The sequence below is a fragment of the Parasteatoda tepidariorum genome, chromosome 9 (genome assembly GCF_982258835.1).
Source record: "Parasteatoda tepidariorum strain Cologne lab strain chromosome 9, Ptep-v5.0, whole genome shotgun sequence".
In the NCBI taxonomy this organism is placed as follows: Eukaryota; Metazoa; Arthropoda; class Arachnida; order Araneae; family Theridiidae; genus Parasteatoda; species Parasteatoda tepidariorum.
The window spans coordinates 69,418,289-69,481,845 of NC_141763.1; the positions used below are offsets into that span (position 1 = coordinate 69,418,289).

The window sequence follows — 63,557 nt, forward strand, 5'->3', positions numbered from 1 at the left end:
GATACAAAAACAGAAGCCAACATATCATTTTTATAAGTTTGAGTATTATGAGGCATTGTCCTACATCCTAAATGCATTTTCTTTCAATATTTTATTGTAGAAAATTTATTTTTACTACTTATATAAAATAATAAATCATTGCTGTTTTTACTTTTCATACATATGACACTTCTATGTAGAAAATGACATCGTTTGAATTACATTTACATTTTTACAGATTCCTGAACCAAGATTTTTAAACAGATTATACACATTTTCAGAAATATCTATCCTCTCTTTATCAAGTAGACTTAAAAAGTGAAATTTTATCTTCCATATTTACTTCTCAACGCTTTGTTAAATAATAATTCTTTACATTTTGCTTTTATAAATTGAATAAAATCTTAAAAAATTACTTATTTAAAATAATCTATCTCAGAAAGTATTTAACAGATACTACTCGAATTCACAAATAGTTAACCTCTTTGTAAATAAAAAAATATATGTAAAACGAGAAAGAAAGAATTTTTACATTCACTATTACTATAGAAAGAATAGAACTTTTACATTCACTATTGCTATAGAAAGAATAGAATTTTTACATTCACTATTACTATATAAAGAATAGAATTTTTACATTCACTATCACTATAGAAAGAATAGAATTTTTACATTCACTATTACTATAGAAAGAATAGAATTTTTACATTCCCTATTACTATAGAAAGAATAGAATTTTTACACTCACTATTACTATAGAAAGAATAGAACTTTTACATTCACTATTACTATAGAAAGAATAGGATTTTTACATTCACTATTACTATAGATAGAATAGAACTTTTACATTCACTATTACTATAGAAAGAATAGAATTTTTACATTCACTATTACTATAGAAAGAATAGAATTTTTACATTCACTATTACAATCGAAAGAATAGAATTTTTACATTCACTATTACTATCGAAAGAATAGAATTTTTACATTCACTATTACTATCGAAAGAATAGAATTTTTACATTCACTATTACTATCGAAAGAATAGAACTTTTACATTCACTATTACTATAGAAAGAATAGAATTTTTACATTCACTATTGCTATAGAAAGAATAGAATTTTCTTTTTTAATATTTTAAAATTTTATTTACAGTATTTGAAACCTCATGGCTTACTCTAGGTGTGTCTGAACTCACTTTTTCTCAGAGTTGGGCGAGGATTACAGCAGTCGATTACAACTGTAATTGATTACAGATAGTTACTGCTATATAATCAATTACTTGTAATCGTAAATACATGTAATTACGATTACAAGTAATCAAGATGTCTTATAACATGGGAGTCGGGCAAAAATGTAATCCATTAAATTTTTTAATTACAGTAATCAATTATTTGTAATCGGATTAGAATTGCAATCGTGATTACAATAATCAATTACAGTAATTATTTACTTGTAATCGTGATAACAAACATTCATAATTTTGATTACAACTATAAGCGTGATTACAAGCAATAAAAGTGAAATGATTAGATGTAATTATGATAATATATAATCTAAATATACGATTACAAGATGATTGTATACCAATATATGATTATAACTTACAGTCAGATAGTATAGTGTATAGTATAATGATACATTTTTTACGTACTAACACGCAACGTACGTACGAATGAATTGCAACTAAAATATGTGTACATATGTACTTAACTAATGCATATGTAGGTAAATACACATGTTCATCTGTTTTAGTTACATGCATATTACACACACTTATATTGTATAGGTATGTATAAAATATATGCACGTTAGTATATATCTAATAATGGATATAATGGATTATCCTGAAAATAAATGGATAAAAAATGGATATAAAAAATGGAATAATAAAAAAATGGATTATCCTGAAAATAAATGGATAAAAAATGGATATAAAAAATGGAATAATAAAAAAATGGATTATCCTGAGTAACTTTTGATCTAATGATCGGATCTTCACGTTCTAGGACTCAATCTTATTGACTCGAGGGGGTGACCTCAAATATGCTAATTAATAAGCAGACGATATTTTAAGTTATGAAATCAGTCCCAAAGAATTGGCTGCTTTCCAAGTTTTTTAGAATGTTTCTCTTGAATCATGCAGTTCAAAAGATTCTTTTTATTGTTAGGACTACTCTTCAGAAATTTAATTTCAAAATATTTTGTAAGGGGCCCGGAAAATCTTGTGGGCCTTGGATTTGTCTTGATCGGTCTTTGAATGAAGAGAGAAAATTGCAAAAATTTAGATGCTATTAAAAGTATAAACACAGAAACTTGTTTTCCATACGGTGTTATCCTTTTTGATACAGAGATAGATTTAAAGTTGGCGAAAACTTTTTGAAACACCGAGGTTTTCTGAAGTATGACATCTCCACCCGTTTCTATTCTAACCTCTATGGTGCAGCCTTGATCAATATACGAACATCGGAATATCCGATGAGACTGGGCTTTGGTTTTTCCGCAATAGTATCGAGAAGAATATTTCTTGTTCTTCAATCCGTGACACTTCGCATTTAGCAGGTTTTGATCGATAATGACATTGTTATTAAAAGAGAAAGTGATGAAAGTGTAAATTTAGCGCTTCGGTGATTATCTAAGATCCACACTTTTGTTCCTCAAGGCTTGAGGTGAATGAGAACTTTAAAAGAACTCTTTTCTTCTGAGCTTCAGCCATGAGTGAAAGAAGGTTGTTTGAAAAAGGTATCTTATATCATCTTCTTCCGTGTCTCTTTTAAAATGATTCATGATTCCTTAATGAGACATGTTATTCTCTACAGCTTGTTTATAGCCTTCTGATAAATGGTTTGACATCGCGTTTTAAATTAGGTGGAGATTTAACAGCTTTGAAGCTTGCTAAACGTCTCCAATTGTATTCTTAATGAGAAGTAACAGGATGCAAACTGCGAAGTCTATTATTTAATAAGAAGGATGCATTAATTGTCGCTCTCCGAAAACTTTTTGATTTAAATAAATATTTTCTATGACGAAATAATTCATGGTTACATTATTCGACTGTCTCACATATTTTTCCATGGAGCTTTTGTAAATGTCATATTTTTAATTTAAAAAAATTAAGTGAGAAATTTTTGTTTTTAATCATTGAAAAAAAAAAATTAATTAATTTTTTTTTCTTTTTCGTAATGCAAATTGCCTATTTCTCAATATAAAAAAAAATAAATTCAAAAGGTTATTTTTTAGTTTCTGTACATTTAAAAAGCAACAAAAAAGTTTTTAGCCAAAAACAAAGCAAAGTTTCTTGACCTCAATTGATTTCACAGTATTTAAACGTGCAAAATAAGAAAGTAGAGTAAAAAAATAAAAAGTGATATCTAGCGGAAATACCAAGACTTTTTTTATACACATATCACAAAAAAAAACAATTCCTTAAACTAAATTTCCCCCCCTCTTAATATCGATCTTTCCTTTAATTCCTGCTTTTCAATGTAAAATAAATAAATAAATAAATAAATCAAGACGGCGTTTTTATTTTGTGTCATAAAAAAATAAAAAGTTGTTTATAGCCCAAACAAATCAAAATTTTTTACCATCACGAAAAAAAAAATTTAACCTCAATTTTTTTTCCTCCACATTAAACTGTTAAATTTTTGAAGAATAAAAAATAAAAAGTAGCTACAGCCAAAATATTTACTTTTGTACAGGTGCAATAAAAAAATTCCACGATTAAATCAAAACAAAATAATTAAGTAACTTTAAAGCTTGTAATAATTAATTTAGTAACCTTAATTCTAGTGGTCAAACTTTAAAGTAAATGTTAATGGTATTTGCTTATATAAATTATTTTGCATCCAAAGGATAACCGTCGATAGCTCAGTTGGCAGAGCGGTGGACTGTAGATGAATACGATAGACATCCATAGGTCGCTGGTTCGACTCCGGCTCGACGGAAAACACTTTTGCAATATTAGTAATATACCTTTTTAAAATTTCTTGATTTTTTTAAATTGTCTTAAGCCACAAAAGATTAATAACAGACAAAAAAAAGAAAAAAAAAAGGAACGGAGCAAAACGTGAAAGTATTTTTTTTCTAGAACAAACGCAGGAACTTATTGTGATAAAACCAAATTTCGACAAAATGACAATTCAGTAAGTAAGCTTACGTAAAAAAAATTAATCCTTCTAAAATAAGTTTATTTTTATATATAAAACGAATGTATAAAAGTTTTTATTTTTTTCTCTCAGTACTTAGACAAAATAAGTTAAAGAGGTTTTTAGTAAACATTTTTGTATTTTGTATCACTTACAACATAAAAATTTTATTATATTATTTTAATAAAAATTTTATTTTATTAAAGTACTTAGAACCAATATAATTCATTATAATGCTATTAAAGCTTATACACCCTTACCTTAGATTCTGTTTATTACGTTCTATTGAAAATTTCGAATAAGTGTTGGTCATTATAAATTCTTTAGATTCCTACCCCACCCCTTCTTATTTTATTTAAACAATACTTCGTATTTGAAACCAAACTCTAAATTTTGAATTGCTTCAAGGAAATTAAAAGATGACAGCATCACATAACTTTAACTAGGAGATTTAAGCTTATGATGCTGCCATCTATCGGCGATATAATTATTTCAATTGGTTATCTTCATTTAAAATTAATAAAAAAAATTAATAAACAACAATAAGGTAAAAACAAATATACCTGAATCAATTATTTAACGTGAATGCTTTGATCATATGAATAATAAATTTGTAAATCCATTATAATATTCACGACCTTAAATTATCAGATAACATCAGAATTAAAAAGATTTCAGAGTAAAAAATAATATTACCTTATTAGTTCGCTTAAATAAGCAGTTAATTAGTGCGAATTAATGTCAAGCAAAATGGGAATCTATGAAATAAATTCATTAATATTTTTTTCTCCATAATATATGTATATAGAAAGCTATGGTGAGAAAGGAGATTGGTCACCTGTAATTAATAGCAATTACCATTTATCAATCATGAAGCGATATTTATTAGGCACATTTCGTACGATGTTTATTAAATAAGGAATTACAGGAATGCACAATTGCTTATTTGGAAAAAGCACATTTTGACTATTTACTTATAATTATTTTAAATAGTATATACAGGTCACTTTTTCGAATACTTTAGCAACTTCAAAATATTCTTCAATAAAAAGCAATGTGCAGTCGACAAAATAACCACAGAGTAAGCGTTTACCTAGAGATAAAGCTATAAGAAATCAGATAAAAAATAAATTAAATTTTTATTAAATTGGAGAATACTTTTTTAAGTTCTTAAAAATATGAAAGAATTAGATTATACTGCCATGCTAGTTAAACATATTTTTGCCAGTTAAAAATCACACTATTTTGAATGAAGAAATTTTCATTTATTTTTGAATATAATAACAATTTTGAAATAACAACTCTAAAGAAAACGTACTTTTAATTTAGCCAGTACTTTTTTTTCACGTTTCTGAGAAAAACCGTGATGATTATTAAAATTGATTTTTCTGTTTTTACTACTTATAGTAGCATTGGAAATACATAATCCATTAATGAATGCCTTCTCATTAGTTTTGACGGGACGTTTTTCTTTAAAAAAATTTTCTTTTATTGCAGCTTGGTAAAAGTCTGAAATAGAATCATATTAAGGCATACTTAGGACATTTAATAAGTCATTTTGGTAAACCTCACGTTATATTTATATATATAACCACCACCATTATTGAATGCCTTATCTCATTAGTTTTGACGGGACGTTTTTCTTTAAAAAAATTTTCTTTTATTGCAGCTTGGTAAAAGTCTGAAATAGAATCATATTAAGGCATACTTAGGACATTTAATAAGTGACTTTGGTAAACCTCACGTTATATTTATATATATAACCACCACCATTATTGAATGCCTTATCTCATTAGTTTTGACGGGACGTTTTTCTTTAAAAAAATTTTCTTTTATTGCAGCTTGGTAAAAGTCTGAAATAGAATCATATTAAGGCATACTTAGGACATTTAATAAGTGACTTTGGTAAACCTCACGTTATATTTATATATATAACCACCACCATTATTGAATGCCTTATCTCATTAGTTTTGACGGGACGTTTTTCTTTAAAAAAATTTTCTTTTATTGCAGCTTGGTAAAAGTCTGAAATAGAATCATATTAAGGCATACTTAGGACATTTAATAAGTGACTTTGGTAAACCTCACGTTATATTTATATATATAACCACCACCATTATTGAATGCCTTATCTCATTAGTTTTGATGGGACGTTTTTCTTTAAAAAAATTTTCTTTTATTGCAGCTTGGTAAAAGTCTGAAATAGAATCATATTAAGGCATACTTAGGACATTTGATAAGTCACTTTGGTAAATCTCAAGTTATATATATATATATATATATATATATATATATATATATATATATATATATATGTAATGTATTTTCTAACAGACTAGATATTTCAGTCTCACGTTTTTCATATTTTCAGTCTTTTTTTGAATTAAAAAAACCCTATTTACTTTAATTTTGTCAAAATAAATTTCAAAAATGAAACATTTTTTTAAAAATATTATACTCTTTTCCGTTTTTAACCATTTAGTTGTCCAAATTTTCCATTTAATTCACAAAATCTTTTTATGACTCTTTCACCCTCTATGATTGGCTAACCAGCCAAGGGTAGACCAGTGTTTTACTCCTATGTGTTCTATTTTTGACAGTTGTGTTTTAACAGTCTATCTATCCTAGAATGAGCTGCAGGGTTTTCAGCTCAAAAGAATAAAAAGATTCAAAAGAAAAATTTCAATTTTGAAGCACTATAAGAACCAGCTAAGTCTAACCAGGCTTGTTTACTGAAAAAAGGTTCCAGTCTCGGGTGGACTCATATTCATGATAAAACTTTCATCAGCTATTTTACTATGCTTGGTTCAGTTATTCAGTAAAAAATGTTTTTTATTTATTTAAAAGGTATAAAAATTTACACTAATCTGTTACTTCTGTTCGGTGCTTTTGTCTTGCACGATTATCGCTATTTGTATATTGATCGTTATTTGTCGAATAACTTTTATTTAACTTAAGATTTTGATTTTTTTTCTTAAATTTTTGTTTTAGTCATTTTAGTTGGTTCCGTTTTTCTATTCGCTTTTCTTTACAGGTTTGCAATAGAAAAGGTTTTAATTTATTAATTACCTAGTGGAGACATCAAAGGCCAAGTGACGAGATCGCAAAATTTGGCCTCTATCCAACACACACGAGTCAAATAACATGGCAAAAAGAAGTGGCAATTATGTATCAAACTCAAATGACATTACTCAATGTAATGGAATTAAAGGGTGTTATGAATAAAACCTGATGCAAAAACAAAATAAAGAAGTTGAAAAGATCGTCAGATGCTTAATTATGTGCCATTTTAGGAAAATTATCAAAAATTGAAATTTGCAGTCTCAAAGAATTTAACATACACACATACAACAGTAGAATATAATTTCTTTATGCTTGTATTTGTGTAATCTATTGTGTTACATAAAGTCAATAAAAACTCCTAAAGTTATAGTTACAAACACATATTATGCAAGCTGTAATTAATGTAACTTAAATTAAAAAATATTTCAGTTTTTTAGAAGTTGCTTTCGCTAGAGTTAAAAGGAGCTGTAATAAATGCATTAGTATGAACTCAAACACAATGAAGATAACAGGAAAACACACAATTACTTAATAAATATTAAATTATGTATTTTTACATACTTATACATCTGACATAAATATATTCTTCATGTTTACTTAATTTAATCATAAACAGTTATATGACATTTTTCTTTATTTGGTACTTAGCAAACAAAAATACAATAAATAATTGAATAATAAACAGTGAATATTTAATATGAATTTGAGGTATTATTAAGATTACATGGAAGGAAATGAAAAGCTAAACAAAAGAACAAACTAAGTTCCAATTTAAAAAATCTCGTTCATATTAAATGTTTAAGAGCACTGAACAATTAATTTATCCTTCTTAAATTCAGATGGTTTTCAATAGAAAAAAAATGCTTTGCAAGTTAATTACTACATCTAATTTTCTCGAATTCCTCAATACGTCACTCAACATATTCTTTCACCGAGCTCAGTTGCATTCCTGCATGTTTCACATCCAAATTTTTACATAGAATGTGTAATACGTTAGCTGCTAGACTTGTTTACTTTTGATGGTTGACAGCTAAATGATATTTTAGTTCACTAGGGGCCATAAATCCCTTGCCGCATTCCTTACAAAATATTGAAAATGCTTTGGTATGAACTCTTGCAATGTGTTTTTTAAGATTTGAAGACTGCATTGAAGCATAGTTGCAGTACTGACATTTAAAGGACTTAACACTAAGGTGTACACTTTCATGAATCTTGAGTTTAAGGCTGTTTGGAAATGTTTTTCCACAAATCGAACATCTGTAATCATCAAAAGAGCGAGATTCTGCAAAAAAAGAAGTCTGATTTAATAAATAAAGCTAATATATCATATTATTTTTGATAAACACAAATAATAATAAATAGGAATGTTAATAAATTGGAATGTTTATCATATATAAATATTAATAAATTATCATAACTTCTCATAGTACAGTAAACAGAATTTTAACCGTATTTTACAGAGTTATCTCTTTTTAGTAAGTGGTAAAAAGTGGCACGGCTTTACATTGAGTTGAATAATAATCAAACACAAGTTAAAATTATAAATAGTTCCAAAGTTAATTTTAAAAAAATTATTACAATTTTTGACTTATTTTCACTTTGATATCTAGACAAGTGAAATATTACTTGCTGAGTATGTTTTTACATTGAATTGAATAGAATAAATAATTTAGAAGTTATAAATGTTTTATAAGGAAATTAGAAGTTATGCTTCACATTTTCTTCATTCAAAAAGAAGTTAAGATATTTAAAGTTCTTCGTGTAGTAACATCAGAAATAATTGTTCCATTAATTTCTTCGAGCCTTTATATAAAATGAATCCTTTTCAATAAAAGTATTTTGATTTTTCAGTTTCAAAGCACAAAAATATTTAACAGTTATCATTGAAATTCTAATTCCTTCAAAAATAAAAATAATGCAATTTTCTTTATTTTTTGTAATGAATGATAAATTTGAACATAATGAGCATAAAAATAGCATATTATTTATGAAATAACAAATGGGATATTATTTATTGGTCATCGTAGTAATTTTTGGGAAATAATAAAGAACAAAAACTGTATTTATTTGTAAGAACTATCGAAAAGTATAAAAGTTGTTAAATTTTATTTCAATCTGACATATTTATAACTTTATATCTCTTGTCATCAGTATGCCATCTTGTCAACAGTATTTCAATAAATATGGAAATAAAGATAATCAAAAATTATAATTTTTGTTTATTTCACATAAAGATGAGAATAAAACAGAAAGCAAAGCATAAGTAACGTAATAATAGTACTATACAAATTAAAAAAACAAGATGAAAATGTTAATTAATATCTAAAAATAACCTTTGTTTGTTAACTATCATGATTTATAAAAGCATTTTCTAACATACCTCATAACATTCTAAAAATATTTCAGCACTATTTGTTATATTAAATTTTTTACATATCAATGTCAAAAGTATAGTAATTTTCCAACAGTAGATACTCATAGCACTGAACAAGTGAGTAGGTAAAAATTGTTGTATAATAGGGAGCTACTCTTTATTTTAAAAAATTCAAAAATAAAACAATTAGCTTCATTGTGGATATGTGTACAAAAGCCATAATTAGTTTGGCTTTCTTCGACTAAATTTTTAGTTTGAAATCTTTTGCCCTGCATAGAGTTAATTAGGTACATTTTTCCAAATGTAAATATAGTAATACTAATATCAAAAAGTTAATATCATAAAATAAAAGATTACATTATGCATGTTAAAGGCTTTATATAACAAAGATAATAATAAAAATGATAATTTGAAGTGCTTGCTAGCTTTGCAGCAAAATTTTTGAGGCTTGTTTTTTAACAAAATTTACAAGTGACAAAAGAACAGTGAGGAATAAACAATGTAAAGACATAACTGCGCAACATTTTTAAAAAAGTTTAAAACTTTATACAATTAATCATAATAAAAAATTAATAAATTTTCTTAGGAGATTCACAGATTAAAAAAAAATCATAAACAAATGTCTCAGTTATGCATAAGGTAGGGTTCGTTGGGCTTGCAAGTATGTTGCGGGTAGAAAAAAAAAGAGTTGAGTGCTTGGAAAACAAATTGAGAGAGCCACTGAAAATCTTATAATGTTTATATACATAATTATTTCTATATTTTTAACTTGATTATTGTAACATTTTAATTAGAATAAATAAAAAAAAATATATATATAAATGTAATTTTATAGTTATATTGTTTGCTAATTCTTAAATCCTAAATTTATAAAATATATTAAAGCCTTTTTAGGCATATATGTTTTTGGAAAAAATTTTTTTTTTATTAATGCTGTGATGTAAGTTTTTCACTAATTATATTTTTCTGTTTATATCAGTGGTACTAAAGACATCTATGCAATATTTGTAATTCAATTGGATTAAGCACTTTTTGTTGAGAAATTTTTAAATTATTCTATTTTTTAACTTTAAATGCTTATTGACAAATTCGATTTTTTAAAAATGTATAATTATTTCATTTTAGATTAATCATATGTTTTTATGATGGATTAAAGTTGCGAATTCTGTAAATAAAATAAAAATTTCATAAATAACTAATGTTCAACTAATTGTTTAGACCAATGGTGCATATAAGCACCATATTATTTCTTAAATAAACTATTATTTTTCATGCATCATGTCTTAATGAATGTAATTTTGGCATATTTCAACGAAAATAATACACCATTTCATAAAAGTTTTATGCTTTTCCTAAAATAGGTAAAAAAATCTAGTTTTGCAGAGATCTGATGAAACTGTGGGCCAACTTAGGAATTATAGTAGAATATGTATAAAAGTTTAAGAAAAGCAATTTTCTATCTATAACAAAATTTTTAATTTATATGTTTTAAAGAATCTAAAATATTCTCTTTATAATGCAATGGTTGTCTTGCAAATACAAATTTTTCAGACGTTCATCTTTTTTATTTTCCTTTGATTTCAAGCAAACACATTCACTTTCATAGGTACTTGCTTGTGGCATTATTTATTTAAGTTGAAAAGGAATTGACAATTTCATAAATTTATGATGAGCATTACTTTATTTTTAATTTAAAGTCATAATTATACACTTTCAAACTCATAACCACAACTAAAAACTTAAGTAACTAAAACTTAAGTAACTGCAAAAATCTCTAACTCTCTATTTAAAGTCATAATCAAATAATTGCAAACTTATAACAACAACTAAAAACTGAAGTAATTGCAAAACTAAAGTAACTAAAACTTAAGTAACTGCAAAAATCTCTAACTCTCTATTTAAAGTCATAATTAAATGCTTGCCAACTTATAACAACTACTAAAAACTTAAGTAACTGTAAAACTAAAGTAACTAAAACTTAAATAATTGCTCTTTAGAGAATTTTCAATAACTACCAATTGACTTTGTTATAGAGAGATTTCACTGAACAGTATTTTGATAGAGGTAAGGTTAGCAAATGAGTTTATGTGCTACACTTGCTGGCAAGTGCCAATTCATCAGTACTGAAGTGACATAATACACAAAAATTAATTAGTACTTCAGACTGAAATAACTGCCTGGATGTAAATATTTGAACACAATAAAAGCAAATTGATAAAAGGAATATTTTTGGAGCGATTTTTAAATAACATGCACGTCAAAATCAAATATTACATGACACATAATTCTGCAAATTTTACTTTGGTGTGACACGTATATTACAAATGAAGCATATAAATAAAATTCCTGGTATACTTATTAAAATATAAATGCTAAAATCAAACACTGTGGATAGCATTATCAGTGTTTTCATTACTACGCGAGAATCTCGCATATTTTTTTTTCTCGCAATAAAAAATTACACATTCTTTAAACCAATTTCAAAATTTGCAAATTTCTCGCATTTTGAAAAAAAGTTTCGAATTACGCCATTTAGAATAAAATCCGTTTCACTTTTCTTCCTGGATCTTTCATTATTTTCAACATCTGCCCCATTATCTAGCTTCCCTATTTACCAGTATTGTTCAGAACCTTTTCGAACAACAGAACACAACCACGGAACCCTTTTCAGAACACATTTCTCTGTAACCACGTGTTTACCGTAGGTAAGGTTTCTTCATGTAAGACGTTCAAATTTTTTATGCACTTATGTAAAATGGACAAATACCTTGTAAGGGCAAAATCTTCTATGATGATGCACCAAAAATATTCAATGCTTTAAAAAATAGAAGATGTTAAAAATATATTATAATTAAAGAAATGATTTTTTTTTTCAAGAGTTTTTGTGTTTTTTTAGTTTTTAGAAATCTCACTAAACTTTTTAAAATCTCACCCTGTTTTTGAGGAAGGGTGAGAAATTCTCACCCATTTTTTTTCTATGATGAAAACACTGATTATACTTTATTAGGTAATGTATAATTCTGTAACCATTGCTTTTATGTGAATTCCTTCTTATAAATGAAACAAATGAATGGAAAATTCCTGTTATATTTTTAAAAAAAGTGTTAGAATTAAACAATGTTGACAGCATTATGATTCATTAATGTATAATTATGCAAACACTGCTTTCATGTGAATTTATTTTTATAAATGAAACACATAAATGGAAATTTAAATATAATAATGAAAATTTAATAAATGGAAATTTAAAAATACTGTTAGAATCAAACACCGTTGACAGCATTATGATTCATTAATGTATAATTATGCATGCCTTCATGTGAATTTCTTTTTATAAATGAACAACACAAATGGAAAATTTCTGGTGTATATTTAAAATAATGTTAAAATTAAACGCTGTAGACAGCATCGTGATACAGATGTATGATTCTGCAAACATTGTTTTTATGTGAATCCCATCTTACAAATTAAACGTAACTAAAACAATTCTTGGTATACTTAAAAATACAAACATTCAGATTGAACTCTGAATAGAGCATTACACTTCATCAAGATAAGATTATGCAATCTTTTAGATATGAATTCATTCTTACATATGAAATATATAATCATATGAAATATGAATCATATACATAAGAAATATATAATCATATGAAATATTAATCATATACATATGAAATATATATCATTCTTACATATGAAATATATAATAGGAAAATTTCTAATATATCAGAATTAAACACTGTAAACAGTATTATGCTTCATGAATGTATGATTCTGCAGACGTTGCTTTGACGTGAATCCTTTCTTACAAACGGAACACATGTAAGGAAAATTTCTCGTATGTTTATAAATAATATGTTCCTTAAGGTTACATAACTGACTTGACTGGTGACTGCAATGTGGGCATCGAAATGGCTTTTGCTCAATGTGGGTTCTTTTATGAAGGAGTAATGCAGATTCATGCATGAATTTCTTTCCACATTCACATGTGAAGCACTTCTGAAATCCGACTGCATCACTATTATTGAGTTCAATATTGTCATCATGCAAAATTAAACTTCTCTTAGAAATATCTGCAAAATTGCAAGATTTATTAGAAATGTTCTTAAATATTTACAAAATAATAAATAAAGGTATAAAAAGTGATTATCCTTGACAGTAGGGTAAATTTGATATTAATTAATGAAATTGTGCATAATTCAATTTTATTTGATTTGACAGTCCCTTAATAGTAATGATTCTATACACTTAACATTATTTTATGAATATAGGAACAATAGCAAAAACAAAAAATGCTAATATAACATATTAATAAACATAATAGGTGAGTGAAGTTTAAAATTTATATTCAAATAAAATTTTAAAAGTCGAAGGCCACTTGGTGAAAGCTTTTTTTACACTTAAAAAAACAGTATACATATTCATTCTAATTAAAAGTATCAGCAAGAAAAGAAAGTATTTAATACAATATGAATTCTAAAAATATTATATGAGTATCATATAGTTCAAAACAAATGCCAAAAACAAGGATAAGTTAACAAATAAAAAAATAAAATAGCATTACTCCATGCGTTACTTTCAAGAATTTTTCCCCAAATGAATCTTTTATTAACTATGATTAAATTGGACAAAATGAGAGTAGATACTGAATTAATTTATTTAAAAAGTTAATTCACACATATTATACAACATGAATGCAGAATATAATAAATGGATATCATTACATAAGCTAAAAATAAATAAACATAAATAGGTTTATTTCTAATATTATTTCAAAGATACAAATGAATTTCTTATTAACGGTTATACAAAAGAGTCAATTTAGAGTAGATATTCAAATATTCTATTTGATATGCGGTTTGGAAAAAACCTGTGTGCATGTGTATGCATACAATGTTTCAAATTTTTTTCCAGAACTAGCTTGAATCAAAATATGGCAATCTATCACTGTTAAAATTAATGTGAAATTCAATTTTACACAATTAATTTAGTTTTAAAAACTGAAAAATATCATTTTGAACTTTTGATTAGTCTTAGTTCGAATTATAAGATTATTTATTTTTATACAAAAGATTATTATGATTAATAAATTCATTTCATGAACTCAAACCATTTTAACACACATAGCCGTGGTTTTTAAGCCTGAAAAGCTTAGAAAATCAAATGATTCCATTACTATTGAAATATATATATTTCTTTAAATTTACTTAAGTCAGTATGAATTGTATGTAAGTGCAATCACTTGAAATTATTTTTATATAAAAGCTCCTTATAGACAGTCAATTTATTTCTATAACTTAAATCATTTTAATACACAAAACTATGGCAATTGATTCTCCAAGCCGTACATGCTTAGAAAAAACAAATATTACCATGAATCAAAAAAATAAAAAAAATAAATAAATACATTCTTTTAGATTTATTTATTTCAACACAAAATTAGATAATTATTTATTATTTTTTGCAAAAAATTTATTTTTAGAACCTTTAATATTAAATATAATGGCAATTGTTTTTCTAAGTTTTAAAAGACAAATATATGACCAACTCATAGCAATATATTTAAATTTGCGCAATTAATCACCAAAAAAAAAAAAAATATTACAGTCAATATTAATTGCTTTTTCGTCAGTAGCAGAAGATTTTTATGGAGTCAGTTTACATCTAGAACTCACCTTATTTCAATACAAATATCTTTATAAAATTTATTTAATGATTATAAATTGAGTAACACCTCTACAAGAAAAACTGTTATAAGTATAATCACAGAACTAGCATGTCATCTTAATAGAAATCATTTTCGATGCACCTGGTTTTTATGATTAAACAATTCATTCCTGGAATCAAAACCATTCCCACACATGGAGCAAAAATTGGAGAAATTTCTTTCATGCTTATTGGCTATGTGCATTTTTAAATTTGAGAGATGATTGCAGGTATAGTCGCAGAATTGGCAAGAGTAGAACTTTTTTTCTGAATGAATCCGCTCATGAACCTGCAGTACATACTTGCGACTAAAGCACTTTCCACATACTGAACAAGCAAATGCTCCTTTTTTTCGATTCTTAGAAGAATTAGTAGTATATGGCAGAAATGAGTCCATGTAAGAGGATTCAAATGATTCTGAAAAAAAAGTTAAAGTATAAGGTTGAAGTTAATATTTATAAAAAAGTTTGTGACTTAAAATAAAAATTTAACATATTTTAGTTAAATTTAAAGTTATTAATAAGTGTGGAAAAAAATGTCACACGATAATATAATGCTAAACAGAGGAGATGAATTTCATTCGATTCTGCAATAAAAATCAAAAAGTTAATATAGAAAAAGTAAATTTAAAGTTATTAATAAGAGTAGATATATTTGTAAATTGAAATATCTCAATTTATCTTTACACTTAAAAGCAAAGAAAAATGAATTTCTATGAATTGTTCAATTATTGTAAGGCAAGCTAGCTAAATGTAAATTAAACTATACTGGAAAAAAAAAGTCACATGATAATATGATACTAAATCTAGGAGATGAATTCAATTTGATTCTGCAATAAAAAGTTAAGGTTAATATATAAAAGAAAACAATCTTTTGAAATTTATACAAATATTTTTCTTATAGATTAAAATTAATTAATTGAACAATAAAAACCACTTTAATTTCATCGATGCATATTATATGCAGTTTGATCCAAAATTCGTCCCACAAAGTCAGAGAGGTAAGAAAAGACATCAAGAGGGTGTAAACTTACAGTGCAATATGGGTTTGCAAAAGGTAAAAATCTTTTAAAAAAAATTAAAAAAACGTATGCAGTCTGTGAATATAGAAAAGTCAAGGTGAAGATCAGTTAAAGTTTATTGTAACAAAATTAAGCATTTGTGGGCTATTTGCTGCTTAATTGTTTTTCAAAATCTTCTTAATGTGATTTAATACATCTATGGAAATTTTCCCTTCTTGTGTTGCCTTTTATCACCCCTCTGAATTTATTGTTCAAAGTTTGGAATGCCCTGTAGAAAAAAAGTGAACAATATAATGACTATAGTCTATCCATATAAAGAGCTCCTCTCACCACAAAGTCTAAAGTCGTCTGCTATAGAAATAAGAAATCGTGCATTTCAAAGAGGGGAGCTTTGCAATAGATGGAACAAAGTTTATTCCCTTTCTCCCAGCTGACCTGGGCCAAAATATGTCTTAAATATTGACCCAATACCCCTACTTCAAATAGCTGTGTCTCGTAACTATAGTCTCTGCCCCTGTTCTAGACAATTGGTGAGGGGAGTTCGTTACATAGCAGGGTTGGCAAAAATCAGGATTTTTTAAAAGATATCTAAAAAATTCTATTTAATTGATTTAAATCAGATATTTTATATTTACTAGCCAAATCATCTGATAAATTTTATTAACAATCCTTTTATAATAACATAACTAAAATAGTTGATATTTTTAACTGAAATGTTTCAAAAATTATTTAATTATTACACACTAATCAATGCATAAATAAAACCATAGTTACTTTTGTTCAAGATAAACATCCTAAAATTTTAAAGACAGGGAAGCAATTTGTCAGTTAGATATCCAATGAAAAATAAATTAGTTTAGATCAGAACACATTAAAGAAAAAATATTATTGTTAAGTTTCTCTGTGCAGAACAAGTAATTTTCAATATTGATATTCAGTAGCATAGGCGTGGCACATTTTTATAAAGGGTGGGCCACTATAGTTATGAACATTTTTACAATTAAATGTGATTTCAATGTTTAAAGTCAAACAGTTATCTTTCTCTCTTTATAAGAGGCCTTTGATGTTTAATAAATAAAAAAAACCAAATTAAGAAAAAAATACTAAAAATTGAGAAAAAATTCAAATAAAAAATTCGGTAAAAGCAAGTAAAACAATGTTTTGCTTTATAATTATTATTTTTTGTTCCTAATTAAATAAAATTTATTTTAAAATAAAAAATATATGGCCCACTTGGCCTGCTTTGTAGGCACACTTATGCACAAAAGCTACATATTTAATAAGTAAATATGTTTATTACCAGCAAATTATTTTACATTCAGCTAATGGAAATTTATAATTTAAAAGTTTAACTCCACTCTTATCAACTTTTAGTCTCTAATTTTATTTATTTATTAGTCGATCTTGAAACGTAATAATTTTCATGCACACTCTTTCATTTTTTTTTTTTTTTTTGGATAAAACATTCATTGTCAATGAAATCAGACTTTAAAAAGAATTATACCCTAAAGAATATATTTATAAAATTGTTTTCAACTTAATGAAATGAATAATTTAATAAAAATTAATTAATTAAAAAAAAATGTTTCCTTAAAATCTCAGTTGATTCAAATCTAGGATTTTTTTAAAGAAAATCAAGTGATTTAAATCACTATTTAAATAATGTAAACCGTGTTGCATAGACAGACATTAATATAAATATACTCTGATATATTATTGGGGAAAAAAACGTAATTAAAAATTGAACTACAGAATTTAATAGCTTCTGCAATAAAAGTTAAAGTGTAAAGTCAATGATAAACAAAATTTTTAAAATTTAAATATGATGTGAATGCGAAAACAAATTTTAAATTATAAAAATATAAAAGAATAAATTAAATAAAAGGTTGAATAATAAAACTGATTAAGTTTATTTATAGATTCTAAAGCAAGGAATAACAAAGTAACATGAATTACTTTATAACTGTAAGCATCATCATTAAACAACAATAACACTTTGAAATTGAAAAATAAAATATCTGACTCAAAAACTGTGGGATAAAATTCCCAGAAATCTAAGACAAATTTTAATCTTACAACTCAGAAATAATGCTGATTCAATGCAAATCAAATTTATAAAGGAATGATCATAAATTAAATGAAAGTTGAGTTAAAGTTTAACAAACAGACAATGCAAAGAATGGCTCGCCCAAACAACAGCTCAATTTTTTCTATTGTGATTCACAATTAAAAACATACACTGAAGAAAAGAATTGTTTACACAATTATGCTGCATTGCAGATGATAAAAAATTAATGTCTGATACCATTCTTGCTGATTCTTATGCACTATGGCTCTGCAAAACAGAATATTATCCCCATTTTCACTATCAACTGCTGTTGCTTAGGAATGTCTCTCTTAACGTTTATCATGTTTTGATAATAATTTTGGCCAAGAATTTGGGAGAAGGGAAAATGATTATTTTAACAATTAAATTTCTTCTGAAGGACTAGAGAGTCGAAAATTTTTAAACCATGAACATATGAAAGAAAGAGAGACTCTGAGATTTGTCCCTTTAAATCGGAAAAAAAATCTGGTATTTTACTTTTTTTTCTACAGCTTCCAGCTTGTCTTGTCCTTCAACCATTTGCATAATTTATGACAAAAAATATATTAGTTCAATCATTTTAATTCTTTATTATGCATAGGATTCTTATGAATAGCTAATTCATTTCTAAAACTCAAGTAAATTCAACACACAAAATATAAAGAAATTTCTTTGACATTTAGGTGGTGTGTACTGTACTTAAAAAAGAAAAATGACTAAATAAATAGTCACACGAATAAAATCCAAAACTTATGCTCTCTGAAAAAGACATAAGCATAGTCAGTTTAGTAAAAATCATTTCTTATGCACCAATTTTTTATGATCAACCACTTCGTTCCATGAATAAAAACCATTCCCACAGGTAGAACAAAAATTGGAGAAAATTCTTTGATGCTTATTTGCTATGTGAATTCTTAAGTTTGAGAGATTATTGCAGGCATAATCGCAGAACTGGCAAGAGTAAAACTTTTTGTCTGAATGAATCCGTTCATGTACCTGCAGTACATACTTGCGACTAAAGCACTTTCCACAAACTGAACATGTAAAAGCTTCGCTTCTTCGATTCTTAGAAGGATGAGTAGTGCTTGGCAGCAATAAGGTGTTGTATGAGGATTCGATTAATTCTGAAATAAAAGTTAAGGTGTAAAGATGAAGCTAATATTTATAAAAAAATTATGTCTTAAAAATTCAATATGTATTTTTCTTTTAATATGATTTGAATTCAAATTAAAAATTATAAAATATAAATGGGTTTGCTAGTTTAAAAGTAAGAAAATGTTGTTTTTCTTTATCTACACATTTAAAAATAAGCAATATGAAATAAGTTGAATTTTTTACTGTTGTAAACATGATTTTATGTGAATTGTAAATAAAATTATACTGGAGAAAAAAAACATGTGAAACTAAAGCAATGAAATAGGTTCAATTTGATTTTGCAACAAAAATGAAGATGGAAAGTTAACACATAAAATAACTATTCTTTAAAGTATAAATAAATATTTTTGTCATATTTACAATATAAAAGAATAAATTTAACAATAAGAAATCGATTCGTATGCATTGATTCAAAGGAATGCATTGATGAATTTTTAATAGAATTTACTGCATTTATTTGTTTTTAGAGAAGAAAAAACTCCAATGAATTTAAAATGAGTAATACAATGACTAACAAAATTACACATTACATTGAACAATAGGATAAGATTCAACCATATCTTCAAAAAAAGTTAAGGTGTAAATTTATAAGATTATATTTAGCAGACAATTATTTTAAAAACTTTAATATGTGTTATTCTTAAAAACATAACTTGAGCAAAAAAAATTCAAGTATAAAATAAAAAGTTAAATAGAAAATTGCTTACATATATTTATGGATTCTAAAGCAAAGAAAAACAAAGTAATATGAACTATTTTATTATTGAAAACATGATTATTAAATGTATACAATAACACTTCGAAAAAACCAAAAAATCTATAAAACTGTGTGATGAAATCCATGGAAATCAATGACAAATTTCGATCCTACAACTTAATAATGCTGATTCAATACAAACAACAATTATCATAATTAGTACGAAAAAATGAGCAATAATCAAACAACAAACAGATAATAAACAGTATGGCTCACTCAAAAGCTTGAGGATATGCTCGTATTTTCCTACAGTTATTTACAAAAACATTCATTAAGAAAAAAAAAATTGTACAATTTTATACTAATATTCTTTTGATTAGGGAATTTTTTATATAGTTTAACAAACAATCCAGCATAATGACTTGAAATTGAAATAGATAAAAAATATAAGGAAACAATTATGGTTAAACATATAAGGAGCAGTGTAAAATATTTGAAAAAATAATCAGGGATGTAAATTATAAATTTTAGAAAGACAGTGCTGTTTTTTAGATACCAACAAATTTGTACTAAATTAAAAATACTGAAAAAACTACAAATTTTGATACAAAAACAAATTTCTAGGGACAATAAATTACGATAATATCGAGGTGTGAATATTAATTCTGTAATATCAGTTCAATCCATATTAGATGAGTTCACCATCGTTTTAAGTGACTTGCTTTAGTTATTGCAAACACAATCTATAACAGAAAATATTATTAACAAGAAAAAATCAAAAATATATTAATAAAAAAAAGTTTTATCCATTATGGCTATCCTTTTTTCTTGTGTAAGCAGAAAAGCTTTCTTGTGCATAAGTGGAATAAAAGGATTTGGGAAAATAATAACTATATAAACAAAATGCTATGATTGTTCAGTATCATTTGCAGGAATGGCAATAAATCTCTTTTTTTACACATTTAATATTATTTTAATTTTAACTCAAAGCTTTCTTTTTATTAATGTCCGCAGAAATATTACATTTACAGGGCCCATGCTCAAGATTTCAAATTATCATCCAGTAAATTAGTCATATATCAAAAGTATTCGCAAATTTTTGAAAGTCTTTGCCAAGTGCAAATCTTAACAATTTTTTATGATTAATTTTTTTTCCAATAGAAAATTATTTTTTGGTACCTAGTTTGCTTCAGGCTTAAATTAGTCATATATCAAAAGTATTCGCAAATTTTCGAAAGTCTTCACCAAGTGCAAATCTTAAAAATTTTTTTTTTCCAATAGAAAATTATTTTTTGGTAGTTTGTTTCAGGCTTTCATTATTTGGACTCGATTCTTATTGGTTATGCAGCGCACGTACCAAAAATTACTGTAATCAAATAAAAAATACTGAGTTGTTTAGAAAAATTCATTTTAATTTAATTTTGAGGATCAAGATAAATAAATATATTTTACTTTTTAGTGAAAAAAATCATTAGCCCCATTACTTTCACCAAAACACAATTTTATTCACCAAATTAATGATTTTATCGCATTTGGCGAGGTGGCAAATGCTTAGCTTAAAGAAAAATAGCTAGAAAAAATTTAAGTAGTAAATATAATCTCTAGCTTTATTTATTTGGTATTTGAAGAATCTTTTAGGATATTGCTTTGACATATGAACAATAGTTGACTTTTTTTAATAAGATTCATATAGCAAAAGAAAATATTTAATAAAATATTACATATAGGCATTTGTTTTTAAAATTACATTTAATTATTACATATTATTGCTTCCTAACTATTTGTAATCAATGTTATTTGTTTACTCATCACACAAGTTATGGTAATGTTTTTAAACAGCCTAAAATAAGATCACGTCTGATCATGTTTCAGATAGTTAAAAAATGCCCTAAATAAACAATTTTTTAAAAAAAACTAATATACAACAATCATAAACTTTATACTAAACAAAAAACTATTTCAGCTGCTTCAAATAATAGCTGATGACTAAAACAACAAAATTAAACAAGCACAAATAAGATGAAAACTTAGAATAATACTACATATTCAATCCTTATAGTAAAGCCTTTTATTTTAAAAAAAATACAAACATCTGTTTATTTCCTTCAATATTAAAAGCTAAACATTTGTTGAATTTCCGATATAATTGTCCATTTTTGGTTGATCCATCTTTGTAGAAGCTGTGTGTTTTTGTATACCCATATCACACTAACTCTTGACCATGTCATGAGAAAGCATTGAACATCATCATTCACTTTTTCATTAGTTAAAATGCTGCATTCTTGTAGCATTTTAAATGACATATAACACCAGCACACACCTCTATAAACTAGACTTGTGACTATATCTAGATTATATCACTCAGTGACTACCATTAATTTCTTAAGTTAAAAAAGAATATTTGGTCAGAAGGTAACTCATCTTAACCATCGAATGAAAAATGAGGTTCAATGCAAGAACATGCTGAGAAGATGCAAAAACTGTCTATAAAAATGCAATAAACTAATGTTGTAGAAATATAAAGAAATGTTTAACCTTTATTGCGGAAAATAAACAGATTATTTTGTTTCTAAAACAGTAGAAGACCTTACTTTTGGGATTTTCTTCATTCAAACACAATCAATTAAATTTATTTTAAATTTTTACTTCTTGATACTTCGTTGACATAAAAGTTGTTTCAGTAGAGAAATAAATCTGTTTACAAGCAATGTAAAATACAACACATGTACTGTCAATCATGTTTTCTTAACTTTATGAGTAGCAGCTAGATGATTTTTGAGTTCACTTGGGGCCATGAATCCCTTGCCACATTCTGAGCAATATATAGGAAATGCTTTGGTGTGGCGTCGAGCAACATGTTTTTTAAGATTGGAAGACTGCAGGCAGGCATAGTCGCAATACTGACAGTGATAAGTTTTACTATTACGATGCATAGTTTCATGAATCTTGAGTTTGGTGTTATTCGGAAATGTCCTTGCACAAACTGCGCACTTATATAAATCGATGCCATAATGCTCTATAAGAAAAAAGGTTTTATTTACAAATTAAAATACAATATTTAAAATATGTAGACAACAATTCAAAACTATTTTACAAAATAATATGTTAAGGTTAAGATATAAAATCAAATTAACCCGTCTTGTTGGACAGTTCTGGCAATTCTGAAGTATTTGAATAATTTTGTTCATATTGTGCATCAAATATGATACAAAGTGTCTTCAAACTTAGTTATTGCTTTAGATTTTAAATATTGAAGTATTTGAATAATTTTGTTCACATTGTGCATCAAATATGATACAAAGGGTCTTCAAACTTAGTTATTGCTTTAGATTTTAAATATTGAAGTATTTGAATCATTTTGTTCATATTGTGCATCAAATATGATACAAAGTGTCTTCAAACTTAGTTATTGCTTTAGATTTTAAATATTAAATATTTATTACTTTCTTTACAGGTCACACGTTTCAAATTTTAACAACTCTCAATATTGAAATAAACAACAGCAATAATAGTGCATTTATATTTAAGTATTTAGCATTTGAACAATTTAAATTTTAGAAATATTTAAAGAATTTATAAGACAATAAACATTTAATTTCAGTTATCTTTCTAAACCATTTTAAATTTCTAAGATAAAAAAGTCAAATTAGAAACTAAAATTTCATTAGAAAAGACATTTATTTAAAAAAATAAATGGCAAAGAGAAAAAATTATAATTATCATTCTAGTTATTATTTGCAGCCAAAATCTAGAATTGAAAATTATTTTCAAAAATAATAAGAAATGGGGAAAAAAAAACTAAAGTGCATGCATAATTTAAAATCAAATGAAATATGACACATTTTATAAAAATAGTCTTTTTTCATCCATACTGCAATTTTTATCGAACTAAGAACTACAGAAGGACCAAATTTTTGATGTAGAGGTAGACATTCAACATGCAGGCATACAATTCATTTGGTGAAATATAAATAGCCAGATGCCTAAATATTGCATGTGCTAACATAGTTATTTTTATGTTTTATTAAGCAATTAAAAAATAAAAAGTCAAATATCACTGATTCAAATTTATTTAATTCAAAATTTTGGATAATTTGAATTTTTTGGTTCCTAGAATTCTGTATAAAAATAAAGCTAAAAATTGAGGGGAACTCAACTTTCAGTTTGTCCAAGTTTGACTGAATAATTTTTATAGCAATTTTTACACACAATCAGACATGCCAATCTCAGAAATTCAAAAATCTGAATTTTTGTGTGGATAGAGAGACTATGACATAGCGTTACAAGTAAAACAATAATAAAGATTAAAAATTGAATAAAAAAATAATAATAAAGATTAAATTCATACATTTTTAAAATTAAATTTATTTAAGTAACTTTATTATGCCAAAATGTTTTAAAATAAAAAATTAATAAATTGTTTTAAAACTGAGCAATTAATTTAGCATTTTTTAAAAATGTAATACAAATTTTTTTCTGAAACTCATTCAGGATTGCGAACAAATTCTCCAGAGTTTGTTTTGAGAGAAAAAGAATTGAATTAATAAATTTTGAATTATCACATGGTTGAACATTCTCTAACAGATTGCATCATGGTGAGGAATAATTATGTCTCCGGCTTTAACTGGCTAACACATTGTAGGCAAATTTTTTTTGAGATAGGACAAAAAAGCCTGAGATTTAGGTCAAAAGTCTGAGAGCTGGCCAGATTGCACAGTAATTTTCAAATTTATTTATAACTGTAATTATATTTGTATTTCATATTATATGTATATTATATTTGTATAACCATTATTTAAATTTGCAGTTAAAATAGTATGATATCAAATTTCATGTTACAACATTTGCTAAGTTGAAAAGAAGAAAAATATAGAATTGTCCACATTTTAATTTTTAAGAGTATTTATATAAATAAATATGGTATATAATTATAACCAGTTCAATAAAATTAATATTTTTATTTATAAACAATAATGAAATTAAGTTTCATACAAAGAGAAAACCTCTCAGCCCTTTTGAACTAGTATAATTTTATCTCATAGATATAATTTTTTACTCAGATACATAAAATATAAACTAACATTTCTTTAGAAAATTCTCAAGTTGGTTCAATACAAATTTAATTAAAATAAAGTTATATGTGTTTTAGAAATGCAATATAAATTCTAAAAATGCCACACACAAAAAATGAATGAAAATAATAAAGACAGAAATTTAATAACAGCATATAAATTTTGTAACAATATTTCAAATAATCTTATAATAATAAAAAAAATTAAAATATCTAAGTTTAGGAAAACCCAATGAAATATTATGCATAAGTTATTTTATAGAGCACAAAGAAAAGAAAAGCTAAAAATAAAACAAATAAATATGTGCAAAATAAAATAGCATTAATCCTAAATTTCAGATGTTTTTCTAACTATTTAACTATGTTTAAAAATTCAAAAGTTTAAAACTATGTATACATACCTATCGCGCTTAAATACAAAAGTTCAAAAAAGAAAGAACTTAATAATACAACAAGTTTAAAAGTAATTATTAAAACAAGCTAATAAAAATGATACATGTATATAAAAAAGGAGAAAATGTTTTTTTTTTTTCAAAATGCTTCAAAAGAAAAATTTTATCATCCTGTAATAACTAACCCAGAAAAAATTATAATAATAATTTTATTTGAACTATATTGGAGCAACATAAAAATTATTCTCTCAGAATATTTCTAAGGCTAAATGTTTGAACATTGTTTACCTTCATTCAGAGCCTTAATATAAGTATTCAGCTAAAATGCTGAGTGTCAGGGCTTGAAGTGTCCGGAAGTAATGGCGTACTATTAGAGAACTACTTAGTAGAAAATAGTACTCCATGGATGTTACTCCATAGATTTTAATGATACAAGATGATAATGGAAGAATTCATGGATGGTATAGTTGCATTCTAATTATTCATTATAAATAATTTCTTAAAATAGTAATAGATAAAAACCTATGCAGTCATAAAACTTTATATTCCTTTCAATATTTTATGATATTCAACAAGCAAAAATCGGTGATTTCACCAAAATTTCATGTTTTTTTTTTATTATTGTCCATATTTGAACTTATGCTCATTAACTTTCCACATTTTTGTTCTTTAATCGTTAGAAATAAAGTTATAGTTGGTTATTCACACATGCTGAGAGACGTTTTTTGGAAATTATGTATGCATTTTCAGAAAATCATTGATTTTGAGAAAATCCTTTGAATCTAACACACATTGGAAAAATAAAAATGTTTAATAAAAATTTATTTTAAACCTTGTATGTAAATTTTGTACACTATTAGCTATGCTTTGAAGTAGAAACTAAGCTTTAAGTGTGAAATTATTATTTTTATCATGCTTTAATCTTTAAAAACTTAATATTAAACAATATATATTTAGTTCTATTTCATTACATACATGAAATGTTTTAAAGATTTTAGTTTAAAATATAGGTTATATGTTATATTACGCTTTACAATTTGTTGCAGAACTGATATTAACTAGATACAAAAACACATAAAACTTAAGTTTTTTACAAAAATAAAAAAAAACATTAAAAATTGTATATATAAAAAAATAAGACACCATGAAGCAAAATAGAATATGCTAAAAAAGAATGACATTATTAATGGCATATAAAAACATGGGAACATAAATGAAGTACAATATAAAAAAAATATAAATAAATAAAATCTTATATTTTGTTGCAAGCATTGCAAATGGAGCTACAGTAGAGTCTAGATAATTCGAGATGGATGGGATCGAGCCTACCTCGAACTTTTGAAAACTTAAAGAAATGGAAATAAAGAAATTTTGAATGTCAGTATTTAATTGAGATTATATATTATATTTAAAGAAAGTTTAGTTACATTAGAGCAGTGTTTCCCAAACTCATGACTTTTGTGTACCCTTTCTAAATTTTTTGTAACGCAGTGTACCACTAATAAATAAATGGCCACCACTAATTATTAACTGTTAACTTTGCAAAAAATAGCCAATAGGAAATACCTAATCGTAAATTTTCATGACTAGCTTTGCTTTTAAATAAAATTTTTTGAAATTTTCGCTTGTTGCAAGATATTTCGCATTAGAAAGCGTACCCCCGCTAAACTGTTCTCATACTCCTGGGGGTACGTGTACCACACCTTGGGAAACACTGCATTAGAGGATCAGGGTACATTTACAGCATTAAACTAATTAACAATATTCATATTATTGCATCAGATAAAATTTTACTTTAATTGTCTGATGTTTTTTTGCTTAAACACACAGTTCACATGCAAATTAACTCACAAATTTGTTTTTCAACAGTCAGTTACAGTAATTGTAGTAAAAACAATCGCAGAATTATTCCACGTGTTGTGAGTACATTGGTCATCGCTCGGGCGCCAGACTGATTTTTTTCGCACGGATTTAAAGAAAACTCGAACCACCGAGACTCTGCTGTATATAAACTTATTTTTGGTATTGTTGCAGGTTAAATAATTTCTAAAACATCAATATACTGAATATTTTTATTGTTCTTTTTAAATATATATTTATACTCATATATGGCGACAATTTATATGTATTTCTTAAAAAAACTCAAATTTATGGACAACATAAAAATTTATATTATTAAAAGGAACAATTATTGCAATAACAACAGTGCATAAAGTTTCTTCTTATCCCATCAAGCGATTCAGTTCTTACGTTAAGAATTTTCTCTAGGATCAAAATAACAAAGGAAGAATTATTGCATTTTAATTAAATATTGTAAACTGCCACTGAATATAAATACAGAAATGAAATTAGTTTTGACTTTTAAGAACTTCTTTCAAGAGAACTTTTTAAGAACTTCTATCATTTATTATAAATTCCCAAATACCTAGATTTAAAAAATTTATCGAAAAAAACCCCTTTTTTTTCATTGAATGAATTTAGTAATTAATGTTATTTTGAATGTGAAATTTCAAAATAAAACTCACATAAGGTAAATGCAATTTGTAATAAAATGTTTTTAATAAAATTCAGAAGATTAAAAGAAGCATTGTTGCCTTCAAATGTTGAAGTAACTTGCCGTTCATCATAGGATAAGTAAAACAGAATTAAGAGAGAACAATTGAATTAATTACTATGGTCAGTATATAGTAAAAAAAAAAATTTAAATATTAGAAAAATTAACTTTAAAAAATTATAATATAAAAACATGTTTCTCAAAATAATAAATAAAAATTAAAGCTAAGCATAACAAATTAGTCATTTATTAAAATATACTTAAGATATTTTTGTTTTATGCATTGCATTAGATAGCATATTTTAAAGTACTTTAAGACAATTAAAGCTATAGCTTTGTGCATGTTAAAAATGAGTAATAGCTTCATACTCATTTATACTTTTTAAGTTAATATATTAAGAGTTAATTTTGAGAAAATTATATATTGTTGGCTAACTTTGAGAAATGAGTTTATTAATGTTTAAATGACATGTTTATAGATGGTTAATTTGTCAGATGTCTCAAAATATATTTTAGCAATTTAAACACACAAGAAATTATAATGCACCACAAAATTAGCCTCGGTTAAGTGTTTAAAATGGAAACACACTGGCTATTTCGCATCTTTGTAATGTTAGTATTATATAAAACAAGCCTTAGTATAATCTGCAAAACTGCTAAATTTATTAGAATATTTCAATATGGTTGCAAAAGCAAAGAATATGGTTTGGAAAAACATTAAACACCAACAGAGATAAATTATTATAAGTAAATTTGATTCAACTATATATGTAAAATATATTAATTAAGTTCACAAATTAAAAATTAATTAAGTCAAATTTTAAAAAAAAAAATCTTTTTTTCAGTTATGTTCATGTCTTTTGTGACTAGCCAACTCTTGTTTAGAGCTAAAACCTTTTCCACATATGGAACAGAAAACAGAGAAATGTTTCTTATGTTTATACACTATGTGTGCTCTTAAACTACAAAGCTGATTGCAGGTATAATCACAGAACCTGCAAGAGTAGAACTTCTTTTCTGAATGAGTTCGTTCATGAACCTGCAGTACATACTTTCGATTAAAGCACTTTCCACAAACTGAACAAGAAAAAACTCTACTTTCTTGCAATTTAGAATTGAGAGACACAAAAGGCAGGAATGATGTAGCACCAATATAGAATGAAGACTCACCTGATCCTGCAAGAAAAAAATTTAGTTGACAGTTAGAAGAAAATCAAGTTTTGGAGAAATATGCATTGAAAGAAGATATACAAAAGAAGTGGAAAAAGAAAGAAATGAAATAGAGTTTTACAAAACTAATTGCAACACTAAAATTTTTAATATAACTAGTGAAAACAAACAATTTTTACTATATAATGTGGGGACTGAAATCAAAGGTTGAGTGGCAAGAAGAACAAGATTGGTGAAAATTGAGAATGCAATAAACGTGAATAACAAAGAATATTTATTATTGAAAACTGCAGCACAAAAGAGTAGCCAGCCTATGCAGTACAGACAACCCAGTGAAAGATTTTTTTCCCCTAATGCCTGCAACTGAGACCCCAAATCAATCAGTCAGCACCCTGTTTGGAAATAACTTCTGGTAAAGTCTACTTAATTAACACTTGCAGTTCAATCTATAGATGTACTGTTCGTCAAAAAAACGGACTACCCTGAGTAACTTTTGATCTAATGATCAGTTCTAGAACTCAATCTTAGTGGTTCCAGGAAGTAACCTCAATTATGCTAATTAATTAGAACAGAAATTATTTTAAGTTACGAAATTAGATACAAATTAGCACTTTCTCTGAATAAACATCCCATTTTTTCAACATATTCGGATTTTTGACCCTCAAAATATAGGGGGTAGTCGCAATCTGGGAAATATGGTTCGTGTTTTATTTTGCGCACTGTGCATTAGCTAGCTTTACATTCAAATATTGATGCATATCTGGCAGCAAAAAAGAGCTAAATAATAAAATTTATCATTCAGGTATCAGAAACCCATGAAAAGCCATGGTCAACTCTTTGTTTTCTGACCCCACATTCTGTGGTGAAAGTTGCATCACAATTGTGGCCATTAGTTTTGTAACACGCTATATTTATGAAAAATATTGAGTACAATTAAATTCATGAATGCTATAGAAATACAACATTATTATTAAATTAAAAACAGTTAACATTTGACCAGAACTTTTAGTTCAATGTTTTACAAGAGAATAAATAAACAATAATTTTATTAGCTTAGAATTTTAATTAAATGAGTGATGAAATTACATTCGTAAATTGTTACTAAATTATACCTTAAATTAGAAAATATTAGGAATAAATTAGTGAAATGTATTAGAGATTATATTTTAATTGATATACTATTAAAACAATACAGAACAAATTCTGTGATATACTACCAGCACACAACTATTTTCAGTTCATATAGAAGGAAAATATACATAACATGAGATAAATATGAATCATCAAATAAAGTACTCTATCCCTACCAACAATTAAAATGCTTTATTTTTTTGTTTTATAAGTGTGCTCCCCATAGACAAACTATTAAAAACAATAAGAAATAACATACCCTTTATTAGTAAACTTTTGTAAAAAAAATGAAAAATTATTGTAAAGAAATAAACTATCTGTCTTAATAAATGCCATGAATAGTATGGAAAAATACAATTGTAAAATGTATTGGCAAATTTGTAATGTAGCAAATTTGGGATAATGCTACATAGATTATAATGATTATCACTCTATAGTTTTTTTTTAATATATGAATAAAAAATAATTTAATATTTACCAACACTCAACATGGTTATGAAAAAATAACAATTTTTATTAGATTGACTAACAAAACTAAATATAAAATTTTCAAATAAAACAAGAAAACTATTGACAATTTTAATAAATTTGAAAAAAAAAATTGCAAATAAAAGTTTTAATCATTCATCAGTTTTGAGTGATTCATTAAGAAATATTTTAAAATCAAGATTTTATAATTTTTAATCGCAAAAAATTTTTAATGGTATTTTAAAACATAAAGCTGAAAATTATCTACCTAAAATAAAATATATTTTATTTTTGTCAGTTTGAAAAGTTTAATTAAAGCCAAAATTGAAGAATATTTTATTTAATTAATCAAACAATTACAAAATTAAACATGTCACAAGTGCACAATGTTAAACAAACCTACAGTTAAATATAATTTTTTTTATGAGGAAAATATCTATCGGGTTGTTCGGAAAGTAGTTTCGTTTTTCCAACAGAGGATTTAATTGTATTTTTTCGAAACCAACTTCACACTTGAGCCGCATTATCATGATATGTTTTGTAAGCTGATATAGCAAGGTTTATGTGTGAAAAAATTCAATTAATTCCACACAGTAGTTTTTGGTTGGTGCCCTTTTAAATACGGAGAGCAATGAACAGCATTTTCGTCATATTTTACTTTCTCACTATAGAAAAGGTAAAAATGCTGTTCCTGCCAGAAAGAAATTTACCGATGTGTATGAATAAGATGTGTTGACAGTACGCCAGTGACAGAATTGGTTTGCAAAATTTTGATCTGGCAATTTTGATGTCGAAGATGCACCACGTTCTGGAAAGCTCGCTGAACCTTATAAAGACACTATAAAGGCATTAGTTGATGCAAATCGGCGAATAACAACACGTGATATCGAAGAGAGGATTTTATGATCACTATGAAATTTATGATCACTTGAAAGGCCTATGTTTAACCTTGAAGCTCGATATATAGGTTCCCCATGTTCTCACGAAGAGAAATTTGTGTCGCTGCGTTGACGTCTGTGATTCGCTTCTCAAACATCACGAAAATTATCCATTTTTGAAGTGCATCATTACTGGAGACGAAAAATGAGTTGTCTATAACAATGTCAAACGCAAGAGATCGTGAAGCAAAAAAGATTAAACGGCTCAAAGCATTTCGAAAGCCAATATCCATCAAATAAGGAGATGCTGCCTGTTTGGTGGGATGTTAAGGGAATAGTTTATTTCCTTTTCTTTTTTTTAGCATTTACCAGATAACACAACACTTAGTTCGGAAGTCTACTGTCATCAGCTGGAGAAACTGAATGATGCTCTTCAACAGAAAAGGCCTGAGTTAATCAACAGAAAAGGTACAGTGTTCTACAAAGATAATGCGAGACTTCATACAAGTTTGGTCACTCGCCAAAAGCTTTCACAGCTTGAATGGGATACACTGTCACACCCACCATATCCCCCAGATCTGGTGTCTTCGGATTATTATTTGTTCTGGTCACTACAAAATGTTTTGGACTGCAAAACCTTTACTTAAAATGAAGAGGTCAAAAATCACCTGGATCAGTTTTTTGGCAGCAGAGACCAAAAATTTCATGAGCGTGGAATCAAGCTATTACCAGAAAGATGGCAAAAGGTGTTGGACCAGAATGACTAATAAATAATTTAATAAAATATTTATTCATTATACGAAAATTGTCTTTCATTTCCCCCCAAAAAAACGAAATTACTTTCCGAACAACCCAATATAACAAAGTGAAACACATTTAAAATAATAAATAAGAGGGGGTGATAATAAAATACACAATAGGTATTATGCAAATATCTATATTTGATAATAATAATGAAAACCAGATTTTACTCAGTATTTATTAAACCTATTTAGCTTTTGATTCCATGGGACGAACGGGAGTTGGGAGCACAATGCTGACTATGCCACCATTTACAAAATTGAGAATCCTTCATGATTTAATAATGACTTACTTTTGTAAACGGATATTTGGTATAGTAGAATTTTTGAATTTTGTTCAAACATTTAAGTCACAATCTATGCAAAATGTGAAATAAAAACTTCTTATTAATTTATCTCATTCTACCATAAGTAAAATATGTCAAAATTCACTTGCAAATTTCATTTATGCAAACTTGTAATAATTATTCGAAAATATTTAATTATTTTTTATTTATTTATTTTCTTTTTCTGTGTGTTTGTTACAGGTTTAACTATCTAAAACTCGTGAAAAACGGAAATTTTTTAAAAAAATAGATTTTTATTTCTAATTAAAATCCTCCTTCAGTTTGCATGATGTTATCTATTCCAATCTTTGGTCGACCATGTTTTTCTTCAGAGTCAATTTCCATGTTTTACAGTAATTAACGATTCAGATTCAATAATTAGAGGCTGTTTTGTAATGAACTGACATCAAGTGAGTTTTTAAATGGCTTCTAGCGGCATACCCTCGTCCACACTGTGAACAAGTATAAGCAAAATCTTTAGTATGTTTGTATGCAATGTGAGTTTTTATATTGCTCATGCGATTACACTGGTAGGAGCAATATGGGCAATTTAAGATTTTTCTTCCAAACTCAGATTTAGCAGCAAGTTCATTAGAAGCACGAAAATTGTTTGAGGAAGTATAAAGATGATATTCCTTAGATGAGGCATCACCGGGAAAATCCTCTGCAAAAAAAGTAAAAGTAATTAAGGAACAGGTAATTAAAATGAGAAATTTATTCAATTATATAATGGAAAATTACACCAAAGAGGAGATAAAATTCTAATTTTAAAAATATTGAATTTGATGGAATATAAATTTATATCACTATTACAGTCAGCGTCTCATTCATTGAATCTGAGTCAGCCAAAATCATGTATCAAAATCTATTAAGAATGTAGTACTGGAATGAATTAGCCATAACACAGAAGAATCAAATAGAAAATAGCTTCTTTTTTTTTTTTTTTTAATTTCCACTAATTTTGTTAAAATTGATACTATACCCATTACTAAACAGCACAAACAGTTTTTGAACACATAAATTAAGAAAACTGTTTACCTGCTAGGTTTTCTTCATATAGAATAAGAAAACCTTAGTTTAACTAAAGATGAATCCAAAAAGATTCTACTATCATACTTTAAGTGAACAAAAAATTAATTTTATCAGTTTTAAGTAAAAGGATTCTGATAAATGAAATTGGAGAACTATATGCAATAACAAAACAAATTGTATAATTGAGAAATAAATAATAATAAAAATAACTGATGAAGTTTTTCCCTATATTTAAAACTAAATAATAGTACACAAATGAGAAAAGAATTAATATCTTTAAACAAGAAAACCTTTAACAAGAAAACCAATCTCATACATAGATACGTAAAAAAAATTTTGCCTAATAGATTGCACATATTTTGAAAAACAGTTGCAAAGTGGTACATTAAAAGGAATTATTAATGTGCCACATTTTATTTTTAGATATTAAGGAAAGTCATTCATATTTTTATTTCAAATATGTCATTTAATTTAAAAACCAAATACAGTTTAAATAAGCAAAACATAAGAAATCATTAAAAAAAATTTTAAACAAATGTATATATCATGGATGGTCAACCCACAACTTGTATCCAGAGTGAGGCATGGTAAAATTTCAACTGTGGCACACAGACTAATTGAAAAATAAACGAATTATAAAATTTAACAAAAAAAAAAAAAAAAACAGAAATTAGGATCTCCGTAAACTAAAAATAAGTAAAGAATTACTACAAAATTAATCACAAAAAAGATGATAATAAAAAAATATGAATACACAAATGATGTGCATTAAATCTATTTTTAATATATTGGCATAATTAATTAAGATAAAATAAATGCATTTATTTAAAAAAAAGAAAATTGAAAATTCCAAAACGGTATCAAAGTTTGGGTGGTTAACATCAAGTTTTGAAGCCAGACATCAAGTTATGAATTTAGAAAAATTATTTGCTGAATTTTAGTTTAATTACACAAATAAAATGAAGATTTTCATACCATGAAATTTCTATACAATATTCTACAAGATGAAGTAATAAGAAAATAAATAAATAAAAAATTTAAAAAAAAAAAACGTTAAATTGATGGACCATTAAAATTTTTAGATAACATTTTTATGCATGATACAAATAGTAAAATGGTAAACAGCAGGAAATGAGAGGGCAGTTAATTCAGAAACTGAAGTTCTTTATTCAGTCATAGCAAGCATTTAGCAGTGACTAAATACAACCAAGCACTTCATCAGAGCTTGAGTATGGAACTAACATCATATAACCACCATCATATAGCTGCTAAAGTAATAAATATTACCAAACTTGTAAATTTTTCGCTCACAGTGTAAATTGTCTTAAGTGCCAACTAATCCAAGATAATTAAACATTAGTAAAATATACTTCTGATTTTTGCATCTTCAGAGATAGCAAACATTAAATTTTATCATTTTTCTATATTTTAATAAAAATTTAAGAGTATTTCCTTTTATTTATTTATTTTTTTTAATTTGTTGGGTAAAAATGACAGAAATATGAAAAATAAGCACATTTTTACAGAATTCTTAGTTTAAGAGTCAAATAATTAACAATAGAGTAACAGTGATTCAAGTTTAGTTATCAAGGATTAAAGACAGTGGCAGTTCACTGTAAAGGCAAGGTTTCATTGCATCACTTTTAAATATTTCACAAAAATAAAAGAGAGAATAAAAACTAAGGTTAAATCAAAATCTTGAAGTAAAAAAGAGATTAATTTCAAGCAAAAGAATGTTATAAATTTTCTTAATATAAAGACAAAGCTTTTACTACGCATAAGATTGATAATTGAAAAGCTTAGTGGAAGAAGGTTCGACGTAACGTTTTTTAAAAACTTGACATTTTCTGGTCCAACGATGTCATTTTACACTCATTTAACTATATGAAATTCTTTTATTTTATTAAATTCACATTTTGCAGATCTAGCTGAGTTTTGGTACTCAGTGACAATCTTTAAATAGTTTTAGAATGGAAGAAAACATAGCATGCATTTGGCAACAAAGTAAACCAGAGTAACGAACCTTAAAAACCTGTCTTAGCAGAAAAACAAAACCCAGAGTGAGAATGCTATGATGCAAATAGTTTAAATGAGGGTCAGGAATTTATAGATTTTACCAATTGGAAGCTCTTTTGTAAGAAATAATGGTATTCTATAATCTTTATTTCCTATTGCCAATATATAACTTTTAACGCAAGTTTAGAAAAAATCACTAAATTGTTACTTAGAACCTTCCTCTACTCTCTTCAGCTTTTCAATTGTGCATAATTTAAAGACATGACTTCGTTCATCTCACAAAAGCTTTTCAGTATGCTTAAAAACTTTTAAAGCTGTTTTATTCCCTGAATGTTTATTCTCAATCTCATAAGAAATATAATAAAATTAACGTTACCATTTTGTTCAACGTTTAAACACTTACTACACTAAAAAAGTGTTAAAAAAATGTAAATTATATTAAAATAGTAATTTTAAATGAGTTAAAAGAACACTGCATCACAAATAGAAATAATATAAAAAAATCTTACCAATTATCCATATGAGCTTCACAGACCTAAGTTTATAAGGTATTCAAACTTCTAACTCACAATCACATTAAAAATTATTTTCATGCTGATAAGCCATTATTACACTGAAAAACTTCATTCTGACCAACATTACAACTAACATAACCATTATTGGCACAACAGCCCACAGTAGGGCCCTGGCCTTCTCAAGGATTCTCTTCCATCCTGACCTGTTCTCAGGAACTAACAGTCCTGATAATTTACAGAACATTCAAATGGCTATTTCAGTAGCTGCTGTTTGCCATCCAGGCTTTTTCAATGGGTAAAATAAATCCAGATGTTGAAAAATCTAAGCAAATGGTATCAGAGTAGCGTTTTTGGTACTGTTATTAGAATGAAAAAATTAAACAGCCTCAAAAAGATTTATTTTATAAGGATTCACAATGAGTTTCAGTTCAAAAGCATCAGAAATTTTTTTTTTGAATTTAATTGCCCAACAATGAATGAAAAGGGTGATACGTTACAAGAAAAAGTAAAGTGTTCTACTCCAAATTGGAAAAAAAAGTACTTGAAAAATAAGTGGTCGTTTATTAACTGAAACAAAAGGTTGAAAAGTAAATGTCAGTACTACCTCTAGAAAATGTATAACTGTCAGTGTTTAAATTATGTTACATAAAGTAGCATATTAACTGCTATTTTTTGCAGTTTTTAGAGGCCAGTCCCAGGAAAAAGTGAATGATATATTTTTTTTAAAAAAAAAGGAGAAAGTGCGTCATAGCATAAACATTCTTTTAATTAATTTTACTGCAAAATATAGGATAAGAAAGAGAATCATAGTTTTATACATGCATAGTTAAAAGAAAAGTTTTCACAATCAAGGTAAAAGTGATAATTTACTATGATCTCAATAATAATAATAATGATTATTAGCACACAGATAAAAGTGATATAAAAGAGAAAAATGTTAAGTATAATATTTATTAATGTTATTTATTACAGGTAAAAGTGATAATTTACTGACAATACAGTTTATTGATTTGAACTGAGATCATAAAAGGATTTTAATTTCTATTTGAAAAGTCAGTCAGTTGAATTCCTTTCACATGTTTCTATATTCACAAATGTGAATATCTACATCAGATATCTTTTAATTTTATATCCCCTTAATTACATACATTTTCAACATAATGGTAACATTTATGTTTAATTTTAACAACAAAATAACATAAATCTGAGACATAAAACTATCATAGGATAGCATTTCAATATAAAACAACATTATACTTAATCATGATAAACTGTTGATGCAGAAATCTAACTGAAGTATTTTGTGAAAAAAGTAACAGATTCATTTTTTTTCCTTTGTTATTTTTCTTTCTCACACAAAACTTATGCCACAATTATGGATGCATACTCGTAAGTACTATGCTTCCACCATACCCTTCATCATAGCAAATTAATAGATATTTGAACTATCTAAATAGCTGCACATTAAACCTCATTTAACACCAAAGATCTAATGATTTTATTTTCACTTAAATAGCTGTAGTAAGTATTAGTTATTGAATCATAAGAGCTGAAGGGACCTAATTGAAATATGCTAATTAAACAACAGATCATTTTATTAACAACAAATAGACAATTATAATATAAAGGTCTCACATCACTTTTACCCACTTTTCTTAATTATTATTCTTTATAAATCTAATTTAAATTTGCATACATTCCCCCTTCATTATTTCTCAATATAAAATCTTCAATATCAATGAAATAAGACTTAAAAATCACACCCTTAAGAGTCCATTTATAAACTTTTTCTTTTAAAAAAAATTAATGTAAATCAATGATTTCTTAAAATAAGTGATTAAAAAATCTTTTTTCAAAAAGATTATTGAATTTTTAGAGCTAAAAAAAGCAAAATTAATCACAACCAAAGAGGAAACTATATTGCGATCAATATATCAATATATGCACAATAAAAGGAAAACACATGCGGGTATTGAGTAAACCTACTATCTTTTGTCTGTATTATTTGCTTCATCAGAATCAATACAGCACTGCTTTGCATTGGAATTTGGAAATGAAAGGATTGAATTTAAAAATATGCATTCAAATTTGTGTTTTAGTACTAAATTTGTCAAAAAGAAAGTTCAAAACTCATAACTTGGAAGATGAAATTAATCTTATTAATGATGGGTATAGAAATCTAACAATGAAGAAGGGAAAATATAGCATTAAAGTGGGAAGTTCCTTCGATTACTGTTTCTATAATATTTAAAAGAAAGTACTAAATACAGTAAGATAAAAATCCAATAGATTTAAGTTTTTCGTTTATCGTGTCAGATATGAATAATTGCGAATAAACTGTATTTACTAAGCTGTTCAAAATTTTGATGTCAATTGTCTCAAGATATATGTTTACAACATGTTTGTAATCACAAAACAATAATTGTTTGCATATGAAATAAACATCATATAATAAGAATAGTAATAGTTTAAAGTTCATAATTATATCAACTTTGAAAACAATTAAATGACACAGATTTAAAATTGTCATGCCTGAAAAGCATTTCCAATTCTTGCAAGATAGTGAACATTGACGTCGTGTTGTTGTAGCAATGTCTCAGATATAAATCCCTTGTTACAAATAGAACAAGAGAATGGAAATTTCCCATTGTGTCTGTTATTTATATGCACTTTTAAATTAGAAATGTGATTAGTGGAATGACTACAATGTGGACATTTATATGTCTTTTTACCAGAATGGATTCTTTCGTGAACTTTCAGGTTACCATTATGATTGAATCCCTTTCCACAAGTTGAACAATGAAAAGGTTTGTTTAGTTCATTTTCCCAATCAGCAAAAGATTCTTGAATATTCTCTAGAAAGAAAAAAAAAGATAAATATAAAAAACATAAATAGAATAAACTAATAAAATTACATAAAAATATATTGTATATATACATGTGTATATATAATAAATCCTTTGGAGTTCTCACACTATTGTATTGATATATTTTGCTTTGGCTACATTAATACAATATAAGAAAGCACTATTTTTGTGGATATAACTATATGAGCTAATTGATGATTTATTTTGTCCACAAATGGAAAAACGAAGTCAGTCAGTCAAAATAGAAATTCTGAAAGACATTATTAATAATTTCAAAGGATTTTTATACTTTTCATAGCAACTTTTTTATTTAATTTAAGCAATTTCTACCACACTAAGAAATGCAGCTAATACAATAAATGCTGCAATGCAACATCAAATTTAATTTTAAAGCGTCATACAAATTAAAATATATAAAATAATAATAAAAATATAAATTGTATAACAATTATAGCTGGGCTAAATTAATATACTGAGGATAAGGTAGGCAAAAACATTTCATGAAATAAAAGTGTATAATAAAAATATTCTAACTGTTATGTTTAAAAACATTTTTGTAGAAATAAGCAAAAAATATTTTGACAGTGAGAGTAATACAACTCATTACCTTTTAGTCTTCCATTCTCATTAAAAAATTTCTATAAAACTTGCATTTTGAAGATTAATTTGAGATAGTAGCCATAAAAACTTAAAATACAGGAAAATATTAATTAAATACTTTTTAACTCCTAGTTAATAAATGAAATATGTTTAGATTTATATGAAACAGGACCTATAAAAGTAAAAGCATAAAAAATGGAAAAATGATTTTTAATGCATTAACAAGAAATAAAACATGTTAAGTAGTATTTTGTTTTAAAAACATTTGTTAATTCCCAAAAGAAATAGTTTTCTTTGGTACAGTGTATTCTTATATTCTACCACTTCAACAGTAAAATTTTGATAACTTAAGACAAAGTTTATTAAAATATCATAGATACTTTATTTTTACAAAACAAACAAAAAGTTTTCATTAAAATATTTTAAATCCCCATCATATGAAATGAAATCTAGCTTCTAAATTAATAAAACTTATGAAGTGAAACAAAAACTTCAACAAAATGGCTGAAACTTTAATAACTATTGCAAATAAAGAAGTCTTTATAAATTATTTTAACAAACTTTGAAATTGTATATAAATTTATAGTAATTATGAAGTTGGAAACAGTAAATATGTGAGACTTGCATGATTTTATTTTTCTTCAAATTTTTTGACAATGTTGAAAAGTTTTGATACTCAACAATTTATCAATAGTTTCATGACACATAAATAGAAAAAAACAATGAGATATAACTTTGGCATTTTTAATTTAAATTCTAAAAAAACAATTCTTATGTTTATGCACGTAAGATAAAGATATAAAGGTTTATATTGCAATTACTTAAGGATTATCATTTATCAAATTACATTAAAGACCAGATTAATTTTTATGATGTATTGTAATTATTTAAGTCAAATGAGTGAAAATAAAAACATGCTTTTTGTTGCATTACTTTATTAAATTTCCTTAACATTATACAAAGATAAAATAGAATGCTATACATCTATATGCTAACAAAATTTAAAACTGAAATGAATATGAGTGACTTGGAGATTTTAGTGAAAATGCTAACATGATATTTTGCCTCAAGTATCAGGCAAGAAAAAAAATTTTAATTCAAAAATTTTAATTAAAACTTTGACTTAAAGGTGGAAAATAAAAAGGTTTTCCAGTAAAGCTCAACCAATTAAGATTTTTTTTTCTTCCAAGTTTCAGTTGATATCACATAGGTCACTTGGTAAATTTTGTTTGAAAATATAGTGTTTATTTTCAATTCTTTTCCTTGTTGCATAGACTTATACAACAATAAAAATTCTACCCTTTTAAAATTAGGGAACTATGATAAGTAAAAGATTTTGTATAATTTTCTTTCTTAAGAAACAATATTAGAAGTGAATAATACAGAAAGAAAATGAACAAATTTTTACGTATAAAATTTTCTTAAGTTATAAATACTGAACAGCTATAAAAATGTCCATTCAGATCACTATTGCTAGAAAATTAACAGATCGAAACTACACCAAATATTATAAAAATTATTTCAGACCCTGGAAAATAAAAGTTTAAAAAAAAAAGTTTTTCCTTTTCAAAAAACAAATATATATTTTTTAAATTAAAGTTGTTTGCAGACTTTAAAGAAATTTTATAAAATAATGTTTGAAATAATTTAAATTAAAAATCTTTTGTATTTAAGGCACTTTTTATTTAATTAAAGAGTTTTTTATTTTCTCTCAAAAGTTCTTCATTTTAGTAAGATATTATAATTACAATTAAACTTTTACTGTAATTTCAGTCTAGATTTCTTGATTACATTATTAAATAAAATACTACTATCAACAAATATTAATCATCATTTAAATAAAAAACAGATCTATGTGAAAAGAATTGATGCATATAAATTTACTTATAAATTTCATATAAATTTACACTATACATAATTTTTTTTATTCTAAAGCATAACTAATCCAGATTTCTGCTGCAATAAAACAACTGTTGAAAGTTCATAAAAAGAGGAAACAAATGCTCAAAAAAAAAAAAAAGAAAAAAAAAAGGTGATTTGGAGTTACTCAGAATTCACTATAACAAGGATGTAGAAAAATTTTAGGATAGTGGGCCAATAAAACTAGAAAAAGTCATGTTGTGTGCAATTGACAGTTTAATCTGTCAAAAATCTTCAATGACATATTTTTTGACAATTATCAAGAACCCAAAATTTTCATATAGAAAATTATATTTTGAAATAAAAATACAAAAACGATAATATACAGATAAAAAACACTTAATAATGTGCATCAAGTGTGAAATCAATTTTCATTTTATTCCCATTATAACTCCTTGTTTCCAAGAGAATACAATAACAAAACACTAATTTCAGAGCGTCCTTTATATTTTAAATTTATTTTTCAGTTTTGAATTAATAACATTATAAAGAGGGTAATTTCACAAGGAAAAATTTAAATAGTTTCCAAGCTATCAAATTTTTAAAGAATCATACAGTTAAAATAAGTACACAAAAAGTAAAATTATCATTAAGGGATCCTAATTTTTGACTGCTCTCCTGATTAAACTATTGGAACCGTATTTCTCAGATTATGGCTACGCCGATAAATTGTAGGTCAAGAGTCCTACTCCGTCGAAAAAGGGTATGTTTATCCAAAGAATGTGCTTATTTGTGTCTGATTTCGTAACTAAATATCGCCTGCACTAATTAAGGCTTCTGAATCATTAAGATTAAGACATATAGAAAAACCAAATCATTAGATCAAAAATTATTTAAAGTATTAGTTTTTTTGTTCACTGTATCTATATAAGCATTAACAACAAATGTTGAAAGAATTTCACAATTTGAGATTAGACAATTATTGAAGACCGCCTCAGTTTTACTTAAACTAAAAAATCTACCTAAATCGTGGCATAAAAAAATTTAATATCAATATTTAGATTTATAACAATTAATTATCTGCAATATAAGCTGAATAGTTATAATACTTCAAATAATAACGATCATAAATTATAAATATATCATATTCCTTGACCAAGTATTTAACAGTTCAATAATAATATTTTACATCAATTATTTATATCTATATTTTTCACAGTTAATATAAAATTAATAATAATTATAGCAATAATAGTGTAAGTGATTTAAACAGTTATGTAGCTTGACTTAAAACAAATTAACCTCAATGACATTAAAAGAAGACATTCACATTCCCCAGGTTTTTGACAGATTTCAACAGTTTAACACTCTTTGACATGTCACGTAACATGACATGTAAAAAATTAGTTTTTGATGTCAAAAACTCAACCCTGGTGCTAACATTAACAAGAAGCTGCAATTATAAAGAGATTGTCTGAATTTAGATTCTATTAGAAAGTAATATGAATGATATGACAAATATAAAGGGTCATACAAATTATACAAAGATCTAGAACAGTGTTTCCCAAACTTATAACTTTTGTGTACCCTTTCTAAATTTTTCGTAAAGCTGTGTACCACTAATAAAAAATGAATGTATTTTTTACTATAAAAAATTGCACAAAAGTTAAAAATCACAACTGGCTGTTGACACCACTAATTATTAATTTTTAACTTTGCAAAAAATAGCTAATAGAAAAATACGTAATCGTAAATTTTCATGGCTAACTTTATTTTTAAATAAAAGTTTTTGAAATTTCCGTTTGTTGCAAAATATTTCGCATAAGAACGCGTACCCCCGCTAAACTGCTCCCGTACCCCTAGGGGTACGCGTACCACACTTTGGGAAACACTGATCTAGAAGATGCAGACAACTTTATAACTGCCAAATATTCACACAGTCCCCCCCCCCTAAAATGTCTTCATTAACTAGATAAATTTATCATTTCAATTTTTTTTCTCTTGCAACTTCATCTTCTTTTTCATTTCTAAGAATCCTTTTAGTAACTTAGTTAAACTCTTACTTTAATATTTGAAAATTTTTAATTAAAACAAGTCAGAAAATGAAACCTGTATTATTTTCAATTTAAATGATTTTATTCTGTTTTAATTTTTTTAAGTCACCTGCATAATTTTTTTTCTTTTTAAATTGCTGCAACTTAGTCACATAATTTTTAAAATATTTCTGAATGATTTATTTTTTATAAAATGCACAGCTAATTCTTTGCACATTCACTGGAAAAATAAATAGAAATATTCAAGGTAAATAAAACCACACAGGCATAGCAATATGACTAGAAAGCAAATTGTTATATACTAAAAATAATTTATTAGTAAACAGAAGAGCAACAAGAAACAAACATAAGTTAATTTTTACTATTATTGAGAAAACGAAATTTGTTACTAATACTTATCAAATTAATGAGATGGTTGTGATTGGAATTGGGTTGGTATCCTATACTTTAAAGAGGCTGAACTAGATCAAAGATTTTAAATACTAAAATATCGGAAAAAATTTCTTTCCATTAGCTTTTTTAAGACAGTTCAGAATGGAGACTGATCGTTTGTTGGTTCTGGTCAAAATTATAATCTGTGCATGAATAAATGCATGTGTGAATGGGTCTGCCATATAAAACAGGTGTGACGTATGGGTGTGGCAGAAGTCGAATTCTTGGCCATAGATGGCGCCACTAGAAAATAAGGACAATTGCACCCCTTCTGCCTGAATTGCCTACAATAACAACAAGACAGTTCAGAAACTATGTCAAAAGACTTCATGGATCACTTTTGATTCACAAGCCATAGGTTGTGCATCCCTGTACCATAATTTTACATCACATTTTCAAAGTGCTTTGTTATAGTATGCAGCTGTAGTTGTCTCTGTCCAATGAATCCTTTTCCACATTGTGAGCAAGTATGGGTAAATTTTCTAGTATGTCTGTACACAATATGCTGTTTGAGATTGGATGACTGAAAAGCACTGTAGTCACAATGATGGCACTTATATCGTTTAATTCCAGAGTGAACTCGCTCATGAAATAAAAGGCTTGTCTTATGAACAAAAGTCTTTCCACAAGTGGAGCAAGAAAACACTGGTCCTAAAACGACAACATAATTTAATTTATTTTTGATTTTCCTTTTAGATAGAAATTAAAAATAGATAGACAATATTAAAATAAAGAATATATAAATAGTTTAAAGTAAAAAGTTATTTTTAAAAATGTAAGATTTCTCACACAAACTATATTTTTGACTCACAATGTTTAAACAAAGAAAGAATATTTTTAACACAATTTTGCAAATAAATTATTTTCATTAAACTAATTATGGATATTGAAAAAGATTTAAATTTATTGGGTGAGTAGAATTATTGACTATGTTTTGGTTATAGTCGAATGATTTACATCCTTTTTAACTATGCCATTTTTTTCTACAATAATTTTCATAAATTTACAACAAACAATTATTTTCACTAAACAAACAAGGAAAAAAAGTTTAAGATCCAAGTTTATTAAATGAGAAGTATAATTCACAATATTTAAAATTAGTTAAATAGAATGATTTATTGCCTTTTTATGAAAGCATTTTTGAAAAAAAAATTTTACACAAATTTACAGCAAAAAAAAATTTTTTTTTAATAAGTTAATCGGAATTAATGATCAGAGTTCATAGAGGGTGCAGTTTAAAAAAATCTTTAGAGTGAATAGTTTAACTGTAGTGCGTAGAGTGAGTAGTTTAATCTAACTTTGGTATTAAAAGAATGAATCATTACCTTCATATATAAACATTATAATGCCTCAGTAATTAGAAACAAAACATTTTATGCATACAAATAGAAATTAACATTATACTGAGGGGAAAAAGTAGAAGATATATAATATTATTAATAAGTAATTAAATTGTCTATACTAATGCTAAAGTTCCCCAACGCAAAAAGTAATTACACATTTTATTAATCAAGAGGAATAATAAAACCAACGATTTAATGATTTAACATTGTTTGGAAATGGGTGAAAATATCAACTGCAGATTGACAAAAAAGAATATTTTTTTCTCATTCGAAATGAATGAAATAGTGATACTAATTTTCACAAACATATACGATGTAAATAAATATTATAGCGAAACACATATATTATAGCAAAATAAAAAGTGTAAAAAAAATTTGTTCAGGAAATTCTACTTTTTTAGTATTTATATATTTTTTTATTAAGTTTTAAAATAAGGTAATAAAAATATAAAATTGGTAAAAAGGTAATTGGTATAAAATTGGTATTTATTAAGCAAAAAAGTGGAAAGTAGCAGTTTTTAATCATAATAACTTAAAACTATCAAACAACAGGTGTGGAACTTTTTGAAAAAAGAATATTAACACTTATAATCTATTATCTCTTACGAAAATAAATTTTTTTTTATCCAATCTCCTAAATAAGACTCATCTTTGAAAAGCTAAATGTGCTGTGTATAGGTTGTTTTGTTGTTTATGAGTTGTTTATTGTCTTTTAAGTTGTTTTCATGAAAACTTTATCACCCTAAAAAATTTAAATTTCTATTAATATGTATGCTATTAATATTCATATGCTTATTACCAATATGATAGGAAGATGGTTATGGTTACAATAACTACACTTTTAGCATTTTTGAACAGAATGGATTCTTTTATGATCCTTAAGGTAGCTGAGTTGTCTGAAACATTTGAAACAAGTAGAATAATGGAATAAATTGACATTAGATTTTTCTGACTCAATCTGCAAAACTCCTGCATTGTTCCCATTCAATTTCAGAAAGAAACAAATTTCTGGCTTTTCCAGGTATATCGGATAAATTTCAATGGAAATCCATACCTTATTTTATATATACCATGCAATTTTTCCTCAGAAAACTTTAATTTTCCTTTTTTGTAATATCAAATATTAGATTTTGTGAGTAAAAACTAACAATAGAATGACAGTGGAAACATCTTTTTAGGAAAAGTTTCTCTAAAAAGAGGAATTTTATAAAATAATTGTAATAGATGTTAGAATTATTTAACTTGAATCTCAATAACTAACTACTGTTGCTTAAAATTCTAAGACTTGTAATTTTCCAGGCTTTTTGTAAAAAATTGCAACTTTCCCTGACTATTCCCTGTTTTTTAGAGTTAAAATAAAATTCCAAGATACAATTTTTACAGCTTAATGTTTTGTTCATTTACAATAATTTTGGTTTTATTACGGAAGAATAAAAAATTTGAGAAAATTAATTATTCATAGAAACATAAGGATAGTGTTTATGAATTTTTTTTCAATAAATAAATGCCTTATCTAAAAACAGAAAAAGTAAAATATTTAATAACAGAAAAGTAAGATATTAGATAAAATACTACATCCATAACATAATGTTAAAACTGAAAGATATATTTTCAAAATGCCACTTGAAATGTTATTTCTCTACATTCTTTGTATATCACCCAGAGCAGAAACAAAATTAGCAAATTCGAGGTGTTATTTTATTTTATTACATTTAAAATTATTTCAGAATGTTATTTTATTTTTTTCACTAGTAAAATAGTTTAGAAGATAGCTTTTTAATTTTATTTTTTTAAACTTATTTATTTTGTTACTTAACAATGGACCCCAGATTTTACTTGATTACAAAAGAAATTTTTTGTTTAAAGTTATTTCAAATTGATCAAATAATTATAATGCTTTATTGGATATCTGTTGCTTAATAAATCAGAACTTGATGAATTTTTCAATTTGGATTATTCAGATCAATTAGATGTGTAACAGTCAATCAGTGGCAAAATTCTTAAGCTTTGTTATCAATGCATCAGTAATTCATCATAATTTAAAAAAAAAAAAAATTTCTTAAGAAATTAACTCTTGAAAGTTTATTACAAACAATTTCAATATAATCAACTAAGTTTAGTAGCAGCATTTTACAAATATTTTAAAAATTTAATGATTATGTTGAAGCAGGGATTTTCAACTGGAACTTAGCTAACTGATAAGTACACATTCAATTAACAATTTTGTATGTAGCAATATTTTTCCAAAACATGGAGTTAATTGTTTGGCTTAATCAAGATAATATTTATACCACTCTCTTTAGGTGCATTATAGAATGTGAATAGAAAATTTCATTTATTAAAAAAAAATTTTTTTTTCTTTTATACTTAATTTCAAAATTAACAAATAGAGTTTATAAAAGTACTAATTATCTTGATTAAATTTAATTATTGGACAAATATCTAAGCCAAAAAAGGGTTTGCTTCTAAATTTCAAAATAAATAAATAATAACTAGAAAGATCAATGCATAAATTAAAAAAAGTGTAACAGAAAATAAGATGTCTAAAAAAATAGAAACATGGTACTACAGATCCATAATTTTATTGACTTCATAAAATTCCTTTGTTGAAATAAAAATTCATAAAAATTAAGAAAAACCCTTGAAAGTTTTTATTACAGATTGATTATTAAATGAGATTGTAGGATAGAATCTTTACTTAATGAGGAACTGAGAAAACGGAAAAACTGTCATTAAATCTGAACACAAAATGCTTAAGCATTAAAAAACACACACACAAAAAGTGATGAAAGTATATTTATGTAATATTGGGTGAATAGCTGAAATTCATTTTATTTCATTTTCAACCATAAAATACTTAATACATTTAATGTTTCATCATCAGTGTACCTGCTATAGCTTCGAAAAGCTGTTTTAAGATTTTGTAGTGACTCTCCAGCACTAGCATATGTAAGTACAGTACAGAACCCGTTATCCGGAAATCAGAAAACCAAAAAACCGGAACGAAATTCGATAAATTTTCCAGCCATTTAAAAAAAAAAAATTTTTTTTTCCTCATAAGATTTTAGGATTTTTCTTTCTTTTTGGAAAGATGTTTACCTTACTATCATTTTGGAAATAATCATTAGTGTATTACTTCGTTTTTTCTTCTTTTTAAGATTATTTCCAAATATTATTTTTTTTTAGTTGGGTTTAACAATTAAAAAAACGGCTTTTTGTAGCGATTCAGAAAACCGGAAAAATCAGTTATCCGGAATAGCGATGGTCCCGATCGTTCCGGATAATCGGTTCCCTACTGTATAAGTAAAGTTTCTTTTTCAGAATCAGTGCATTTTGTTTAGTGAGCTTCTAAAACTCTCGCAATGATATTCTCACTAGTACTGTATGTAAACACCTTAAAATACTATTACTAAAGTGAAATGAATCAATGAGATCGAAATAAATCTATAACATTTTAATGTTTAAATTAAACACTTAAAACTGCTAAGACTAGAACATTTTTAATGATTGCTCATCTTAGCAATTAAATTTGAAATTTTATACTCTAAAATAAATAAAAAATTTAGAGTATGTTTAAAGAGCAGAGTAAAATTTGTGAAGATATTATAAGAGAAAATGTAATGAGTGACACAAAATTAAAATATATTAATAAAAATATATTATGATAAACAAAAAATTTAACAACAACCAAAAACTCAAATAAAATGTTTAGGTAAAAACATATAAAACACATAAAGATGAATCAAATGTCAAATTAACGCGATTAGCAATTTTCATTATACAATCTTCAAATGGGAAAACTAATATTTTTTAAAACTACAGATGTTGTACATAAAAGCTACTAACTATATATCATCTCTTGGAAAAAAGGAATGCCTTTCAATGGAACGAGTGAGCTTTAGACATATGGTTTTTCAACAAACTTTGAGCAGAATAACTTTTGCCGCAAATATGACAAATTTCAGAACATGTTTTAGTATGTTTCAAAAATATATGTTTTTTCAAGTTGGAGAGTTGATTTGATTGATGATTACAATAGTCACACTTGTAAAATTTTTGTCCAGCATGAATTCGTTCATGGACTTTAAGATTATCACGTCGATTAAAGCTTTTACCGCAAGTTGAGCAATGGAAAAATGTAATACCATTGTCCTGATATTCTAAGTGTGCTTTTAGAATGGAATCAATTTGTATGAGCCCTAAAACAATAAAAAGTAATAGATTAATAACAAAAATAATAACCTTTTTATCAACAAAAAAGCTAAGCAACTAATATAATGTCTTTAATATAAATTCCATTTAATATAAATTTCATCTAAAATTAAATAAGTTTAAAAATAAATTTAAATTGATCTTCTGAGCATTAAAGATACAAACAAGTGCATATGAAGTTTTTCCCTTTATATATTATTTCCCTATGTATAATTTAATGAAAAATATGTTTGTTATGCAAGATGACAGTCAAGTTGAGATTTGGTATAGGCCGGAACTAACTCTCAAAGAATTAACCCTTTCATAAAAATGACTTAACAAAGCTCCATATTGGATCAGGAACTTCATCACTAATTTAAAAAAAAATTAACCATACACTATTCTACTGATATCTAGTTATTATGTAGTAGCAAAAAGTCTATGTGGTTCCAAACTTTTTCGCATCACAAATAATATTACAAATAAAATAAATTAAAGATATAAATTTTGCAATAGATAAAACAAGAAACAGTTTGATGACATAGAAACATTTATTTCTAAGGACAAAAAAACCTAAAAACTATAAAACAAAGATAGTGTTAAAGTAATTTACATACTGTACAAAATTAAACAATAAATTAAAACACTTACAATAAGTAAAAGCTTATCCAATACTTCAAAAAATCAAAAGTAACTGTTCAATAGACTAGATACATTTCACAACACTTAATTCACAATAAATAAACATATTAAAAATCCTGAGTAAATATATTATTTTAAGCTAGTTTTCAGTAAAGTGTTATCATGCAATACATATTTATAACATTCATTTCCCCTTAGAATATAAATAGATTAAATATAATTTAAAAAATTTAAGATAAATAAATGTAGTATGATTCAGGTTCAAAGCGGAAATTAAAACAGTTCAATTCATTCAGATTTTGAATTATGAAAAATATAAACTGATAAGGCAATTACAACATTGTTGAATTGTTCTACACAGAAATGTTTAAGGTGTAAAGTTACATGAAAATCTGTTTAACTAGAAACGATCTAGAGCTATGCATGATATTATAATTTTAAATTCATGAATACAATGTATATAGTATTCCATTTGTATACATATTAAAATACCCAAATAAAAACTTAAAAAATAAAATGTGGATAAAAATTAATAATCTTATCTTTATGTCTTTTAATCTTATAAAAAGGACTGATTTTGTTTATCACATTTTCAGGCTAACTAAATATCAGATTATTCATAAATTAAAAATAGTTATAACACTTTTTAGACTCAATTACTTTATAATTTTTTTCAGGAATATAAATAATTCAGATATTTTAAACAATAACTAAACTGACTCGTTTAATATACAAATATGTTTATAACAATAAAAAAATTCTCTGTATTCTCTAAAATATTTTACTTATAAATGGAAACATCTTTTGTTTTTCCTCAATAAAACTGAAACCCCAAACATGTTTGCATTTAACACTATATTCCAACCACATAAAAATAAAAGTTGACACCTTTAGTACCCTCTCCTTTACATCTAGCATACTAAAAGAATCTACTTTACTATATGAATATAATAGGTACTAAACCAACAACTGAAATAGTACCAGAATAGAGCAGAATACATAAAAATATCTTTATAGGAATAATAATCGTAGACAGTTTATAAACAGGTAGTCTTTAAAAGTATGTAACTAACGATTAAGGAAGGTAGGGTACATCAAAAGGATGGAGAATCACATAGCTACCCATGATCAGAAAAGTCAGGATAAAATGATAACAATGATAGATCTGAACAGAGACAAGAAAGTGATCAAAAGAAAACATTTATCGGATACCATGAGAGCAAGAACCATACTAGATGAATACAATTTATAATGCAACAACAGATGCTTGAAGTTTTCCACCAACAGAACTATATCTTATATTTTGTAATAAGATTTTTGATAATTACTAATTATTTGCAGGTATTGCGAAAAATAAAGAGCTTTCCCTTGTTAAATTATTAGCACTTTTTTAAATGATGAATCATTTTAATTTTCAAACTAAAAATGGCAAAAAAAAGTAGCCTTAGTTAAAAATCAAATTAAGTTTAAAAGTTATTTAAGGTTAAAATATTTAAGTTTAAGTTCAAAATTATTTACAGAATATTATATTTTATAAGGCATAAATTTGTTTTTCAAGGATGTGAATGTAAATAACTCTACTTCTTACATAAACTGCTCAGCAACGTATGTTACAGATTTGAGTACTTTCTGCATCAGAGGTTTGCACCGTACAATAGTAAGCATGTCAAATACCATCAAAGCATTGATTACCAGGCAGGATATCAAAGCAACATAAACAAATTTAGCCTGAAGATTCATAATAAACTTCACATGCTTAAGAGATATGAGAGCTTTCCACAAGAAGAAATCGAGACTCAATAAATCAGGTAATAGCGAGGGCAACTGGCAGCCATAGTGTTTATAGGTTAACAAAAGCATTACATTGGCATGCTTACAACTCTTTTGGAAGATTTAATTCTTACATTTTAACATATAAAAAAATTTTTCATTCATACTCCATTCGTATTTGAACAAATTTTATTAAAAATGACTTTGAGTGCCATTACATTTAAACATACACATATAGAAGGCCTGCTATTTATCTTTATAGTTTTAAAGGTTGGTTAACTGTGACTATTTAACATGCACTACCATTAGGAAATAAGTTCTTTAAAGTGAGTAAAACTTCACAGGTAAGAATTAGCAAGACGTAAAGGGCTGTCTAGAGATTTACAGCAACATTCAGTAATGGATTGCTACACAATTTTTAATCATTACGATGCACCCAAACTTCCCTAAAAGTTTGCTACGACTTTTTTGCGACAACCTTTATATAGTTCAAAATTTAATGCATAGGAAAAAGAGAACCATTATATAATATTAATCTATATCTATTACATGAAGAAAAAATTATTAAATATTCATTTAATAAAAATCTATTATTACTACAAATCATTTGAGTAATTATGAGCAACAAACATGTGTTTTTTAAGGTAACTTTTTGTTGAATATCCTTTCTTACATATAAAACACACTTTCATAGTTCCTTTGGTATGTTTAAGCTTAATATGAACTTTCAAATTAGAGAGGTGATTGGCACTATGGTCACAAAATGTACATTTATATAACTTTTGTCCTGTGTGTATTCTTTCATGGACTTTCAGATTATCCCGACGAGCAAATTGCTTTCCGCAATAGGAACAATGGTAAAAACTAGACCATTTTTCAGCCTCTACTTCAGATGAAAATTCATAAGAACCTAAAAAAAAAGGTATATATATTAGATTTAGGGATAAGATTTTCTTAAATATAATGTACCAAAGAAAATATAATATTTTAAATATTAATAACAAATATCTATAACTTTCATGAAAAAGAATAACAATATTTTCTCAATGAATTAAAAATGAAATTAAGTATACTTAGTCTTTTAAGTATACTTAAAAATGAAGACCTATTTTTAAATAAAATTATGGGTGTTTAAATAAAAGAATTCTTCAAAATATATATAGCACTGTGAAATAGTAAAGAATTGCAATATATTTTTCAGCAAGGTAAAAATTTGTTTAGTAGATTATAATTATTTTATTTATATTTTTCACTGAAATATATTTACATTAGAAAAACTTCACAAATGTAAAAACAAAATATTTTTATGCTTAGCAATTAAAAAAAATATGTTCAAATTAATAAATTGACAAAAATTTTATTACTGATAAACAATATTTAAGAATAATAATGTTCCAAAAATAATTTTTATTTAATTTGACTTTTTGTTTTTTAACAAATATAAAACAAGCAAATTTACAAAAAAAATTTAAGAGTTTTTGGGAAAGAATTCTTTCATTTCACTTTCAATAATTAAATTAAATTCCTGAATTTTATAATCAAATTCAAGTGATAATCCCCCCCCTCTAAAAATTCAATTTTCAGTTTGAAAAAAAAATCTAAAGTTTATTAGCTGTTATAAATACAATTTACAGCAATAGGTAAATAATAACAATGACAATAAAGCAAAAACAGCAATTAGAACTAATGACCTTGGGCATAATAAAAAAATCTGAAATTTTTTTTTTATAAACTCAAACTTTGTCATGTGAAATAATCTTACTTGATTAGGATTTTTACTACACACAGTGCAAAAAAAAACTATTATGCTACAGTCAACTCATCCATACCTTAAGATGAACTCAGTAGCTAAGAATTATAATTCTTAAAATACTTTTAATACAAAATCTTCTAACACATATTTAAAATTAAAATAATCAAAAGAAAAACAAAACATTACAAGTATCTTAAAAAACATATAATAAAAAATAAATATCATTAGATATAATAAATAAATAAAAAAAATGCAGCTAAGCACAAAATATTTTTGATATGATTTTTAATTTTTGAAAATCCCATACATAGTTCTACATACTTACAATAGTCATTTGAATTGTTACTACTTTTATTAATTTTACTTCTTTTGATATAAGCATTGTTGAAGATGAAATTCCCATCGTATTTTAGACGTAAATCCTCTAGAGCAAATGTTGCAAACAAATGGATACTTCTTTGTGTGTTTGTTAACGATGTGGTTTTTTAAATGAACAAGTTGAGTTGCACTATAGCTACAATGATGACATTTATAAGCTTTTTTTTCATCGTGAATTCGTTCATGTACCTTGAGTGAGTCTTTTCGGTTGAATGTTTTACTACAAATGGAGCAAGAAAATTGTCTAACATTTAGCAATTGACCTAGCCTGAAGTATGATCCGACTACCCCTAAAATGGAAAAATAAAGAAAAAAAATTAAATCATTTCATACTGTAATGGTATTACATTTTTGTTTTGCAATCTTATTTCAAAATGTGCAGTATGGCATATTATGCATAGCATGAAAAATTCAAATGAACAGAAACATTATATAATATTTATTTAAAAACTGCAGAATTTCAATAGACATATAAACATTCAACACTCTACTTTCAAGCTTAAATATATACATAAATAAAATGTGTATTTTGCAAAAAACCATTTTTATTTCAAAAGAAGTAGTAAATAAGCAAAAATTAAGTCAGAAAACAAATTCTAAAACTTCAGGATAAAATCTATAACATATACATCGGAGGAACATACAGTTTACAACTTTTTTCTCTCAAACACCTCACTAGTTTTAAAGACATTTTCTGAGGCTGTTAAACCAAAAGCACTTGCCATAGATATATTGAATAAATAAAGCATTTTGATTCAAAAAAGAGATACAATTGTTAAGTTTGTTACATTTCGACAAAAAAAAAAAAATTTATAACAATAATTTTATAACATTCTCATTAAATTTCAAAATTAGTGACAATACATGGTCATATGTCAATGTTGCTATCAGACCACACCAAAATGATAATGCGAAAGATGGTTATTTTGAAAACATTGTTTGATAGCTTTTCTCAGTTAGCAGTGTCATTCATCTGTTGATTACTTTTGCACTTGAAAACGTGTTAGGATAAAGAACTGGTTTTCTAAGCAGAGGGCAAGAAACTATACATTTTTACCTTCTTTCAATTATTATTATTTTCTCAAATTTATTTTATAAAATTATGGTGAATCTTGGAACACCCAATAGGAAGGCAATTGAAATTCTTTGTAATTTTGGCATTACACAAAGCTGCCAAATTATAACATTATTCTCCAGTAGTTATAATTATATAGCAGTGAAGATTTTTTCTTGCGAGTAATATTGAAAAACAAAATCAAGAACCCTGTGGCAGAATTTTTTCTGACTTTCTGCGACAAACCTAACTAGAACCAATATCTTTCTGCAAGATATTTTTATCGTTATAAATGTATGTGTAATGAATTTATAATAATAGATGAAATTCGTGTTTATAAAATAAGTCTACATGTATAGAATAAAACTGTGTAGATTTTTTTTCTTAATTTCATAATATAAGTTTTCATTTCTTAATAAGTTTAAATTGTTTAAGTATAAATTTGCATAATCTTTGATAATAACGAAAAGTTATAAATGTATAGATCTGCAGACAAAAATGCTTATTAGAGCATAAATAAAGGTTACCCAGAACCTGTAATAAGATAGAACTTATAGAAATAGCTAAGAATGAACAAAAAGATTAAAGTTATAAAACAAGATAACTGAATTTGAAGTATCAGTTTAAAACAGTATCAAAATTAAATTATTAAAACAGTTAAAAACAGTATGATTTAATGTTTCATTATAGTAGTTATATCAGGTACAGAAACAAATCAGGTGAAAAAATTAATATTGTAGTTGAGTAATCAAAGTAATAAAATAGAATTGACTATAACCGAATTCTAAAAGCAAAAAAATTAAAGCAATGTTTGTTTCAATTTTTTCTACATCTAATTAATTTTATCTAATTAATTATAGATTAATTAGATTCGATTAATATTGTACTGACTTATTGAAAGATTTTTTTTTTTAAAAAGGAGGTAAATAAAACTTTTTTCGTGATCAGATTAAGTTCAGAACAAAAAAAAATACACAGCGCTTGTGATTTCGTACTGTTTTGTGTAAATATATAGCATTGATTCCACACGAAGTATACAGAAGCGGTTTCCGACTCAATATGCTCAAGTCTATTCAACATCTCGAAACGAAATAGTCCTTATCAGTACTGAAACATCGGTATTAGAGCCATACTCATTGGATGCGATTTTTTTCGCATGCGTATGGAAACCTGGTTGAAAGTGTTTCACCAGTAAATATTTTCCACCAATCTGGTTTTCATTCGCATGCCAAAAAATCGTAGATAGTGAGATATCTTTCTCCTTCCGCGGTATGCTAGAAAAAAAAATATTTAAAAAAATTCTGTAAGAAAATTTTTTTGCAGAACCATCATTGCTTCTGCAGAAATTTTTTGTTTCTGTAGAAAATGTTTTTTTTTTTTTTTTTTTTTTGGTAAAACAGTCTCTGTTTCTGCAGAATTTTTTTGAGAACTTTTGTTTATGGCAAACCAAAAATTTTTATTTCCCAAATAAAAAAAATCTTTCTGCAAGAACTCAGTCGCTTACTGCGACAATGTCGCTGTGTCGCCGTGTTTCTGCCATGGGGATCAAGAATTTAATTGAGATTTCACAAGTTGCATTATTTTTAATATATAAATATTAAGTACCTGAGATAATAAAATTATACATGGGAGACATACATTGAATTTAATTCCTGAATAAATAAATAAAGTAGTCCCTAAATTTAAAAAAAAAAAATTTGAAAAAAGTACCAGAAAATGAGGGATAAATTAAAAAATTTATTTATTTGATTTGTTGCCTTCAAAAGCTTTTTGTAACTGAGTTGGTAGTCGAAACTAAAATTCAGAGAAAAAATAGAAAATCTGGATCTCTGCTAATTATTTCTAAAAATAGGTTTAAAAAAACTTTTTTCTTTTAAAGTTATAAATTTAATAAAATTTCAACCCCTGCTTAAAAGCCATTACAATAAACAGACAAATTTATTTAAAAGAGATCAAGGAAACCAGCTGATTAAATCAGGATGTCTGTTTATAACAAGTAAACAAAAATTATAGTAATAAAAAAAATCTATGCACAATATAAAATTACAAAATTAACTTTTATTGCTTTTATTTTAACTGTAGAGGAAAGCATGTGAGTTTTGTTTGTGATTTAATTCTCTGCCATTCTTCAACACTCATAATCTGAAATTTAAGAAATGAAACATTTGATTAAAAATATAATATGCATGCAGAAACATGAGCAACATGATGTTACATAAACAACAATCTATTACAATAAAAACCTTTTGTTTTTGTTGGAAATAAACAGTTAGATACTTTTTTTTCTGATAACTTCACAAAAATAATTTTCAAGAAATTTATGAAAAATTCTTCATTAAATCTAAGTTATGATTGTAATAACAGTTTTGTACAGGGTTTTAACCATTTCTAATGATTATCGCATAACACCTTTTAGTAGTCTTATTTATAGAAGCATTCATTCAAAGAAAATTTTAAAATTTATGAAGAAAAACTCATTTTGAAAATAAGTTAAGAAAATTTTGAAAAAAAAAAAAAAAAACTAATTTTTAAAATAAGTGAAGAAAAACCATCTAAAACAGTTTATAATCATCGCTTAACAAGCAATCTATCAAGAAACAAGTAAATTACTATGAAAAGGGTTTTAAATTTTAACTTATTCAGAGATAGATATATTCTGATAAAAACCTTAGAATACTTATGTAAATATATTGGCAGATAGAGAGCGACATTCTATTTATTGAATTTAATTCCTATTCAAATAAGACTATTAAACAAAATTAAAAAATTTATAATGCATACAATGGTATGACACACTGAATCTTGTTAAATTAGATGCACAAAAAACAAGTTCGACTATATTTGTCCAAATACACAATTCAAACTTAAAATTACTTATGAAGTAGAGTGGACACTAATTTTATGATAATAAAGACGGTTTTTCGCAGTAAACCCTTTACCACACAAGGAGCATACATAAGGGAAGTTTCGAGTGTGTTTATACACGACATGTTCCTTCAAGTTGCAATATTTTGCGGTTGAATGATCACAAAATGGGCATTTATAACGCTTATGAACAATGTGTATTTTTTCATGCTTTCTAAGAAGCATTTCATTTTGAAAAATCATCCCACATAAAGTACAGTCAAAAACAGCACTGAACAGGTCTGATGAATTTCTTGTATAACACAGTTTTGCATCATAGTACTGAGAACTCTCATCCAAATCTAAAAAGAAATATGTTACTGTCAATTGTATTGCAAAAATTTAAACAATATGAATGTGTTTCCATAAATTTCAAACAATAAACATGAATACTTATTAAGCATTTAAGGAAAAACATAAGAAAATTTTGATATACCATTTGTTTATACATGAAAATATTTCATTTTTTGATGGAAACTTCACACAGATACCAATTTAGCAATTGAAATCCGAACACCTTACAACTGGGGGTAGCCATTAACAAAAGTTGCCATTTTTTAAAAATAAGTTTTACCTATAATATGTTATGTGTGCAAAGAATGAGAGTTAAAATAAATACATATTATAAGTTCTGCATTTATTGCATAGTAATAATGTTGAATCCAAAGAGATTCTTCATAAATTTCCCATTTTAAATTTGAGTTAAAATGCCTGATATGAATTACAAGCAACAAAGTTCCATGATTACAATAGCAAAACCAAAAATTAGGAAGATCAATAGAGTTTAATAAAGTTTATAAAACATACGTTAGTAGTCACAAAATTTAAAAATTCACTTAAAATATTACGAAGTATAGTCTTTTTAATGTTCTTAAAGAATTTTCATTTTAAAGAAATAAAAATTCTGCACAAATACACATAAACTTAGGAGCAGATAAATCTTCAGAAATATCAGCTTTATTAATAGTGAACAGAATCAATCTTCTTAACTTACCAAATTCTAAATGGTATGTGTAGGTTTCAGTTACAGATTCAAAATAAGTGTTAAGATATAAAAACAATTGACTTTCTAATTTTGATATAAATAAATGTTTTAAATCTATCCTAACCAAGTAGAAAATGAAATTAAACATTAATCTTACTTAACAGTTTTAAATGCTTACTGTGCATTATACTATTTTGCTCACAACTAGGCAATTATTATAAATTTTAGTATTACAGTAATAAGATAGTAATATAATCAAAGATAATTATATTACTATCATCAAGTTTGATAAAAAAAAATTAAAAAAAAAAACAATATAGGAGCATGTATAAAATCTATAAAAAATTTTGTTTTGTACCACTTTTCTTTGCTTACATCTGTTAATAAATGGAATATATTAAACAGAGATAATCTCCAACATTTTAAATTTCTACACTCATAAAGCCTACCTATCAATTATAACCAAATGAACTCAAAAGTTGAAGTCAGGGTTGGCAAGGTTTAGGACAGAATGGATTAATCCACGGTTTAAACCGTTCTGTCCAAAACCTCTTTGTCCAAAACCCTTTTACTCAAATTATGACACAATTTTATCTGAACAATATTAAAGAAGTAAAATAAACATAGAACTAATAACATATTGATAATTAAATCTACTACAGAATAATTGTTTTTAAAAGTATAATGTTTTATTAATATTGCTTGACTCTTCAATTTAAACATTAAACAAAGGAAGATTAATAAGTAATCAAGTTCAATTGGTCCTCTCATTCAATAGTACATAACTGAAGTTGGACCTTGCCATACAGGTTAAGCTATTAGGGACTAAGTGCTTGATTAGTCATAAACAGGTTTATTTACCTATAGTACTATTCAAGAATACTGTTATTTCATTCATGTTCAATTCTTTTAGCATAGTGGTGATACATCACTAGTGTCAGTAACTGAAACTGATGTTATGCCTTTCAAAACTGTTAATACATTTTTCAGTTATTTTATATTTTCAATTTAAACTAATATATTCATATTTAAAAACAATTTTTTTAAAAAATAGATGTCTTTTTAATCATCCTGTGATGCAGAAATTATAACTTTTTAAAAAAATATTGTGAAAAATAAAAGGTTAATTTTTAAACAAATTTAGTATTTTTTTTAAAAAAAATATTTTTTAGTATTGCATTATTTATCCTTATGCAAAAATATTATTTATCAGTAAGGCCCGGATTTTGATGACATTTGCATTTTTGGACATTTTTTGTCCTTTAGAGCATTTTTTGAGATTTATAGGGCATTTTCCTTAATTTTTGGGGCGTATTTTGCATTTTAAAGCATTTTTTAAATTTCTTTGTTAATTTTTTGTAATTTTTATTATTTTTTATTATTGCACTGACTTCCAAACAATGAAGAAAATCTCTAGGATATTAACAGGTGAAGCAACATCTTTTCAAATTGAAGAAGATAGTCAGTAAGTGTGACCGTCCTTTTCAAGTACGCACCAATAACATCAGTAGACGTTGAAAGAAGTTTCTCCTGGTATAAAAATTTGTTTTCAGACAAGAGGCGCTCGTTTACATTTCAAAATATTAAAAAAAAAAAATTTATAATCCATTGTAATTCTGATATTTAGTAATATTATGAGATGGAAATTGTTATATTCATTTAAGTTTCTATACAAAATGAAAATGTTTTGGAGTCAATATATTTTCCTTTTTTTTTGTTGCTATTTTAGGATATAACATATTTTTCAAACTTTAATGAACGTAGGACAAGTATTGCATTGCTTTATATTTTTTTAAAAGACTCATAATAATTTTAAAGAGTAAAACATTGTTTTAGTTCAATATTTTTACTTCTATTTAAGTCATGTCATACGGCATTTTTAGCGCAATTTTCGCATTTTAAGGGCATTTTTTACACTTTTAAGGGCATTTTTTGCACTTTTTAAGGGCATTAATTGAGATTTTTTAGGTCATCAAAATCCGGGCTCTATTTATCAGTATTAAAAGCATATTTATATTTAAAGGATTAGGTATTGACTTTTGTTGTTCAATGAATTATGAAGGTTCAAAAATTATAAACCTTTTCCTATTATATTACATTATTTTCTTTTGATAAGTTAAAGTAAATTGTATAAAAAATATCAAATATTTATTGATACATGTAATTATTATGTGTACAATGGTTACATCTATAGAATTTTTACCTTTTACCAAAGTTCAAGGCTTTGGACAGTTTTACCCAGTTTAAGACAGTAAAACCCACGTGTCCTGTCCAAAACCAGTTAAGGACGTCCAAAACCCCAAACCTGGTTGAAGTGATTTGAGGATTTTCACCAGAAAACAATTACTATTTTTCAATGTAGCTGAGAAATGTTAGAATGTTGTAACAAGTTGTAAAGTGACACTACATCATTAGAAAGTTAGGATTTTTTTATTTTTAATTCAATGTAGGGCTTCTGGAAAATTTTGAGTATCAGTACCTGCATCAAAATAATTAAGTTTTAAAAACACTCAAAGAAATACAGTAGGGTAGGCGAGAATTTCAGATTTTAATTAGTACAATTTCGGAATTTGGTGGTAGGTAAATATTAGAATATAACATCAGAGAATATTATAAATTTGATCGATAAATATACCCTCTTTTAAAACTTATTCCAAAGGGATGATTTCCCTATATATTTTGTTAATTTCAGTTTGTACAAATAGATAGAATTATGGAAATACAGTAGGGAACCGATTATCCGGAACGATCGGGATCATCGCTATTCCGGATAACTGATTTTTCCGGTTTTCTGAATCGCTAGAAAAAGCCGTTTTTTTTATTGTTAAACCCAACTAAAAAAATTTTTTTTTGTGGAAATAATCTTAAAAAGAAAAAAAAACGATGGAGTAATACACTAATGATTATTTCCAAAATGATGGTATGGTAAACATCTTTCAAAAAAGAAAGAAAAATCCTAAAAACTTTAGAGGAAAAAAAAAATTTTTTTTTCAAAAATGGCGGTAAAATTTATCGAATTTCATTCCGGTTTTTTGGTTTTCCGGTTTTCTGATTTCCGGATAACGGGTTCTGTACTGTACATCTAAGTTTTTGCTGACAAAATTTGTATGATACAATAACATCTAAGAAAATTGGAACCAAGGTACATAGCTCCAAAATTAATTTTGTAAATTTAAAGACACTGAAAAAAAATATTGTTAGCAGTGCACCATATTCTTTAGAATGAAACCAATTTTTTTCATATTTATAATTGACTACTTTTTAATGCAATTCTGCTCTACTGTGGCTTTATATATTAGTTGTACCAGTTTAAACTAAAAACTTGTGATAACATAGTAAACAAATAAATACTAATCTATTCTGCTGGCCCATACAATAAAGTCACTGATAAAAAAAACATAAATTCAACTGTTTTTTTTCTTCAGTTTAATACATTTAAAAAAAAAATAATAAATAAAACAGCTTAATTTATTTGCAATGACAAAATAGATAGACACCAAATAATAATATTTGTAATGTTGTAGAATCAAAAGAACTTGTAATAACTACATTGAACAATTAAAATGTGTTATCAGTTGCATTTATTTTAATAGATACCCTGCACAACTTTATTGGTTTTACAAAAACATCTAACAATCTAGATGCTTGCCCAGAAATTCGGGCTATAGTGTATTATGATACATTTAATGTAGCAAATTTAGAATTAAACTTTCGGCTAAATCAAATAAATTTAATGCAAGGAAATGAATTATTTATGTTAATTAAACTCCACAAATTAAGATGTTTGTGGCAAAGAATTCTACTCAAGAAATAAAATTTTCCAACTGTAGGATATATTAAAAAGATATGGCTTACGTTTATAAAGAAAGTTGCATGAGAGATAATCAATCCCATACAATAGAATTAATCTTTTTTTTCTAAAACAATATTCAAAAATTATTCAGTATTCAAATTAAGATTCTAAAATATAAAATCTCTCGGAATTAGCAGGACATTCAAAGAATTTAGAAGGAAAAAAAATAGAAGAACCGATTATAGAATGAGCATAGTAAATAATTGAATTGGAAGCTATTATTGAAAACATCAAGCAATGTTAATGAAAATAGACCCATAGAAACAGTAAAGATGAAACAACAATT

At 25.9% G+C, this 63,557-nt stretch overlaps 2 protein-coding genes and 1 long non-coding RNA gene across 3 annotated transcripts; all 3 read right to left on the reverse strand.

Annotated features, from left to right (window-relative positions):
* Positions 1-14,207: 14,207 nt before the first annotated feature.
* On the reverse strand, positions 14,208-19,762 carry LOC122269559 (uncharacterized). Its single transcript, XR_006225264.3, has 2 exons — positions 19,390-19,762; positions 14,208-15,690 (listed from the first exon to the last, which is right to left on the reverse strand). It is a non-coding gene; the product is annotated as an uncharacterized LOC122269559 (long non-coding RNA).
* A 515-nt stretch (positions 19,763-20,277) lies between these two features.
* On the reverse strand, positions 20,278-30,443 carry LOC110282934 (zinc finger X-chromosomal protein). Its single transcript, XM_087152075.1, has 2 exons — positions 29,245-30,443; positions 20,278-23,248 (listed from the first exon to the last, which is right to left on the reverse strand). Exons 1-2 carry the CDS (start codon positions 29,297-29,299, stop codon positions 22,968-22,970), a joined length of 336 nt encoding a protein of 111 aa, XP_087008201.1. The 5' UTR covers positions 29,300-30,443; the 3' UTR covers positions 20,278-22,967.
* A 2,950-nt stretch (positions 30,444-33,393) lies between these two features.
* On the reverse strand, positions 33,394-55,200 carry LOC107438436 (zinc finger protein 711). The gene is made up of 5 exons (XM_087151455.1): positions 55,152-55,200; positions 53,018-53,254; positions 49,887-49,940; positions 39,318-39,440; positions 33,394-33,686 (listed from the first exon to the last, which is right to left on the reverse strand). The coding sequence occupies exons 1-5, from the start codon at positions 55,198-55,200 to the stop codon at positions 33,394-33,396; spliced, it is 756 nt and encodes a 251-aa protein (XP_087007581.1).
* Positions 55,201-63,557: the final 8,357 nt, after the last annotated feature.

What these genes read in the sequence shown, in the direction of transcription:
- LOC110282934 (XM_087152075.1), bottom strand. Translation starts at nt 29,299, where the DNA reads ATGTACTGCAGGTTCATGAACGAACTCATTCAGAAAAGAAGTTCTACT. An exon ending in AAGAAGTTCTACTCTTGCAG is followed by an intron (nt 23,249 to 29,244) that starts GTTCTGTGATTA and finishes TTTTTCTTATAG; the next exon opens with AGCATTATGGCATCGATTTA.
- LOC107438436 (XM_087151455.1), bottom strand. Translation starts at nt 55,200, where the DNA reads ATGGCAAGTGCTTTTGGTTTAACAGCCTCAGAAAATGTCTTTAAAACT. An exon ending in CTTAGAATATCAGGACAATG is followed by an intron (nt 39,441 to 49,886) that starts GTATTACATTTT and finishes TTTTCTTTCTAG; the next exon opens with AGAATATTCAAGAATCTTTT. An exon ending in TCACGAAAGAATCCATTCTG is followed by an intron (nt 33,687 to 39,317) that starts GTAAAAAGACAT and finishes CTTTTTTTGCAG; the next exon opens with AGGATTTTCCCGGTGATGCC.